Source organism: Triturus cristatus, chromosome 1_1 (assembly GCF_964204655.1).
Source record: "Triturus cristatus chromosome 1_1, aTriCri1.1, whole genome shotgun sequence".
NCBI lineage: Eukaryota > Metazoa > Chordata > Amphibia > Caudata > Salamandridae > Triturus > Triturus cristatus.
In genome coordinates, this window is record NC_140579.1 from 475,530,850 (window position 1) to 475,600,537 (window position 69,688).

Here is a 69,688-nt window from a genome sequence, read left to right on the forward strand (position 1 = left end):
CCAGCAGTGCCCAGACACAGGAGGGGTGGGTGCCTATCTCTCCCAGCAGTGCCCAGACATAGGAGGGGTGGGTGCAGAGTCCCTCCAGCAGTGCCCAGACATAGGAGGGGTGGGTGCAGAGTCCCCCCAGCAGTGCCCAGACATAGGAGGGGTGGGTGCAGAGTCCTCCCAGCAGTGCCCAGACATAGGAGGGGTGGGTGCAGAGTCCTCCCAGCAGTGCCCAGACATAGGAGGGGTGGGTGCAGAGTCCCCTTCCCCAGCAGTGCCCAGACACAGGAGGGGTGGGTGCAGAGTCCCCCCAGCAGTGCCCAGACATAGGTGGGGTGGGTGCCTATCACTCCCAGCAGTGCCCAGACATAGGAGGGGTGGGTGCAGAGTCCCCCCAGCAGTGCCCAGACATAGGAGGGGTGGGTGCCTATCACTCCCAGCAGTGCCCAGACATAGGAGGGGTGGGTGCAGAGTCCTCCCAGCAGTGCCCAGACATAGGAGGGGTGGGTGCAGAGTCCTCCCAGCAGTGCCCAGACATAGGAGGGGTGGGTGCAGAGTCCCCCCAGCAGTTCCCAGACATAGGAGGGGTGGGTGCCTATCACTCCCAGCAGTTCCCAGACATAGGAGGGGTGGGTGCAGAGTCCCCCCAGCAGTGCCCAGACACAGGAGGCGTGGGTGCAGAGTCCCCCCAGTAGTGCCCAGACATAGGAGGGGTGGGTGCAGAGTCCTCCCAGCAGTGCCCAGACATAGGAGGGGTGGGTGCAGAGTCCTCCCAGCAGTGCCCAGACATAGGAGGTGTGGGTGCAGAGTCCTCCCAGCAGTGCCCAGACATAGGAGGGGTGGGTGCAGAGTCCCCCCAGCAGTGCCCAGACATAGGAGGGGTGGGTGCCTATCACTCCCAGCAGTGCCCAGACATAGGAGGGGTGGGTGCAGAGTCCCCCCAGCAGTGCCCAGACATAGGAGGGGTGGGTGCCTATCACTCCCAGCAGTGCCCAGACACAGGAGGGGTGGGTGAGAGTCCTCCCAGCAGTGCCCAGACATAGGAGGGGTGGGTGCAGAGTCCTCCCAGCAGTGCCCAGTCATAGGAGGGGTGGGTGCCTATCACTCCCAGCAATGCCCAGACATAGGAGGGGTGGGTGCCTATCACTCCCAGCAGTGCCCAGACACAGGAGGGGTGGGTGCAGAGTCCTCCCAGCAGTGCCCAGTCATAGGAGGGGTGGGTGCCTATCACTCCCAGCAGTGCCCAGACATAGGAGGGGTGGGTGCAGAGTCCTCCCAGCAGTGCCCAGACATAGGAGGGGTGGGTGCCTATCACTCCCAGCAGTGCCCAGACACAGGAGGAGTGGGTGCCTCTCACTCCCAGCAGTGCCCAGACACAGGAGGGGTGGGTGCAGAGTCCCCCCAGCAGTGCCCAGACATAGGAGGATTGGGTGCCTATCACTCCCAGCAGTGCCCAGACACAGGAGGGGTTGGTGCCTATCACTCCCAGCAGTGCCCAGACATAGGAGGGGTGGGTGAGAGTCCTGCCAGCAGTGCCCAGACATAGGAGGGGTGGGTGCAGAGTCCCCCCAGCAGTGCCCAGACACAGGAGGGGTGGGTGCAGAGTCCTCCCAGCAGTGCCCAGACATAGGAGGGGTGGGTGCCTCTCACTCCCAGCAGTGCCCAGACATAGGAGGGGTGGGTGCCTATCACTTCCAGCAGTGCCCAGACATAGGAGGGGTGGGTGCAGAGTCCCCCCCGCAGTGCCCAGACATAGGAGGGGTGGGTGCAGAGTCCCCCCCAGCAGTGCCCGGACATAGGAGGGGTGGGTGCAGAGTCCTCCCAGCAGTGCCCAGACATAGGAGGGGTGGGTGCAGAGTCCTCCCAGCAGTGCCCAGACATAGGAGGGGTGGGTGCAGAGTCCCCCCAGCAGTGCCCAGACACAGGAGGGGTGGGTGCAGAGTCCCCCCAGCAGTGCCCAGACATAGGAGGGGTGGGTGCCTATCACTCCCAGCAGTGCCCAGACATAGGAGGGTGGGTGCAGAGTCCCCCCAGCAGTGCCCAGACACAGGAGGGGTGGGTGCAGAGTCCCCCCAGCAGTGCCCAGACATAGGAGGGGTGGGTGCCTATCACTCCCAACAGTGCCCAGACACAGGAGGGGTGGGTGAGAGTCCTCCCAGAAGTGCCCAGACATAGGAGGGGTGGGTGCAGAGTCCTCCCAGCAGTAACCAGTCATAGGAGGGGTGGGTGCCTATCACTCCCAGCAGTGCCCAGACATAGGAAGGGTGGGTGCCTATCACTCCCAGCAGTGCCCAGACACAGGAGGGGTGGGTGAGAGTCCTGCCAGCAGTGCCCAGACGTAGAAGCGGTGGGTGCCTATCACTCCCAGCAGTGCCCAGACATAGGAGGGGTGGGTGCCTATCACTCCCAGCAGTGCCCAGACACAGGAGGGGTGGGTGAGAGTCCTCCCAGCAGTGCCCACACATAGGAGGGGTGGGTGCAGAGTCCTCCCAGCAGTGCCCAGACATAGGAGGGGTGGGTGCCTATCACTCCCAGCAGTGCCCAGACATAGGAGGGGTGGGTGCAGAGTCCTCCCAGCAGTGCCCAGACACAGGAGGGGTGGGTGCCTATCACTCCCAGCAGTGCCCAGACATAGGAGGGGTGGGTGCAGAGTCCCTCCAGCAGTGCCCAGACATAGGAGGGGTGGGTGCAGAGTCCCCCCCCCCAGCAGTGCCCAGACATAGGAGGGGTGGGTGCAGAGTCCTCCCAGCAGTGCCCAGACATAGAAGGGTTGGGTGCAGAGTCCTCCCAGCAGTGCCCAGACATAGGAGGGGTGGGTGCAGAGTCCCCCCCCAGCAGTGCCCAGACACAGGAGGGGTGGGTGCAGAGTCCCCCCAGCAGTGCCCAGACATAGGAGGGGTGGGTGCCTATCACTCCCAGCAGTGCCCAGACATAGGAGGGGTGGGTGCAGAGTCCCCCCAGCAGTGCCCAGACATAGGAGTGGTGGGTGCCTATCACTCCCAGCAGTGCCCAGACATAGGAGGGGTGGGTGCAGAGTCCTCCCAGCAGTGCCCAGACATAGGAGGGGTGGGTGCAGAGTCCTCCCAGCAGTGCCCAGACATAGGAGGGGTGGGTGCAGAGTCCCCCCAGCAGTGCCCAGACATAGGAGGGGTGGGTGCCTATCACTCCCAGCAGTGCCCAGACATAGGAGGGGTGGGTGCAGAGTCCCCCCAGCAGTGCCCAGACACAGGAGGCGTGGGTGCAGAGTCACCCCAGCAGTGCCCAGACATAGGAGGGGTGGGTGCAGAGTCCTCCCAGCAGTGCCCAGACATAGGAGGGGTGGGTGCAGAGTCCTCCCACCAGTGCCCAGACATAGTAGGGGTGGGTGCAGAGTCCTCCCAGCAGTGCCCAGACATAGGAGGGGTGGGTGCAGAGTCCCCCCAGCAGTGCCCAGACATAGGAGGGGTGGGTGCCTATCACTCTCAGCAGTGCCCAGACATAGGAGGGGTGGGTGCAGAGTCCCCCCAGCAGTGCCCAGACATAGGAGGGGTGGGTGCCTATCACTCCCAGCAGTGCCCAGACACAGGAGGGGTGGGTGAGAGTCCTCCCAGCAGTGCCCAGACATAGGAGGGGTGGGTGCCTATCACTCCCAGCAATGCCCAGACATAGGAGGGGTGGGTGCCTATCACTCCCAGCAGTGCCCAGACACAGGAGGGGTGGGTGCAGAGTCCTCCCAGCAGTGCCCAGTCATAGGAGGGGTGGGTGCCTATCACTCCCAGCAGTGCCCAGACATAGGAGGGGTGGGTGCAGAGTCCTCCCAGCAGTGCCCAGACATAGGAGGGGTGGGTGCCTATCACTCCCAGCAGTGCCCAGACACAGGAGGAGTGGGTGCCTATCACTCCCAGCAGTGCCCAGACACAGGAGGGGTGGGTGCAGAGTCCCCCCAGCAGTGCCCAGACATAGGAGGATTGGGTGCCTATCACTCCCAGCAGTGCCCAGACACAGGAGGGGTTGGTGCCTATCACTCCCAGCAGTGCCCAGACATAGGAGGGGTGGGTGAGAGTCCTGCCAGCAGTGCCCAGACATAGGAGGGGTGGGTGCAGAGTCCCCCCAGCAGTGCCCAGACACAGGAGGGGTGGGTGCAGAGTCCCCCCAGCAGTGTCCACACATAGGAGGGGTGGGTGCCTATCACTCCCAGCAGTGCCCAGACACAGGAGGGGTGGGTGCCTATCACTCCCAGCAGTGCCCAGACATAGGAGGGGTGGGTGCAGAGTCCCCCCAGCAGTGCCCAGACATAGGAGGGGTGAGTGCCTATCACTCCCAGCAGTGCCCAGACATAGGAGGGGTGGGTGCAGAGTCCCCCCAGCAGTGCCCAGACACAGGAGGGGTGGGTGCAGAGTCCCCCCAGCAGTGCCCAGACATAGGAGGGGTGGGCGCCTATCACTCCCGGCAGTGCCCAGACACAGGAGGGGTGGGTGAGAGTCCTCCCAGCAGTGCCCAGACATAGGAGGGGTGGGTGCCTATCTGTTGGACCTGGCCCATCTGGCAGGTCCGCCCCTGAAGTTTTTATGCTATATGTAACCTGGGGATGGTGATTCCCCCTCTGAGTGAGTGTGAGGAGAGAGCGACCTCCCCCTCCATAGGAATACATGGGGAATGGATGAGTCCTCAGTAGTTCCCGGTGCGTAGGGTGTGCAGGGTCAAGTCTGGTATGGATGAACTCGGGAGGTTGAATGCTGCGCAACGGTATATGAGGTATGAGTGTGTCTAGTGCAGAAGTCCCTCTTTTGGAAGTTGGCATATTTGTGGAATATGTGCCTGGCGTATGATTGGCCGGGGCTGGCTGGTGAGCCTGGCTCCCAGGATCTGGGAGGGTCTGCCCGGTGGTGAATGGAGTGTTTAGCATACTGATGTGAGGGGAGGAGTGAGCCTGGGTCTGCTTGTGGATTGACCGTCTGGTTTGAGTGTCATGAATGAGGCTGGGTTTTCCCCAGACACTGCTGGCTCCACCCCCTGGGGTGCGGCTGATGTTCCTAGCCTGGCCAGTGTAAAGAATCCCCCATAACCAGTTCCAGCTGGTTCTCCCCCTGCCTGCCCCTTCAGACCAAGAATGTGTGTATAAAAAGGGTGCTGGGACACCCTGGACTTGTTCTTGTTCTCCAACTTGAATCTACCCGGAGCTGCTGCTGCTGGGGCTCAGGGGTGGCGTGCCTCCCTGGGCCCTGCCCTACTCCTGGACTAAGGATGGCCCCTTCCCCTCTTTGGCGCTGTTGGGCCCCCCTGAGGTCCTGGACTACCGACGGACTTTGGTAGCCTGCATCTAGCGCTGGGGGAGCGCTGTCCCTTCTGCCCAGCGCCTGGAAGCGCTGCTCCCTGCCCCTGCCGCTTTGGGGTCCTTCACTCCTGCACCAGCGCTGGTAGCGCTACATTCAACGAGCCGGTGCCCACCCGGCGTCTACCCCGTGCTCCCAGTGTTCGATACCCCCAGCGAGTGCCTACCTCGCTTTATTCCCTGCCCGTGTGCCTTACGAGGGAGCCCACTCCTCGTCGATTTCTCCCCGAGTTCACCGCCGCCGCCCGGGACCCTAGTGACGTCATCCCCGGGCCGCGCTGGTATTGGCTGCCGGCCCGGGATTCCCCACTGGCGTCATCCCCCAGGCCGCGCCGTGATTGGCTGCCGGCCCGGGAGAAGGAGGAGAGGCCGGCCGAAGGAAAACGACGTAGCAGGAGCGGCGGGAGCTCACTCCGCGCCCCTGCGATACCCCCGTGAAGCTGCTGACCTTCCCCGGGGCTCCCGAGAGAGAGAGAGCCCCGGAGCACAAGGAGAAGGCCGGCGCAGCGAAGGAGACCGGCGCACCAAAACCGGTGAGTGCTGCTGCGAGCCCCAGGGAGGAGGGGCGTCGGGACACGTTGTCGGTGTCCGCCCCCCCTCGAGTGAATCTCCGGTTGTGCCCGAGGCCCAGGAGGCCTCCCACGAAGCCCAGTCCCCCGAGAGGGACTCCGCGTGCCCCCCCAATGGTCTGAGCCCTGCGAGGCTCCACCTGTGGCATTGCCCCCAGAGCCCAAGAGGCTCCACCGTATCATTGCCCCCAGAGCCCGAGTGGCTCCACCCGTTGGCACCCTTTTCCCCAGGGCCGGTAAGGCTCCCACAGGGTCCCTCAGTGGCCCAGCACTTAGTGGGCCACTGCTACGTTTAGCTTTGCCCCGGGCTCCCTGCCATGAACATCGAGACACTTGGGCACCTTGCCCCAGAAAGGCCCGCTGGCCTGTGGATTGCCATGGACCAGGTCTAATGTGATCCCTACACGTATTCTGTGTTGCACCTCTACGGGTGCTCCTGTTGTTGTGTACCTTGTCCTATTTCCCCCCCCCCCTGAATGCCAGATGTCCCCTGTGCGATTCCTGGCCGTGGTCCCTTGGCCCTGTGCTGTACCTCCTTCCCCGAAGCCCCTACCCGTGCCCCTGGCACCTTGTACGATGTGTGTTCCTATGTGTCCTGCTTAATACAGAATCTATTTTTCATATATATACTTGGTGTGGAGTTCCTTTGTGGGAGGCCCGGGAGGTTGTTGTTGGTGGGTGCGTGCGCAAATGCTTCACATGTCCTCCGAGATAGGCCTGGCTGCCCGCGCCGCGTTACCTAGAGGGCGCGCAGGGGTCGACCTTTCATAGGAGTGGTGGTCTCTGACTGGCTGTGGCGCAAGCCCTGGCCGGCCGGGGGTCCCATTTCCTACACTATCACTCCCAGCAGTGCCCAGACACAGGAAGGGTGGGTGCCTATCACTCCCAGCAGTGCCCAGACACAGGAGGGGTGGGTGAGAGTCCTCCCAGCAGTGCCCAGACATAGGAGGGGTGGGTGCAGAGTCCCCCCAGCAGTGCCCAGACACAGGAGGGGTGGGTGCAGAGTCCCCCCAGCAGTGCCCAGACATAGGAGGGGTGGGTGCCTATCACTCCCAGCAGTGCCCAGACACAGGAGGGGTGGGTGCAGAGTCCTCCCAGCAGTGCCCAGACATAGGAGGGGTGGGTGCCTCTCACTCCCAGCAGTGCCCAGACACAGAAGGGGTGGGTGCCTATCACTCCCAGCAGTGCCCAGACATAGGAGGGGTGGGTGCAGAGTCCCCCCCGCAGTGCCCAGACATAGGAGGGGTGGGTGAGAGTCCTCCCAGCAGTGCCTAGACACAGGAGGGGTGGGTGCAGAGTCCCCCCAGCAGTGCCCAGACATAGGAGGGGTGGGTGCCTATCACTCCCAGCAGTGCCCAGACACACGAGGGGTGGGTGCAGAGTCCTCCCAGCAGTGCCCAGACATAGGAGGGGTGGGCGCCTCTCACTCCCAGCAGTGCCCAGACACAGAAGGGGTGGGTGCCTATCACTCCCAGCAGTGCCCAGACATAGGAGGGGTGGGTGCAGAGTCCCCCCGCAGTGCCCAGACATAGGAGGGGTGGGTGCAGAGTCCCCCCCAGCAGTGCCCAGACATAGGAGGAGTGGGTGCAGAGTCCTCCCAGCAGTGCCCAGACATAGGAGGGGTGGGTGCAGAGTCCTCCCAGCAGTGCCCAGACATAGGAGGGGTGGGTGCAGAGTCCTCCCAGCAGTGCCCAGACATAGGAGGGGTGGGTGCAGAGTCCTTCCAGCAGTGCCCAGACATAGGAGGGGTGGGTGCCTATCACTCCCAGCAGTACCCAGACACAGGAGGGGTGGGTGCAGAGTCCTCCCAGCAGTGCCCAGACATAGGAGGGGTGGGTGCCTCTCACTCCCAGCAGTGCCCAGACACAGAAGGGGTGGGTGCCTATCACTCCCAGCAGTGCCCAGACATAGGAGGGGTGGGTGCAGAGTCCCCCCCGCAGTGCCCAGACATAGGAGGGGTGGGTGACTATCACTCCCAGCAGTGCCCAGACACAGGAGGGGTGGGTGAGAGTCCTCCCAGCAGTGCCCAGACATAGGAGGGGTGGGTGCAGAGTCCTCCCAGCAGTGCCCAGACATAGGAGGGGTGGGTGCAGAGTCCTCCCAGCAGTGCCCAGACATAGGAGGGGTGGGTGCAGAGTCCTTCCAGCAGTGCCCAGACATAGGAGGGGTGGGTGCAGAGTCCCCCCAGCAGTGCCCAGACATAGGAGGGGTGGGTGCCTATCACTCCCAGCAGTGCCCAGACATAGGAGGGGTGGGTGCAGAGTCCCCCCAGCAGTGCCCAGACACAGGAGGGGTGGGTGCAGAGTCCCCCCAGCAGTGCCCAGACATAGGAGGGGTGGGTGCCTATCACTCCCAGCAGTGCCCAGACATAGGAGGGTGGGTGCAGAGTCCCCCCAGCAGTGCCCAGACACAGGAGGGGTGGGTGCAGAGTCCCCCCAGCAGTGCCCAGACATAGGAGGGGTGGGTGCAGAGTCCCCCCAGCAGTGCCCAGACATAGGAGGGGTGGGTGCCTATCACTCCCAGCAGTGCCCAGACACACGAGGGGTGGGTGCAGAGTCCTCCCAGCAGTGCCCAGACATAGGAGGGGTGGGTGCCTCTCACTCCCAGCAGTGCCCAGACACAGAAGGGGTGGGTGCCTATCACTCCCAGCAGTGCCCAGACATAGGAGGGGTGGGTGCAGAGTCCCCCCGCAGTGCCCAGACATAGGAGGGGTGGGTGCAGAGTCCTCCCAGAAGTGCCCAGACATAGGAGGGGTGGGTGCAGAGTCCTCCCAGCAGTGCCCAGTCATAGGAGGGGTGGGTGCCTATCACTCCCAGCAGTGCCCAGACATAGGAGGGGTGGGTGCCTATCACTCCCAGCAGTGCCCAGACACAGGAGGGGTGGGTGCAGAGTCCTCCCAGCAGTGCCCAGTCATAGGAGGGGTGGGTGCCGATCACTCCCAGCAGTGCCCAGACATAGGAGGGGTGGGTGCCTATCACTTCCAGCAGTGCCCAGACATAGAAGGGGTGGGTGCAGAGTCCTCCTAGCAGTGCCCAGACATAGGAGGGGTGGGTGCCTATCACTCCCAGCAGTGCCCAGACACAGGAGGAGTGGGTGCCTATCACTCCCAGCAGTGCCCAGACACAGGAGAGGTGGGTGCCTATCAGTCCCAGCAGTGCCCAGACATAGGAGGGGTGGGTGCAGAGTCCCCCCAGCAGTGCCCAGACATAGGAGGGGTGAGTGCCTATCACTCCCAGCAGTGCCCAGACATAGGAGGGGTGGGTGCAGAGTCCCCCCCGCAGTGCCCAGACACAGGAGGGGTGGGTGCAGAGTCCCCCCAGCAGTGCCCAGACACAGGAGGGGTGGGTGCAGAGTCCCCCCAGCAGTGCCCAGACATAGGAGGGGTGGGTGCCTATCACTCCCGGCAGTGCCCAGACACAGGAGGGGTGGGTGAGAGTCCACCCAGCAGTGCCCAGACATAGGAGGGGTGGGTGCCTATCACTCCCAGCAGTGCCCAGACACAGGAGGGGTGGGTGAGAGTCCTCCCAGCAGTGCCCAGACATAGGAGGGATGGGTGCCTATCACTCCCAGCAGTGCCCAGACACAGGAAGGTTGGGTGCCTATCACTCCCAGCAGTGCCCAGACACAGGAGGGGTGGGTGAGAGTCCTCCCAGCAGTGCCCAGACATAGGAGGGGTGGGTGCAGAGTCCCCCCAGCAGTGCCCAGACACAGGAGGGGTGGGTGCAGAGTCCCCCCAGCAGTGCCCAGACATAGGAGGGGTGGGTGCCTATCACTCCCAGCAGTGCCCAGACACAGGAGGGGTGGGTGCAGAGTCCTCCCAGCAGTGCCCAGACATAGGAGGGGTGGGTGCAGAGTCCCCCCCGCAGTGCCCAGACATAGGAGGGGTGGGTGCCTATTACTCCCAGCAGTGCCCAGACACAGAAGGGGTGGGTGCCTATCACTCCCAGCAGTGCCCAGACATAGGAGGGGTGGGTGCAGAGTCCCCCCCGCAGTGCCCAGACATAGGAGGGGTGGGTGCCTATCACTCCCAGCAGTGCCCAGACACAGGAGGGGTGGGCGAGAGTCCTCCCAGCAGTGCCCGGACACAGGAGGGGTGGGTGCAGAGTCCCCCCAGCAGTGCCCAGACATAGGAGGGGTGGGTGCCTATCACTCCCAGCAGTGCCCAGACACAGGAGGGGTGGGTGCAGAGTCCTCCCAGCAGTGCCCAGACATAGGAGGGGTGGGTGCCTCTCACTCCCAGCAGTCCCCAGACATAGGAGGGGTGGGTGCCTATCACTTCCAGCAGTGCCCAGACATAGGAGGGGTGGGTGCCTATCACTTCCAGCAGTGCCCAGACATAGGAGGGGTGGGTGCAGAGTCCCCCCCGCAGTGCCCAGACATAGGAGGGGTGGGTGCAGAGTCCCCCCCAGCAGTGCCCAGACATAGGAGGGGTGGGTGCAGAGTCCTCCCAGCAGTGCCCAGACATAGGAGGGGTGGGTGCAGAGTCCTCCCAGCAGTGCCCAGACATAGGAGGGGTGGGTGCAGAGTCCCCCCAGCAGTGCCCAGACAGAGGAGGGGTGGGTGCCTATCACTCCCAGCAGTGCCCAGACATAGGAGGGTGGGTGCAGAGTCCCCCCAGCAGTGCCCAGACACAGAAGGGGTGGGTGCAGAGTCCCCCCAGCAGTGCCCAGACATAGGAGGGGTGGGTGCCTATCACTCCCAGCAGTGCCCAGACACAGGAGGGGTGGGTGAGAGTCCTCCCAGAAGTGCCCAGACATAGGAGGGATGGGTGCAGAGTCCTCCCAGCAGTGCCCAGTCATAGGAGGGGTGGGTGCCTATCACTCCCAGCAGTGCCCAGACATAGGAAGGGTGGGTGCCTATCACTCCCAGCAGTGCCCAGACACAGGAGGGGTGGGTGAGAGTCCTCCCAGCAGTGCCCAGACATAGGAGGGGTGGGTGCCTATCACTCCCAGCAGTGTCCAGACATAGGAGGGGTGGGTGCCTATCACTCCCAGCAGTGCCCAGACACAGGAGGGGTGGTTGAGAGTCCTCCCAGCAGTGCCCACACATAGGAGGGGTGGGTGCAGAGTCCTCCCAGCAGTGCCCAGACATAGGAGGGGTGGGTGCCTATCACTCCCAGCAGTGCCCAGACATAGGAGGGGTGGGTGCAGAGTCCTCCCAGCAGTGCCCAGACATAGGAGGGGTGGGTACCTATCACTCCCAGCAGTGCCCAGACACAGGAGGGGTGGGTACCTATCACTCCCATCAGTGCCCAGACACAGGAGGGGTGGGTGCCTATCACTCCCAGCAGTGCCCAGACATAGGAGGGGTGGATGCAGAGTCCCTCCAGCAGTGCCCAGACATAGGAGGTGTGGGTGCAGAGTCCCCCCCCCAGCAGTGCCCAGACATAGGAGGGGTGGGTGCAGAGTCCTCCCAGCAGTGCCCAGACATAGGAGGGGTGGGTGCAGAGTCCTCCCAGCAGTGCCCAGACATAGGAGGGGTGGGTGCAGAGTCCCCCCCCAGCAGTGCCCAGACACAGGAGGGGTGGGTGCAGAGTCCTCCCAGCAGTGCCCAGTCATAGAAGGGGTGGGTGCCTATCACTCCCAGCAGTGCCCAGACATAGGAGGGGTGGGTGCAGAGTCCTCCCAGCAGTGCCCAGACATAGGAGGGGTGGGTGCCTATCACTCCCAGCAGTGCCCAGATACAGGAGGAGTGGGTGCCTATCACTCCCAGCAGTGCCCAGACACAGGAGGGGTGGGTGCAGAGTCCCCCCAGCAGTGCCCAGACATAGGAGGATTGGGTGCCTATCACTCCCAGCAGTGCCCAGACACAGGAGGGGTTGGTGCCTATCACTCCCAGCAGTGCCCAGACATAGGAGGGGTGGGTGAGAGTCCTGCCAGCAGTGCCCAGACATAGGAGGGGTGGGTGCAGAGTCCCCCCAGCAGTGCCCAGACACAGGAGGGGTGGGTGCAGAGTCCCCCCAGCAGTGCCCACACATAGGAGGGGTGGGTGCCTATCACTCCCAGCAGTGCCCAGACACAGGAGGGGTGGGTGCCTATCACTCCCAGCAGTGCCCAGACATAGGAGGGGTGGGTGCAGAGTCCCCCCAGCAGTGCCCAGACATAGGAGGGGTGAGTGCCTATCACTCCCAGCAGTGCCCAGACATAGGAGGGGTGGGTGCAGAGTCCCCCCAGCAGTGCCCAGACACAGAAGGGGTGGGTGCAGAGTCCCCCCAGCAGTGCCCAGACATAGGAGGGGTGGGTGCCTATCACTCCCGGCAGTGCCCAGACACAGGAGGGGTGGGTGAGAGTCCTCCCAGCAGTGCCCAGACATAGGAGGGGTGGGTGCCTATCACTCCCAGCAGTGCCCAGACACAGGAAGGGTGGGTGCCTATCACTCCCAGCAGTGCCCAGACACAGGAGGGGTGGGTGAGAGTCCTCCCAGCAGTGCCCAGACATAGGAGGGGTGGGTGCAGAGTCCCCCCAGCAGTGCCCAGACACAGGAGGGGTGGGTGCAGAGTCCCCCCAGCAGTGCCCAGACATAGACGGGGTGGGTGCCTATCACTCCCAGCAGTGCCCAGACACAGGAGGGGTGGGTGCAGAGTCCTCCCAGCAGTGCCCATACATAGGAGGGGTGGGTGCCTCTCACTCCCAGCAGTGCCCAGACACAGAAGGGGTGGGTGCCTATCACTCCCAGCAGTGCCCAGACATAGGAGGGGTGGGTGCAGAGTCCCCCCCGCAGTGCCCAGACATAGGAGGGGTGGGTGCCTATCACTCCCAGCAGTGCCCAGACACAGGAGGGGTGGGTGAGAGTCCTCCCAGCAGTGCCCAGACACAGGAGGGGTGGGTGCAGAGTCCCCCCAGCAGTGCCCAGACATAGGAGGGGTGGGTGCCTATCACTCCCAGCAGTGCCCAGACACAGGAGGGGTGGGTGCAGAGTCCTCCCAGCAGTGCCCAGATATAGGAGGGGTGGGTGCCTCTCACTCCCAGCAGTGCCCAGACACAGAAGGGGTGGGTGCCTATCACTCCCAGCAGTGCCCAGACATAGGAGGGGTGGGTGCAGAGTCCCCCCTGCAGTGCCCAGACATAGGAGGGGTGGGTGCAGAGTCCCCCCCCATCAGTGCCCAGACATAGGAGGGGTGGGTGCAGAGTCCTCCCAGCAGTGCCCAGACATAGGAGGGGTGGGTGCAGAGTCCTCCCAGCAGTGCCCAGACATAGGAGGGTGGGTGCAGAGTCCTCCCAGCAGTGCCCAGACATAGGAGGGGTGGGTGCAGAGTCCTTCCAGCAGTGCCCAGACATAGGAGGGGTGGGTGCAGAGTCCCCCCAGCAGTGCCCAGACATAGGAGGGGTGGGTGCCTATCACTCCCAGCAGTGCCCAGACATAGGAGGGGTGGGTGCAGAGTCCCCCCAGCAGTGCCCAGACACAGGAGGGGTGGGTGCAGAGTCCCCCCAGCAGTGCCCAGACATAGGAGGGGTGGGTGCCTATCACTCCCAGCAGTGCCCAGACATAGGAGGGTGGGTGCAGAGTCCCCCCAGCAGTGCCCAGACACAGGAGGGGTGGGTGCAGAGTCCCCCCAGCAGTGCCCAGACATAGGAGGGGTGGGTGCCTATCACTCCCAGCAGTGCCCAGACACAGGAGAGGTGGGTGAGAGTCCTCCCAGAAGTGCCCAGACATAGGAGGGGTGGGTGCAGAGTCCTCCCAGCAGTGCCCAGTCATAGGAGGGGTGGGTGCCTATCACTCCCAGCAGTGCCCAGACATAGGAGGGGTGGGTGCCTATCACTCCCAGCAGTGCCCAGACACAGGAGGGGTGGGTTCAGAGTCCTCCCAGCAGTGCCCAGTCATAGGAGGGGTGGGTGCCGATCACTCCCAGCAGTGCCCAGACATAGGAGGGGTGGGTGCCTATCACTCCCAGCAGTGCCCAGACATAGGAGGGGTGGGTGCAGAGTCCCCCCAGCAGTGCCCAGACATAGGAGGGGTGAGTGCCTATCACTCCCAGCAGTGCCCAGACATAGGAGGGGTGGGTGCAGAGTCCCCCCAGCAGTGCCCAGATACAGGAGGGGTGGGTGCAGAGTCCCCCCAGCAGTGCCCAGACATAGGAGGGGTGGGTGCCTATCACTCCCGGCAGTGCCCAGACACAGGAGGGGTGGGTGAGAGTCCTCCCAGCAGTGCCCAGACATAGGAGGGGTGGGTGCAGAGCACTCCCAGCAGTGCCCAGACACAGGAGGGGTGGGTGAGAGTCCTCCCAGCAGTGCCCAGACATAGGAGGGGTGGGTGCAGAGTCCTCCCAGCAGTGCCCAGTCATAGAAGGGGTGGGTGCCTATCACTCCCAGCAGTGCCCAGACATAGGAGGGGTGGGTGCAGAGTCCTCCCAGCAGTGCCCAGACATAGGAGGGGTGGGTGCCTATCACTCCCAGCAGTGCCCAGATACAGGAGGAGTGGGTGCCTATCACTCCCAGCAGTGCCCAGACACAGGAGGGGTGGGTGCAGAGTCCCCCCAGCAGTGCCCAGACATAGGAGGATTGGGTGCCTATCACTCCCAGCAGTGCCCAGACACAGGAGGGGTTGGTGCCTATCACTCCCAGCAGTGCCCAGACATAGGAGGGGTGGGTGAGAGTCCTGCCAGCAGTGCCCAGACATAGGAGGGGTGGGTGCAGAGTCCCCCCAGCAGTGCCCAGACACAGGAGGGGTGGGTGCAGAGTCCCCCCAGCAGTGCCCACACATAGGAGGGGTGGGTGCCTATCACTCCCAGCAGTGCCCAGACACAGGAGGGGTGGGTGCCTATCACTCCCAGCAGTGCCCAGACATAGGAGGGGTGGGTGCAGAGTCCCCCCAGCAGTGCCCAGACATAGGAGGGGTGAGTGCCTATCACTCCCAGCAGTGCCCAGACATAGGAGGGGTGGGTGCAGAGTCCCCCCAGCAGTGCCCAGACACAGAAGGGGTGGGTGCAGAGTCCCCCCAGCAGTGCCCAGACATAGGAGGGGTGGGTGCCTATCACTCCCGGCAGTGCCCAGACACAGGAGGGGTGGGTGAGAGTCCTCCCAGCAGTGCCCAGACATAGGAGGGGTGGGTGCCTATCACTCCCAGCAGTGCCCAGACACAGGAAGGGTGGGTGCCTATCACTCCCAGCAGTGCCCAGACACAGGAGGGGTGGGTGAGAGTCCTCCCAGCAGTGCCCAGACATAGGAGGGGTGGGTGCAGAGTCCCCCCAGCAGTGCCCAGACACAGGAGGGGTGGGTGCAGAGTCCCCCCAGCAGTGCCCAGACATAGACGGGGTGGGTGCCTATCACTCCCAGCAGTGCCCAGACACAGGAGGGGTGGGTGCAGAGTCCTCCCAGCAGTGCCCATACATAGGAGGGGTGGGTGCCTCTCACTCCCAGCAGTGCCCAGACACAGAAGGGGTGGGTGCCTATCACTCCCAGCAGTGCCCAGACATAGGAGGGGTGGGTGCAGAGTCCCCCCCGCAGTGCCCAGACATAGGAGGGGTGGGTGCCTATCACTCCCAGCAGTGCCCAGACACAGGAGGGGTGGGTGAGAGTCCTCCCAGCAGTGCCCAGACACAGGAGGGGTGGGTGCAGAGTCCCCCCAGCAGTGCCCAGACATAGGAGGGGTGGGTGCCTATCACTCCCAGCAGTGCCCAGACACAGGAGGGGTGGGTGCAGAGTCCTCCCAGCAGTGCCCAGATATAGGAGGGGTGGGTGCCTCTCACTCCCAGCAGTGCCCAGACACAGAAGGGGTGGGTGCCTATCACTCCCAGCAGTGCCCAGACATAGGAGGGGTGGGTGCAGAGTCCCCCCTGCAGTGCCCAGACATAGGAGGGGTGGGTGCAGAGTCCCCCCCCATCAGTGCCCAGACATAGGAGGGGTGGGTGCAGAGTCCTCCCAGCAGTGCCCAGACATAGGAGGGGTGGGTGCAGAGTCCTCCCAGCAGTGCCCAGACATAGGAGGGTGGGTGCAGAGTCCTCCCAGCAGTGCCCAGACATAGGAGGGGTGGGTGCAGAGTCCTTCCAGCAGTGCCCAGACATAGGAGGGGTGGGTGCAGAGTCCCCCCAGCAGTGCCCAGACATAGGAGGGGTGGGTGCCTATCACTCCCAGCAGTGCCCAGACATAGGAGGGGTGGGTGCAGAGTCCCCCCAGCAGTGCCCAGACACAGGAGGGGTGGGTGCAGAGTCCCCCCAGCAGTGCCCAGACATAGGAGGGGTGGGTGCCTATCACTCCCAGCAGTGCCCAGACATAGGAGGGTGGGTGCAGAGTCCCCCCAGCAGTGCCCAGACACAGGAGGGGTGGGTGCAGAGTCCCCCCAGCAGTGCCCAGACATAGGAGGGGTGGGTGCCTATCACTCCCAGCAGTGCCCAGACACAGGAGAGGTGGGTGAGAGTCCTCCCAGAAGTGCCCAGACATAGGAGGGGTGGGTGCAGAGTCCTCCCAGCAGTGCCCAGTCATAGGAGGGGTGGGTGCCTATCACTCCCAGCAGTGCCCAGACATAGGAGGGGTGGGTGCCTATCACTCCCAGCAGTGCCCAGACACAGGAGGGGTGGGTTCAGAGTCCTCCCAGCAGTGCCCAGTCATAGGAGGGGTGGGTGCCGATCACTCCCAGCAGTGCCCAGACATAGGAGGGGTGGGTGCCTATCACTCCCAGCAGTGCCCAGACATAGGAGGGGTGGGTGCAGAGTCCCCCCAGCAGTGCCCAGACATAGGAGGGGTGAGTGCCTATCACTCCCAGCAGTGCCCAGACATAGGAGGGGTGGGTGCAGAGTCCCCCCAGCAGTGCCCAGATACAGGAGGGGTGGGTGCAGAGTCCCCCCAGCAGTGCCCAGACATAGGAGGGGTGGGTGCCTATCACTCCCGGCAGTGCCCAGACACAGGAGGGGTGGGTGAGAGTCCTCCCAGCAGTGCCCAGACATAGGAGGGGTGGGTGCAGAGCACTCCCAGCAGTGCCCAGACACAGGAGGGGTGGGTGAGAGTCCTCCCAGCAGTGCCCAGACATAGGAGGGGTGGGTGCAGAGTCCCCCCAGCAGTGCCCAGACACAGGAGGGGTGGGTGCAGAGTCCCCCCAGCAGTGCCCAGACATAGGAGGGGTGGGTGCCTATCACTCCCAGCAGTGCCCAGACACAGGAGGGGTGGGTGCAGAGTCCTCCCAGCAGTGCCCAGACATAGGAGGGGTGGGTGCCTCTCACTCCCAGCAGTGCCCAGACACAGAAGGGGTGGGTGCCTATCACTCCCAGCAGTGCCCAGACATAGGAGGGGTGGGTGCAGAGTCCCCCCTGCAGTGCCCAGACATAGGAGGGGTGGGTGCCTATCACTCCCAGCAGTGCCCAGACATAGGAGGGTGGGTGCAGAGTCCCCCCAGCAGTGCCCAGACACAGGAGGGGTGGGTGCAGAGTCCCCCCAGCAGTGCCCAGACATAGGAGGGGTGGGTGCCTATCACTCCCAGCAGTGCCCAGACACAGGAGGGGTGGGTGAGAGTCCTCCCAGAAGTGCCCAGACATAGGAGGGGTGGGTGCAGAGTCCTCCCAGCAGTGCCCAGTCATAGGAGGGGTGGGTGCCTATCACTCCCAGCAGTGCCCAGACATAGGAAGGGTGGGTGCCTATCACTCCCAGCAGTGCCCAGACACAGGAGGGGTGGGTGAGAGTCCTCCCAGCAGTGCCCAGACATAGGAGGGGTGGGTGCCTATCACTCCCAGCAGTGCCCAGACATAGGAGGGGTGAGTGCCTATCACTCCCAGCAGTGCCCAGACACAGGAGGGGTGGGTGAGAGTCCTCCCAGCAGTGCCCACACATAGGAGGGGTGGGTGCAGAGTCCTCCCAGCAGTGCCCAGACATAGGAGGGGTGGGTGCCTATCACTCCCAGCAGTGCCCAGACATAGGAGGGGTGGGTGCAGAGTCCTCCCAGCAGTGCCCAGACACAGGAGGGGTGGGTGCCTATCACTCCCAGCAGTGCCTAGACATAGGAGGGGTGGGTGCAGAGTCCCTCCAGCAGTGCCCAGACATAGGAGGGGTGGGTGCAGAGTCCCCCCCCAACAGTGCCCAGACATAGGAGGGGTGGGTGCAGAGTCCTCCCAGCAGTGCCCAGACATAGGAGGGGTGGGTGCAGAGTCCCCCCCCCCAGCAGTGCCCAGACATAGGAGGGGTGGGTGCAGAGTCCTCCCAGCAGTGCCCAGACATAGGAGGGGTGGGTGCAGAGTCCCCCCAGCAGTGCCCAGACATAGGAGGGGTGGGTGCCTATCACTCCCAGCAGTGCCCAGACATAGGAGGGGTGGGTGCAGAGTCCTCCCAGCAGTGCCCAGACATAGGAGGGGTGGGTGCAGAGTCCTCCCAGCAGTGCCCAGACATAGGAGGGGTGGGTGCAGAGTCCCCCCAGCAGTGCCCAGACATAGGAGGGGTGGGTGCCTATCACTCCCAGCAGTGCCCAGACATAGGAGGGGTGGGTGCAGAGTCCCCCCAGCAGTGCCCAGACACAGGAGGCGTGGGTGCAGAGTCCCCCCAGCAGTGCCCAGACATAGGAGGGGTGGGTGCCTATCACTCCCAGCAGTGCCCAGACACAGGAGGGGTGGGTGAGAGTCCTCCCAGCAGTGCCCAGACATAGGAGGGGTGGGTGCAGAGTCCTCCCAGCAGTGCCCAGTCATAGGAGGGGTGGGTGCCTATCACTCCCAGCAATGCCCAGACATAGGAGGGGTGGGTGCCTATCACTCCCAGCAGTGCCCAGACACAGGAGGGGTGGGTGCAGAGTCCTCCCAGCAGTGCCCAGTCATAAGGCTTACCACCGGGATATCCGTGTGGAAAAAAAAGCTTATCTAGCCAGGAGAATTGATGCGGCTTCCAACTCTGGGAAGGAGATTTTCTCCATTGTGAGAGAATTCACCTCACCCTGGTCTAACACCTCGGACCAAAAACCATCAGGCAGCTGGGCCACGGACCTTGCGGACTTCTTCACGTGCAAGATCAAACGTATCCAGGAGTCATTCCAGGGACCAGTATCTGCGGGCCAGACTGAACCTGACACCACCATACTGCCACAGGCCGGGCCAGGGGCGACGTTGAGTGTATTTCCTTCTATCTCTGCTCCGGACTCCCTGGCTCTTATGGGCAATTTAAAATCAGGTTCTCCTCTCGACCCATGCCCTGCTAAGTTTTTGGCGAAAGTTGCGGAGGTGATCAACCCGTTGGCCAATCCGCTCTTAAATCTTTCGCTGAGGCTTGGGGTGGTTCCGCAGGCCTGGAAGCAGGCGATGGTGATTCCATTGCTTAAAAAATCTGGTCTAGATCCGAAGGCCCCGGCTAATTATAGGCCCATCTCTCTGTTGCCGGCCCTCACGAAGATTCTGGAAAAGCACGTCCAAGGCGTGCTCTCCAACTTTCTTGAATCTAATGAGATCCTGCACGCCTCCCAATCGGGCTTTCGTCCCCATCTCAGTACCGAGACTGCGCTCCTGGAGGTCTCGGAAACCATTAAAGAGGTTCTGGACTCTGGGGGCAAAGTCATGCTGGTGATGCTAGATCTGTCGGCGGCGTTCGACACCGTTCCCCATGATGGTCTTCTCGTTAGACTTTTCGAGATTGGTCTACGGGGGACGGTGTTCGACTGGTTTTCCTCTTTCCTAGCCGGCCGCCGGCAGTCGATCTGGGCCCCGCCGGACTCCGCCGTGATGCCGCCTCTGGGAGTCGGGGTCCCTCAGGGCTCTATTTTGAGCCCGACCCTCTTTAACATCATTATGACCCCATTAGCGGCGTTGGTGGAGTCGCATGGTGCCCAGATCGTATCCTATGCGGACGACACCCAGCTCCTCTTCTCTTGTAAGAGAGGAGGCGACTTTGATGGGGAGAGCATTCGGGATTGCCTTGGGGCTGTTTTTCACTGGTTCCATCTAAACAGCCTTAAGTGCAATTCCGACAAGTCCGAAGTACTGTTCTTTGGGTGCGATACAGAGCCAGATTGGCAGACCTGGTGGCCACGGGATATGTTCCCTCCGTCCTGCTCCTCTCAGGTTGCTAAGAATCTGGGGGTGAAGATGGATAACAGGCTTACCTTGAAATCCCAGATCCTGGGGGTGTCGGGCATTTGCTTTGCCATCCTCAGGATGCTGCGGAGGTTTCTTCCTCTGTTATCCGTGGATCACAGGGCGCTGACTGTCCAGGCTCTGATTGGGTCCAGGTTGGATTACTCTAATGTTCTCTACCTGGGCTTCCCAGAGTATTTATTGCAGCGGCTTCAAGTGGTACAGAATGCCGCTGCAAGGGCAATCTTTGGCCTTAGCAGGCGCTCAAGGGCCTCGGGCCTGTTAGCAACTTTACACTGGCTTCCCATCCGTAAGAGGATTGCCTTTAAGGCGCTGACCTTGGCTTACAAAGCTCTCCATAAGGAGGGAGCCAAGTACCTCCAAAAAAGACTGGTTTTTTACCATCCAACCAGGTCTCTGAGGTCGGAAGCCCTGCATCTTGCTGTTGTCCCCCGGGTACAGAAAGCGCGCCTTGGAGGCCGCTCTTTTGGACTGCTGGCTTCTCAGCTGTGGAACTCTTTACCACTGGCTCTGCGGGGAGTCACCAGCCTATTAGCTTTTAGGAAAGGCCTTAAAACTTGGCTGTTCACTCAGTAGCCGGCCCTCCGTGAATCTTTGGCCCATTCTTCGGTTAGTTTTATCAGGTGTTATGTTTGCTATGTTGCAGTATTGTCTCTTTCTCCATTAAAGCGCCGGGACACTCTTTTTGAGTAGCCGTGCGCTATAGAAATAAATGAATAACATAACATAACATAACATAGGAGGGGTGGGTGCCTATCACTCCCAGCAGTGCCCAGACATAGGAGGGGTGGGTGCAGAGTCCTCCCAGCAGTGCCCAGACATAGGAGGGGTGGGTGCCTATCACTCCCAGCAGTGCCCAGACACAGGAGGAGTGGGTGCCTATCACTCCCAGCAGTGCCCAGACACAGGAGGGGTGGGTGCAGAGTCCCCCCAGCAGTGCCCAGACATAGGAGGATTGGGTGCCTATCACTCCCAGCAGTGCCCAGACACAGGAGGGGTTGGTGCCTATCACTCCCAGCAGTGCCCAGACATAGGAGGGGTGGGTGAGAGTCCTGCCAGCAGTGCCCAGACATAGGAGGGGTGGGTGCAGAGTCCCCCCAGCAGTGCCCAGACACAGGAGGGGTGGGTGCAGAGTCCCCCCAGCAGTGTCCACACATAGGAGGGGTGGGTGCCTATCACTCCCAGCAGTGCCCAGACACAGGAGGGGTGGGTGCCTATCACTCCCAGCAGTGCCCAGACATAGGAGGGGTGGGTGCAGAGTCCCCCCAGCAGTGCCCAGACATAGGAGGGGTGAGTGCCTATCACTCCCAGCAGTGCCCAGACATAGGAGGGGTGGGTGCAGAGTCCCCCCAGCAGTGCCCAGACACAGGAGGGGTGGGTGCAGAGTCCCCCCAGCAGTGCCCAGACATAGGAGGGGTGGGTGCCTATCACTCTCGGCAGTGCCCAGACACAGGAGGGGTGGGTGAGAGTCCTCCCAGCAGTGCCCAGACATAGGAGTGGTGGGTGCCTATCACTCCCAGCAGTGCCCAGACACAGGAAGGGTGGGTGCCTATCACTCCCAGCAGTGCCCAGACACAGGAGGGGTGGGTGAGAGTCCTCCCAGCAGTGCCCAGACATAGGAGGGGTGGGTGAGAGTCCTGCCAGCAGTGCCCAGACATAGGAGGGGTGGGTGCAGAGTCCCCCCAGCAGTGCCCAGACACAGGAGGGGTGGGTGCAGAGTCCCCCCAGCAGTGCCCAGACACAGGAGGGGTGGGTGCAGAGTCCCCCAGCAGTGCCCAGACATCGGAGGGGTTGGTGCCTATCACTCCCAGCAGTGCCCAGACACAGGAGGGGTGGGTGCAGAGTCCTCCCAGCAGTGCCCAGACATAGGAGGGGTGGGTGCCTCTCACTCCCAGCAGTGCCCAGACACAGAAGGGGTGGGTGCCTATCACTCCCAGCAGTGCCCAGACATAGGAGGGGTGGGTACAGAGTCCCCCCCGCAGTGCCCCGACATAGGAGGGGTGGGTGCCTATCACTCCCAGCAGTGCCCAGACATAGGAGGGGTGGGTGCCTGTTGGACAGGCCACACGAAGGGCTTGCTCCCTCCCCGCACGACAGGGCCCGAGCTCCGGCCCACCAGGCATAACCCACGAAAAGCACCGGTACCCCGTCTCACGACGGATCTTCTGCCCTCGGACCTCTACTCCTCACGGGGCCCAGCCCCACCGGCTCCCCCGGCCGGTTCAAGCCGCCATCTTGGGCCCTGCACCACGAGGCCGCGTGGCCTCGCCCCGACCCTAACCCCGGGCCTGGCCGGCCCCGACATCCCGGCACCACCGTCCACCCGGGAGGTGAGCGGACCACTTGGCAGGTCAATGGGAGAACGAAGTGTCGAGCTCTTCCCCCGCCAGGTGCCGATCGCCTCCAGCTCCCCCAGGCGCTGGCTCCACCCCCTGCTGGGTGTCTGGACACCTTCATCCCGGGCCCTCCGACCTCCAAGTGCGAGGGTCCGGACATCAAAGGGCGCCTGCCCTATAACTGGGACAACTCCGGAGCAGGAAGGCAGTTGTATCCTGGAGTCGAGAGACACCGAGAGAACTCAGCCTTGACGGACTACTGGCGCTGCCGTAGCCCGCTCTTGTGAACCATCATCCTGCCTGCTGGCGCTGCCGCGGCCTTCTACAACATCCATCCTCGTCGGGACCTGCTGGCGCTGCCGCGGCCCGTTGTAACGACCATCCTCACCGGGACCTGCTGGCGCTGCCGCGGACCGTCCATCGACCATCTTTCCGGGACCTGCTGGTGCTGCCGCGGCCCGTACCAACCAAGCTCGAGGATTGTGAGCTAATCATCATCTCATCCAAACTACCTGACTGGTAGACAGACTGTCCCGCTACCCCTTACCCTGCTTTGAGAGACTTGAATCGAGGGGAACCCTGAGTCCAGACCTCCTTGTACCAGTCAACCGTACCCTAAGAAGTGCTTATAAAGAACCCTGAACCTTATCCGTGTGTGGTATTTGTCTGTGGGGGGGAAGTTACTTGTCTGTACGATCGCTGGAGACGGCTCTCCCCGGAGACCTCTCCTCCTGACCCCGGCCGACCCTCCCGGTCCGTCTACCCCTTTCTAACATTGGTGGCCAGCGGCGCGATCCGAATCAACGCGTAATCGTACAGAGAGTAGCTCACCCCACGACAAAAACACAATGTCAGCCAAAGAGAGCAACTCCACCGAGAAATTCCAAATGGATAAAATAGAAGAATACAACCACCGCGAACTGAGACAATTCTGCATAGAACTTGGCATTGCTACCACCGGCCTAAGTACCAAAGAAGATCTAAAACACGCCCTGGAGTCGTGGACAGAAACTGGGGTCGCCGGACCCTCCGACCAAAGCAGCATCACACCAGAGGAGAACGCCACGGCTCCCGAGGAGCGGGGAACGGGCCTCCCGCAGGAGGAGATCCGAGAAAGAGAAAGAACCAGATTGCACGAGTTGGAAATGGCACGACTCAAGATGGATGGGGAACTCAAGTTAGCTGAACAGAAACTCAACCTCGAGCACATGCGGCTCCGAGATGAACGAGAAGAGAAGCAGAGACAGAGAGAGCTTGAGGAGAAAAAAATAACGCTCGAGCACGAGCGCAAACTGGCGGAAATAGAACTTCGGAAACAGAATAAAGAACTGGGGGTGCCTGAGCGACCACACATCCCGGGGCCAATCGAGAAAAAAGTCCACATCCCCAAGGATGTTGTCCGCGAGTATGTCCGAGAAGACGACATACAACAGTGGTTTAAAGCCTACGAGATCGCCATGACCTCCCACCGGATCGACCGGAGTGATTGGGGAGCCGGACTTTGGGGGAGGTTTATCAACGAGGGTCGCGATGCCCTACTACAGCTCCCAGATCACCAAATGTCGTCCTACGACCACATGAAGGCTGCCCTCCTCACCCGCTACGGCCTCACACCCGAGATGTACCGCCAGAGGTTCAGAGATTGCACCCGGATCCCAGGTACAACTTGGGTAGAATACGTGAACTATTTCAGCCGTGCCTTCGAGGGTTGGATAAAGGGGAGCCAGGTCACCACCTACGAACAACTCTTTAACCTGATGGTATGGGAGCACCTGTCAAACAACTGTTTCGTCGAGCTCAGGCAGCACCTCCTCGACAGTAAGCTGACTGACCCCCGGCAGCTCGCCGCCGAAGCTGACCGATGGGAAAGCACCCGAGTGGGCCGGAGGGGGCCACACGAACAGAACAGAAACAACCAAGGCCAGCACCGTCCTCGGGGAGGAGGAGGGGGCAAGGGGCGAGGGAGAGACGCCTTGCCCGCAACACCCGTGGCCAGCACCCCGGCCCCGGCCGGTCGGGGCAACCCCCCGTGGCGTCCTGGGGTCCGAGCCAACGTCACGTGCCACCGATGCCAGCGAGTCGGCCACTACGCCAATGACCCGAGCTGCCCGCAGAACCAAACACCCAAGCCCCGCCAGGTAGCTGCCGCCGCCCTGGGGGAAGAGCGATCATTGGAAGAACCAGAGGAGTATGAGCCAGCACAGCAAGAGTGGGAACCGGCCGCCATGGTCCTGGCGTGCTTAGGGGGAAGAGACATGGTCCCGCGAGCTCCCCTACCCGCTAACACCAGGAAATACGGTCAGTGGGTGACCATTAATGGACAACGAGCCGAGGCCTTGCGTGACACAGGCGCCAGTGTGACGGCCGTCCGCTGTCACCTGGTGAAGCCCGAGCAGATCCTGCCGAACATTCTCTGCCCCGTCCGCTCGGCAGACAACTCTGAAAGTATGTGTCAAATGGCCTGCGTCCCATTCGAATGGGGAGGGGTCTCCGGCCTGTTGAAGGTGACGGTCCGGGACGATGCCCCCGTGGACTGCCTCCTGGGGAATGACCTCGAGAGTTCCCCGTGGGCCACCGTTGAGAGAAGAGAGCACCTGGGGATGCTGGGCCTCCCGGACTGGGCCTGCATAACCACCCGGTCCATGGCCGCCCGTGCCGTCCCTCGATCAGAAGAACCAGAATGGCCAGCACCCCCGCCCCCAGTCGCCCCAGTAGAAGACAACGACGAGGCCAGCCTCCCAGACTCGACGACCGAAGGGGACGCGCAACCCCAGGACCTTCCTGACCTGGCTCAGTGGCGTCAGGAAGGGGGGCCCACCCAAGAACAGTTCCGCCAGGAACAAAAGACCTGTCCCTCCCTCGAGGGACTCCGCCAACAAGCCAGCGCCCAGAACACAGGGGACTCCACCGGAACTCACTGGGTCTACTGGGATAACGACCTGCTCTACAGCGAGCAAAGAATCGCCGAGCTGGGGGCCGGTCGAGTACTGGTGGTACCTCTCTGCTTCAGAGACTTTCTGCTCAACCTGGCCCACGATGTCCCCCTGGCTGGACACCTGGGCCAGGATAAAACGTACAGCCGCCTAGTGACCCACTTTTTCTGGCCGAAAATGCGGAACGACGTCCTGAACCACTGCCGATCTTGCCCCACATGCCAAGCCAGCGGGAAGAGTGGTCGGAAGCTGAAAGCCCCTCTGCAACCCTTCCCTGTGGTCACCACCCCGTTCGACAGGGTGGGGATAGACATCGTGGGGCCTCTGGACCCCCGCACGGCACAAGGACACAGGTTCATCTTCGTACTGGTGGACCATGCCACCCGCTACCCCGAGGCGGTGCCCCTACGGACCGTGACAGCTCCGGTGGTTGGCCGGGCCCTAATGGTGATCTTCTCCCGGGTAGGCTTCCCCCGAGAAGTCGTCAGCGACCGAGGCACGAACTTTATATCCAAATACATGAAGTCCCTCTGGCAACAATGCGGGGTCACCTACAGATTCACGACCCCCTATCACCCCCAAGGGAACGGACTAGTGGAGCGTTTCAACCGCACCCTCAAGGGGATGATTGGGGGATTGGAAGAGCCCCTCCGTCGCCAGTGGGATGTACTACTCCCGTGCCTCCTCTTCGCTTACCGAGAAGTTCCCCAGAAGTCCCTCGGTTTTAGCCCTTTCGAACTCCTGTACGGGCACCCTGTGCGAGGGCCCCTCAGCCTAGTAAAAGAAGGTTGGGAGATGGCCCCCCTAAAGACCCCTCCAGACGTCTTCAGATACATCCTGGCCCTACGCAACCAGACCCGGCGCTTCAGAGAGATGGCCAAGGCGAACCTCGAGGCCAGCCAGGAGGACATGAAGAAGTGGTATGATCACAATGCCTCCTCCGTTGAGTTCGAGCCTGGACAACAAGTATGGGTGATGTCCCCCACCGAACCATGTGCCTTGCAAGATAAGTGGACGGGGCCCTTCAAAGTGGTCGAGCGCAAAAGCCCCGTCACTTACCTCATCGACCTGGGGACCTCCCGGAACCCCCTTCGGGTCCTCCACACCAACCGACTCAAACCACACTTTTTGCGCTCAGAACTCAGCCTCCTGATGGCTACGGACAGTGGGGCAGAGGAGGACTCCGAACCCCTCCCGGATCTTCTGAAGACTCAGGAGAATGACGGCTCCGTGGACGGGGTCCGGCTCTCTGACGCCCTCACTTCGGAGCAACGCCAGGGCTGCCGGAACCTCCTGCTGCAGTTTGCTACCCTGTTCTCCCTCACCCCCGGGGTCACCCCTTGGTGTTTGCACGACGTGGACACCGGGGACAGTCCCCCTGTCCGACACCGGGCCTACCGCGTACCGGATCGGGTACGGGCCTGCATACAGGAGGAGGTGGCCAAGATGCTTACAATCGGGGTCATCGAGCCCTCGGACAGTCCCTGGGCCAGTCCGGTTGTATTGGTCCCCAAAGCCGCTGCCCCCGGCACCGCACCTGAACTGAGATTCTGCGTCGACTACCGGGGCTTGAACGCTGTCACCCGGACCGACGCTCACCCGATCCCCCGAGCAGACGAGCTGATCGACCGGCTGGGGGCCGCCCGCTACCTCAGTATCTTCGACCTAACAGCGGGCTACTGGCAGATCGGCCTCACACCCAGGGCTCAGGAACGGTCAGCCTTCTCTACCCCCGATGGCCACTACCAATTCAAGGTCATGCCCTTCGGCATGAAGAATGCCCCCGCCACGTTTCAACGCCTCGTGAACCAGGTCTTGGCGGGGCTCGAAGAGTTCAGCGCTGCCTACCTGGACGATATCGCTGTATACAGCCGCCACTGGCCCGACCACCTCCGTCACCTCCAAGAGGTCCTACAGGCCCTCCAGCGGGCCGGCCTCACAATTAAGGCCGGCAAGTGCCAAATTGGCCAAGGGTCTGTGACCTACCTTGGGCACCAAGTGGGAAGCGGGCTGGTGGCCCCGCTACAACTTAAGATTGCTGCCATCCAGTCCTGGCAGCCCCCCGTCACCCAGACCGAGGTCCGAGCCTTCTTGGGGCTCACCGGCTACTAGCGGCGGTTCGTGAAGGACTACGGCAGCATCGTGGGGCCCCTCACGGGTCTCACGTCCAAGAACCAACCGAAGCGGATTAATTGGACCCCCGATTGTCAAGCGGCCTTCGAGAAGCTGAAGGCCGCCCTGTGCACCGCCCCTGTGCTCCAGGCCCCCGATTACAGTCGGGAATTCGTGGTACAGACCGACGCCTCCGACCACGGCATCGGAGCCGTCCTTTCTCAATTAAACCCCGAAGGTCATGACCAGCCGGTGGCCTTCATCAGTCGACGTCTCCTGGCCCGAGACCAGCGCTGGAGCACCATCGAGAGGGAGGCCTTCGCAGTGGTGTGGGCCCTCAAAAAGCTCCGGCCCTATCTCTTCGGTACCCATTTCCGGGTACAAACCGACCATCGACCCCTGCAGTGGCTGATGCAGATGCGGGGGGAGAACCCAAAACTCTTGCGCTGGTCCATTTCCCTGCAGGGAATGGACTTCACTGTGGAGCACCGACCAGGCCAAGACCACGCCAACGCGGACGGCCTGTCCCGCTTTTTCCGCCTCGACGAAGAGAGTCCCCAAGGAGATGGGTGACTCTCCCCGCCTTCAGCTGGGGGGGACGCATGTTGGACAGGCCACACGAAGGGCTTGCTCCCTCCCCGCACGACAGGGCCCGAGCTCCGGCCCACCAGGCATAACCCACGAAAAGCACCGGTACCCCGTCTCACGACGGATCTTCTGCCCTCGGACCTCTACTCCTCACGGGGCCCAGCCCCACCGGCTCCCCCGGCCGGTTCAAGCCGCCATCTTGGGCCCTGCACCACGAGGCCGCGTGGCCTCGCCCCGACCCTAACCCCGGGCCTGGCCGGCCCCGACATCCCGGCACCACCGTCCACCCGGGAGGTGAGCGGACCACTTGGCAGGTCAATGGGAGAACGAAGTGTCAAGAGCTCTTCCCCCGCCAGGTGCCGATCGCCTCCAGCTCCCCTAGGCGCTGGCTCCACCCCCTGCTGGGTGTCTGGACACCTTCATCCCGGGCCCTCCGACCTCCAAGTGCGAGGGTCCGGACATCAAAGGGCGCCTGCCCTATAACTGGGACAACTCCGGAGCAGGAAGGCAGTTGTATCCTGGAGTCGAGAGACACCGAGAGAACTCAGCCTTGACGGACTACTGGCGCTGCCGTAGCCCGCTCTTGTGAACCATCATCCTGCCTGCTGGCGCTGCCGCGGCCTTCTACAACATCCATCCTCGTCGGGACCTGCTGGCGCTGCCGCGGCCCGCTGTAACGACCACCCTCGTCGGGACCTGCTGGCGCTGCCGCGGCCCGTTGTAACGACCATCCTCACCGGGACCTGCTGGCGCTGCCGCGGACCGTCCATCGACCATCTTTCCGGGACCTGCTGGCGCTGCCGCGGCCCGTACCAACCAAGCTCGAGGATTGTGAGCTAATCATCATCTCATCCAAACTACCTGACTGGTAGACAGACTGTCCCGCTACCCCTTACCCTGCTTTGAGAGACTTGAATCGAGGGGACCCCTGAGTCCAGACCTCCTTGTACCAGTCAACCGTACCCTAAGAAGTGCTTATAGAGAACCCTGAACCTTATCCGTGTGTGGTATTTGTCTGTGGGGGGGAAGTTACTTGTCTGTACGATCGCTGGAGACGGCTCTCCCCGGAGACCTCTCCTCCTGACCCCGGCCGACCCTCCCGGTCCGTCTACCCCTTTCTAACAGTGCCTATCACTCCCAGCAGTGCCCAGACACAGGAGGGGTGGGTGAGAGTCCTCCCAGCAGTGCCCACACATAGGAGGGGTGGGTGCCTATCACTCCCAGCAGTGCCCAGACATAGGAGGGGTGGGTGCCTATCACTCCCAGCAGTGCCCAGACATAGGAGGGGTGGGTGCCTATCACTTCCAGCAGTGCCCAGACATAGAAGGGGTGGGTGCAGAGTCCCCCCCGCAGTGCCCAGACATAGGAGGGGTGGGTGCCTATCACTCCCAGCAGTGCCCAGACACAGGAGGGGTGGGTGAGAGTCCTCCCAGCAGTGCCCAGACACAGGAGGGGTGGGTGCAGAGTCCCCCCAGCAGTGCCCAGACATAGGAGGGGTGGGTGCCTATCACTCCCAGCAGTTCCCAGACACAGGAGGGGGGGGTGCAGAGTCCTCCCAGCAGTGCCCAGACATAGGAGGGGTGGGTGCCTCTCACTCCCAGCAGTGCCCAGACACAGAAGGGGTGGGTGCCTATCACTCCCAGCAGTGCCCAGACATAGGAGGGGTGGGTGCAGAGTCCCCCCCGCAGTGCCCAGACATAGGAGGAGTGGGTGCAGAGTCCTCCCAGCAGTGCCCAGACATAGGAGGGGTGGGTGCAGAGTCCTCCCAGCAGTGCCCAGACATAGGAGGGGTGGGTGCAGAGTCCTCCCAGCAGTGCCCAGACATAGGAGGGGTGGGTGCAGAGTCCTTCCAGCAGTGCCCAGACATAGGAGGGGTGGGTGCAGAGTCCCCCCAGCAGTGCCCAGACATAAGAGGGGTGGGTGCCTATCACTCCCAGCAGTGCCCAGACATAGGAGGGGTGGGTGAGAGTCCTCCCAGAAGTGCCCAGACATAGGAGGGGTGGGTGCAGAGTCCTCCCAGCAATGCCCAGTCATAGGAGGGGTGGGTGCCTATCACTCCCAGCAGTGCCCAGACATAGGAGGGGTGGGTGCCTATCACTCCCAGCAGTGCCCAGACACAGGAGGGGTGGGTGCAGAGTCCTCCCAGCAGTGCCCAGTCATAGGAGGGGTGGGTGCCGATCACTCCCAGCAGTGCCCAGACATAGGAGGGGTGGGTGCCTATCACTTCCAGCAGTGCCCAGACATAGAAGGGGTGGGTGCCTATCACCCCCAGCAGTGCCCAGACACAGGAGGGGTGGGTGCAGAGTCCTCCCAGCAGTGCCCAGACATAGGAGGGGTGGGTGCCTCTCACTCCCAGCAGTGCCCAGACATAGGAGGGGTGGGTGCCTATCACTTCCAGCAGTGCCCAGACATAGGAGGGGTGGGTGCAGAGTCCCCCCCGCAGTGCCCAGACATAGGAGGGGTGGGTGCAGAGTCCCCCCCAGCAGTGCCCAGACATAGGAGGGGTGGGTGCAGAGTCCTCCCAGCAGTGCCCAGACATAGGAGGGGTGGGTGCAGAGTCCTCCCAGCAGTGCCCAGACATAGGAGGGGTGGGTGCAGAGTCCCCCCAGCAGTGCCCAGACACAGGAGGGGTGGGTGCAGAGTCCCCCCAGCAGTGCCCAGACATAGGAGGGGTGGGTGCCTATCACTCCCAGCAGTGCCCAGACATAGGAGGGTGGGTGCAGCGTCCCCCCAGCAGTGCCCAGACACAGGAGGGGTGGGTGCAGAGTCCCCCCAGCAGTGCCCAGACATAGGAGGGGTGGGTGCCTATCACTCCCAGCAGTGCCCAGACACAGGAGGGGTGGGTGAGAGTCCTCCCAGAAGTGCCCAGACATAGGAGGGGTGGGTGCAGAGTCCTCCCAGCAGTGCCCAGTCATAGGAGGGGTGGGTGCCGATCACTCCCAGCAGTGCCCAGACATAGGAGGGGTGGGTGCCTATCACTTCCAGCAGTGCCCAGACATAGAAGGGGTGGGTGCAGAGTCCCCCCCGCAGTGCCCAGACATAGGAGGGGTGGGTGCCTATCACTCCCAGCAGTGCCCAGACATAGGAGGGGTGGGTGCCTATCACTCCCAGCAGTGCCCAGACACAGGAGGGGTGGGTGAGAGTCCTCCCAGCAGTGCCCAGACACAGGAGGGGTGGGTGCAGAGTCCCCCCAGCAGTGCCCAGACATAGGAGGGGTGGGTGCCTATCACTCCCAGCAGTACCCAGACACACGAGGGGTGGGTGCAGAGTCCTCCCAGCAGTGCCCAGACATAGGAGGGGTGGGTGCCTCTCACTCCCAGCAGTGCCCAGACACAGAAGGGGTGGGTGCCTATCACTCCCAGCAGTGCCCAGACATAGGAGGGGTGGGTGCAGAGTCCCCCCCGCAGTGCCCAGACATAGGAGGGGTGGGTGCCTATCACTCCCAGCAGTGCCCAGACACAGGAGGGGTGGGTGAGAGTCCTCCCAGCAGTGCCCAGACACAGGAGGGGTGGGTGCAGAGTCCCCCCAGCAGTGCCCAGACATAGGAGGGGTGGGTGCCTATCACTCCCAGCAGTGCCCAGACACAGGAGGGGTGGGTGCAGAGTCCTCCCAGCAGTGCCCAGACATAGGAGGGGTGGGTGCCTCTCACTCCCAGCAGTGCCCAGACATAGGAGGGGTGGGTGCCTATCACTTCCAGCAGTGCCCAGACATAGGAGGGGTGGGTGCAGAGTCCCCCCCGCAGTGCCCAGACATAGGAGGGGTGGGTGCAGAGTCGCCCCCAGCAGTGCCCAGACATAGGAGGGGTGGGTGCAGAGTCCTCCCAGCAGTGCCCAGACATAGGAGGGGTGGGTTCAGAGTCCTCCCAGCAGTGCCCAGACATAGGAGGGGTGGGTGCAGAGTCCCCCCAGCAGTGCCCAGACACAGGAGGGGTGGGTGCAGAGTCCCCCCAGCAGTGCCCAGACATAGGAGGGGTGGGTGCCTATCTGTTGGACAGGCCACACGAAGGGCTTGCTCCCTCCCCGCACGACAGGGCCCGAGCTCCGGCCCGCCAGGCATAACCCACGGAAAGCACCTGTACCCCGTCTCCCGACGGATCTTCTGCCCTCGGACCTCTACTCATCACGGGGCCCAGCCCCACCGGCTCCCCCGGCCGGTTCAAGCCGCCATCTTGGGCCCTGCACCACGAGGCCGCGTGGCCTCGCCCCGACCCTAACCCCGGGCCTGACCGGCCCCGACATCCCGGCACCACCATCCACCCGGGAGGTGAGCGGACCACTTGGCAGGTCAATGGGAGGACGAAGTGTCAAGAGCTCTTCCCCCGCCAGGTGCCGATCGCCTCCAGCTCCCCCAGGCGCTGGCTCCACCCCCTGCTGGGTGTCTGGACACCTTCATCCCGGGCCCTCCGACCTCCAAGTGCGAGGGTCCGGACATCAAAGAGCGCCTGCCCTATAACTGGGGCAGCTCCGGAGCAGGAAGGCAGTTGTATCCTGGAGTCGAGAGACACCGAGAGAACTCAGCCTTGACGGACTACTGGCGCTGCCGTAGCCCGCTCTTGTGAACCATCGTCCTGCCTGCTGGCGCTGCCGCGGCCTTCTACAACATCCATCCTCGTCGGGACCTGCTGGCGCTGCCGCGGCCCGTTGTAACGACCATCCTCACCGGGACCTGCTGGCGCTGCCGCGGCCTTCTACAACATCCATCCTCGTCGGGACCTGCTGGCGCTGCCGCGGCCCGTTGTAACGACCATCCTCACCGGGACCTGCTGGCGCTGCCGCGGACCGTACATCGACCATCTCCACCGGGACCTGCTGGCGCTGCCGCGGCCCGTGCCAACTAAGCTCGAGGATTGTGAGCTAATCATCATCTCATCCAAACTACCTGACTGGTAGACAGACTGTCCCGCTACCCCTTACCCTGCTTTGAGAGACTTGAATCGAGGGGACCCCTGAGTCCAGACCTCCTTGTACCATTCAACCGTACCCTAGGAAGTGCTTATAAAGAACCCTGAACCTTATCCGTGTGTGGTATCCGTCTGTGGGGGGGAAAGTTACTTGTCTGTACGATCGCTGGAGACGGCTCTCCCCGGAGACCTCTCCTCCTGACCCCGGCCGACCCTCCCGGTCCGTCTATCCTTTCTAACATTGGTGGCCAGCGGCGCGATCCGAATCAACGCGTAATCGTACAGAGAGTAGCTCACCCCACGACAAAAACACGATGTCAGCCAAAGATAGCAACTCCACCGAGAAATTCCAAATGGATAAATTAGAAGAATACAACCACCGCGAACTGAGACAATTCTGCATAGAACTTGGCATTGCTACCACCGGCCTGAGTACCAAAGAGGATCTAAAGCACGCCCTAGAGTCGTGGACAGAAACTGGGGTCGCCGGACCCTCCGACCAAAGCAGCATCACACCAGAGGGGAACGCCACGGCTCCCGAGGAGCGGGGAACGGGCCTCTCGCAGGAGGAGATCCGAGAAAGAGAAAGAACCAGATTGCACGAGTTGGAAATGGCACGACTCAAGATGGATGGGGAACTCAAGTTAGCTGAACAGAAACTCAACCTCGAGCACATGCGGCTCCGAGATGAACGAGAAGAGAAGCAGAGACAGAGAGAGCTGGAGGAGAAAAAAATAACGCTCGAGCACGAGCGCAAACTGGCGGAAATAGAACTTCGGAAACAGAATAAGGAACTGGGGGTGCCTGAGCGACCACACACCCCGGGGCCAATCGAGAAAAAAGTCCACATCCCCAAGGATGTTGTCCGCGAGTATGTCCGAGAAGACGACATACAACAGTGGTTTAAAGCCTACGAGATCGCCATGACCTCCCACCGGATCGACCGGAGTGATTGGGGAGCCGGACTTTGGGGGAGGTTTATCAACGAGGGTCGCGATGCCCTACTGCAGCTCCCAGATCACCAAATGTCGTCCTACGACCACATGAAGGCTGCCCTCCTCACCCGCTACGGCCTCACACCCGAGATGTACCGCCAGAGGTTCAGAGATTGCACCCGGATCCCAGGTACAACTTGGGTAGAATACGTGAACTATTTCAGCCGTGCCTTCGAGGGTTGGATAAAGGGGAGCCAGGTCACCACCTACGAACAACTCTTTAACCTGATGGTATGGGAGCACCTGTCGAACAACTGCTTCGTCGAGCTCAGGCAGCACCTCCTCGACAGTAAGCTGACTGACCCCCGGCAGCTCGCCGCCGAAGCTGACCGATGGGAAAGCACCCGAGTGGGCCGGAGGGGGCCACACGAACAGAACAGAAACAACCAAGGCCAGCACCGTCCTCGGGGAGGAGGAGGGGGCCAGGGGCGAGGGAGAGACGCCTTGCCCGCAACACCCGTGGCCAGCACCCCGGCTCCGGCCGGTCGGGGCAACCCCCCGTGGCGTCCTGGGGTCCGAGCCAACGTCACGTGCCACCGATGCCAGCGAGTCGGCCACTACGCCAATGACCCGAGCTGCCCGCAGAACCAAACACCCAAGCCCCGCCAGGTAGCTGCCGCCGCCCTGGGGGAAGAGCGATCATTGGAGGAACCAGAGGAGTATGAGCCGGCCCAGCAAGAGTGGGAACCGGCCGCCATGGTCCTGGCGTGCTTAGGGGGAAGAGACATGGTCCCGCGGGCTCCCCTACCCGCTAACACCAGGAAATACGGTCAGTGGGTGACCATTAATGGACAGCGAGCCGAGGCCTTGCGTGACACAGGCGCCAGTGTGACGGCCGTCCGCTGTCACCTGGTGAAGCCCGAGCAGATCCTGCCGAACATTCTCTGCCCCGTCCGCTCGGCAGACAACTCTGAAAGTATGTGTCAAATGGCCTGCGTCCCATTCGAATGGGGAGGGGTCTCCGGCCTGTTGAAGGTGACGGTCCGGGACGATGCCCCCGTGGACTGCCTCCTGGGGAATGACCTCGAGAGTTCCCCGTGGGCCACCGTTGAGAGAAGAGAGCACCTGGGGATGCTGGGCCTCCCGGACTGGGCCTGCATGACCACCCGGTCCATGGCCGCCCGTGCCGTCCCTCGATCAGAAGAACCAGAATGGCCAGCACCTCCGCCCCCGGTCGCCCCAGTAGAAGACAACGACGAGGCCAGCCTCCCAGACCCGACGACCGAAGGGGACGCGCAACCCCAGGACCTTCCTGACCTGGCTCAGTGGCGTCAAGAAGGGGGGCCCACCCAAGAACAGTTCCGCCAGGAACAAAAGACCTGTCCCTCCCTCGAGGGACTCCGCCAACAAGCCAGCGCCCAGAACGCAGGGGACTCCACCGGAACTCACTGGGTCTACTGGGATAACGACCTGCTATACAGCGAGCAAAGAATCGCCGAGCTGGGGGCCGGTCGAGTACTGGTGGTACCTCTCCGCTTCAGAGACTTTCTGCTCAACCTGGCCCACGATGTCCCCCTGGCTGGACACCTGGGCCAGGATAAAACGTACAGCCGCCTAGTGACCCACTTTTTCTGGCCGAAAATGAGGAACGACGTCCTGAACCACTGCCGATCTTGCCCCACATGCCAAGCCAGCAGGAAGAGTGGTCGGAAGCTGAAAGCCCCTCTGCAACCCTTCCCTGTGGTCACCACCCCGTTCGAGAGGGTGGGGATAGACATCGTGGGGCCTCTGGACCCCCGCACGGCACAAGGACACAGGTTCATCTTAGTACTGGTGGACCATGCCACCCGCTACCCCGAGGCGGTGCCCCTACGGACCGTGACAGCTCCGGTGGTTGGCCGGGCCCTAATGGGGATCTTCTCCCGGGTAGGCTTCCCCCGAGAAGTCGTCAGCGACCGAGGCACGAACTTTATATCCAAATACATGAAGTCCCTCTGGCAACAATGCGGGGTCACCTACAGATTCACGACCCCCTATCACCCCCAAGGGAACGGACTAGTGGAGCGTTTTAACCGCACCCTCAAGGGGATGATTGGGGGATTGGAAGAGCCCCTCCGTCGCCAGTGGGATGTACTACTCCCGTGCCTCCTCTTCGCCTACCGAGAAGTTCCCCAGAAGTCCCTCGGTTTTAGCCCTTTCGAACTCCTGTACGGGCACCCTGTGCGAGGGCCCCTCAGCCTAGTAAAAGAAGGTTGGGAGATGGCCCCCCTGAAGACCCCTCCAGACGTCTTCAACTACATCCTGGCCCTACGCAATCAGACCCGGCGCTTCAGAGGGATGGCCAAGGCGAACCTCGAGGCCATCCAGGAGGACATGAAGAGGTGGTATGATCACAATGCCTCCTCCGTTGAGTTCGAGCCTGGGCAACAAGTATGGGTGATGTCCCCCACCGAACCATGTGCCTTGCAGGGTAAGTGGACGGGGCCCTTCAAAGTGGTCGAGCGCAAAAGCCCCGTCACTTACCTCATCGACCTGGGGACCTCCCGGAACCCCCTCCGGGTCCTCCACACCAACCGACTCAAACCACACTTTGTGCGCTCAGAACTCAGCCTCCTGATGGCTACGGACAGTGGGGCAGAGGAAGACTCCGAACCCCTTCCGGATCTTCTGAAGACTCAGGAGAATGACGGCTCCGTGGACGGGGTCCGGCTATCTGACGCCCTCACTTCGGAGCAACGCCAGGGCTGCCGAAACCTCCTGCTGCGGTTCGCTACACTGTTCTCCCTCACCCCCGGGGTCACCCCTTGGTGTTTGCATGACGTGGACACCGGGGACAGCCCCCCCTGTCCGACACCGGGCCTACCGCGTACCAGATCGGGTACGGGCCTGCATACAGGAGGAAGTGGCCAAGATGCTCACAATCGGGGTCATCGAGCCCTTGGACAGTCCCTGGGCCAGTCCGGTGGTATTGGTTCCCAAAGCCGCTGCCCCCGGCACCGCACCTGAACTGAGATTCTGCGTCGACTACCGGGGCTTGAACGCTGTCACCCGGACCGACGCTCATCCGATTCCCCGAGCAGACGAGCTGATCGACCGGCTGGGGGCCGCCCGCTACCTTAGTATCTTCGACCTAACAGCGGGCTACTGGCAGATCGGCCTCACACCCAGGGCTCAGGAACGGTCAGCCTTCTCTACCCCCGATGGCCACTACCAATTCAAGGTCATGCCCTTCGGCATGAAAAATGCCCCCGCCACGTTTCAACGCCTCGTGAACCAGGTCTTGGCGGGGCTCGAAGAGTTCAGCGCTGCCTATCTGGACGATATCGCTGTATACAGCCGCCACTGGCCCGACCACCTCAGTCACCTCCACGAGGTCCTACAGGCCCTCCAGCGGGCCGGCCTCACAATTAAGGCCGGCAAGTGCCAAATTGGCCAAGGGTCTGTGACCTACCTTGGGCACCAAGTGGGAAGCGGGCTGGTGGCCCCGCTACAACTTAAGATTGCTGCCATCCAGTCCTGGCAGCCCCCGTCACCCAGACCGAGGTCCGAGCCTTCTTGGGGCTCACCGGCTACTACCGGCGGTTCGTGAAAGACTATGGCAGCATCGTGGGGCCCCTCACGGGTCTCACGTCCAAGAACCAGCCGAAGCGGATTAACTGGACCCCCGATTGTCAAGCGGCCTTCGAGAAACTGAAGGCCGCCCTGTGCACCGCCCCTGTGCTCCAGGCCCCCGATTACAGTCGGGAATTCGTAGTACAGACCGACGCCTCCGACCACGGCATCGGAGCCGTCCTTTCTCAGTTAAACCCCGAGGGTCATGACCAGCCGGTGGCCTTCATCAGTCGACGTCTCCTGGCCCGAGAACAGCGCTGGAGCACCATTGAGAGGGAGGCCTTCGCAGTGGTGTGGGCCCTCAAAAAGCTCCGGCCTTATCTCTTCGGTACCCACTTCCGGGTACAAACCGACCATCGACCCCTGCAGTGGCTGATGCAGATGCGGGGAGAGAACCCAAAACTCTTGCGCTGGTCCATTTCCCTGCAGGGAATGGACTTCACTGTGGAGCACCGGCCAGGCCAAGACCACGCCAACGCGGATGGCCTGTCCCGCTTTTTCCGCCTCGACGAAGAGAGTCCCCAAGGAGATGGGTGACTCTCCCCGCCTTCAGCTGGGGGGGACGCATGTTGGACAGGCCACACGAAGGGCTTGCTCCCTCCCCGCACGACAGGGCCCGAGCTCCGGCCCGCCAGGCATAACCCACGGAAAGCACCTGTACCCCGTCTCCCGACGGATCTTCTGCCCTCGGACCTCTACTCATCACGGGGCCCAGCCCCACCGGCTCCCCCGGCCGGTTCAAGCCGCCATCTTGGGCCCTGCACCACGAGGCCGCGTGGCCTCGCCCCGACCCTAACCCCGGGCCTGACCGGCCCCGACATCCCGGCACCACCATCCACCCGGGAGGTGAGCGGACCACTTGGCAGGTCAATGGGAGGACGAAGTGTCAAGAGCTCTTCCCCCGCCAGGTGCCGATCGCCTCCAGCTCCCCCAGGCGCTGGCTCCACCCCCTGCTGGGTGTCTGGACACCTTCATCCCGGGCCCTCCGACCTCCAAGTGCGAGGGTCCGGACATCAAAGAGCGCCTGCCCTATAACTGGGGCAGCTCCGGAGCAGGAAGGCAGTTGTATCCTGGAGTCGAGAGACACCGAGAGAACTCAGCCTTGACGGACTACTGGCGCTGCCGTAGCCCGCTCTTGTGAACCATCGTCCTGCCTGCTGGCGCTGCCGCGGCCTTCTACAACATCCATCCTCGTCGGGACCTGCTGGCGCTGCCGCGGCCCGTTGTAACGACCATCCTCACCGGGACCTGCTGGCGCTGCCGCGGCCTTCTACAACATCCATCCTCGTCGGGACCTGCTGGCGCTGCCGCGGCCCGTTGTAACGACCATCCTCACCGGGACCTGCTGGCGCTGCCGCGGACCGTACATCGACCATCTCCACCGGGACCTGCTGGCGCTGCCGCGGCCCGTGCCAACTAAGCTCGAGGATTGTGAGCTAATCATCATCTCATCCAAACTACCTGACTGGTAGACAGACTGTCCCGCTACCCCTTACCCTGCTTTGAGAGACTTGAATCGAGGGGACCCCTGAGTCCAGACCTCCTTGTACCATTCAACCGTACCCTAGGAAGTGCTTATAAAGAACCCTGAACCTTATCCGTGTGTGGTATCCGTCTGTGGGGGGGAAAGTTACTTGTCTGTACGATCGCTGGAGACGGCTCTCCCCGGAGACCTCTCCTCCTGACCCCGGCCGACCCTCCCGGTCCGTCTATCCTTTCTAACACTATCACTCCCAGCAGTGCCCAGACATAGGAGGGTGGGTGCAGCGTCCCCCCAGCAGTGCCCAGACACAGGAGGGGTGGGTGCAGAGTCCCCCCAGCAGTGCCCAGACATAGGAGGGGTGGGTGCCTATCACTCCCAGCAGTGCCCAGACACAGGAGGGGTGGGTGAGAGTCCTCCCAGAAGTGCCCAGACATAGGAGGGGTGGGTGCAGAGTCCTCCCAGCAGTGCCCAGTCATAGGAGGGGTGGGTGCCTATCACTCCCAGCAGTGCCCAGACATAGGAAGGGTGGGTGCCTATCACTCCCAGCAGTGCCCAGACACAGGAGGGGTGGGTGAGAGTCCTCCCAGCAGTGCCCAGACATAGGAGGGGTGGGTGCCTATCACTCCCAGCAGTGCCCAGACATAGGAGGGGTGGGTGCCTATCACTCCCAGCAGTGCCCAGACACAGGAGGGGTGGGTGAGAGTCCTCCCAGCAGTGCCCACACATAGGAGGGGTGGGTGCAGAGTCCTCCCAGCAGTGCCCAGACATAGGAGTGGTGGGTGCCTATCACTCCCAGCAGTGCCCAGACATAGGAGGGGTGGGTGCAGAGTCCTCCCAGCAGTGCCCAGACACAGGAGGGGTGGGTGCCTATCACTCCCAGCAGTGCCCAGACATAGGAGGGGTGGGTGCAGAGTCCCTCCAGCAGTGCCCAGACATAGGAGGGGTGGGTGCAGAGTCCCCCCCCAGCAGTGCCCAGACATAGGAGGGGTGGGTGCAGAGTCCTCCCAGCAGTGCCCAGACATAGGAGGGGTGGGTGCAGAGTCCTCCCAGCAGTGCCCAGACATAGGAGGGGTGGGTGCAGAGTCCCCCCCCCCAGCAGTGCCCAGACACAGGAAGGGTGGGTGCAGAGTCCCCCCAGCAGTGCCCAGATATAGGAGGGGTGGGTGCCTATCACTCCCAGCAGTGCCCAGACATAGGAGTGGTGGGTGCAGAGTCCCCCCAGCAGTGCCCAGACATAGGAGGGGTGGGTGCCTATCACTCCCAGCAGTGCCCAGACATAGGAGGGGTGGGTGCAGAGTCCTCCCAGCAGTGCCCAGACATAGGAGGGGTGGGTGCAGAGTCCTCCCAGCAGTGCCCAGACATAGGAGGGGTGGGTGCAGAGTCCCCCCAGCAGTGCCCAGACATAGGAGGGGTGGGTGCCTATCACTCCCAGCAGTGCCCAGACATAGGAGGGGTGGGTGCAGAGTCCCCCCAGCAGTGCCCAGACACAGGAGGCGTGGGTGCAGAGTCCCCCCAGCAGTGCCCAGACATAGGAGGGGTGGGTGCAGAGTTCTCCCAGCAGTGCCCAGACATAGGAGGGGTGGGTGCAGAGTCCTCCCAGCAGTGCCCAGACATAGGAGGGGTGGGTGCAGAGTCCTCCCAGCAGTGCCCAGACATAGGAGGGGTGGGTGCAGAGTCCCCCCAGCAGTGCCCAGACATAGGAGGGGTGGGTGCCTATCACTCCCAGCAGTGCCCAGACATAGGAGGGGTGGGTGCAGAGTCCCCCCAGCAGTGCCCAGACATAGGAGGGGTGGGTGCCTATCACTCCCAGCAGTGCCCAGACACAGGAGGGGTGGGTGAGAGTCCTCCCAGCAGTGCCCAGACATAGGAGGGGTGGGTGCAGAGTCCTCCCAGCAGTGCCCAGTCATAGGAGGGGTGGGTGCCTATCACTCCCAGCAATGCCCAGACATAGGAGGGGTGGGTGAGAGTCCTCCCAGCAGTGCCCAGACACAGGAGGGGTGGGTGAGAGTCCTCCCAGCAGTGCCCAGGCACAGGAGGGGTGGGTGCAGAGTCCCCCCAGCAGTGCCCAGACATAGGAGGGGTGGGTGCCTATCACTCCCAGCAGTGCCCAGACACAGAAGGGGTGGGTGCCTATCACTCCCAGCAGTTCCCAGACACAGGAGGGGGGGGGTGCAGAGTCCTCCCAGCAGTGCCCAGACATAGGAGGGGTGGGTGCCTCTCACTCCCAGCAGTGCCCAGACACAGAAGGGGTGGGTGCCTATCACTCCCAGCAGTGCCCAGACATAGGAGGGGTGGGTGCAGAGTCCCCCCCCGCAGTGCCCAGACATAGGAGGGGTGGGTGCAGAGTCCCCCCCCCAGCAGTGCCCAGACATAGGAGGAGTGGGTGCAGAGTCCTCCCAGCAGTGCCCAGACATAGGAGGGGTGGGTGCAGAGTCCTCCCAGCAGTGCCCAGACATAGGAGGGGTGGGTGCAGAGTCCTCCCAGCAGTGCCCAGACATAGGAGGGGTGGGTGCAGAGTCCTTCCAGCAGTGCCCAGACATAGGAGGGGTGGGTGCAGAGTCCCCCCAGCAGTGCCCAGACATAGGAGGGGTGGGTGCCTATCACTCCCAGCAGTGCCCAGACATAGGAGGGGTGGGTGCAGAGTCCCCCCAGCAGTGCCCAGACACAGGAGGGGTGGGTGCAGAGTCCCCCCAGCAGTGACCAGACATAGGAGGGGTGGGTGCCTATCACTCCCAGCAGTGCCCAGACATAGGAGGGTGGGTGCAGAGTACCCCCAGCAGTGCCCAGACACAGGAGGGGTGGGTGCAGAGTCCCCCCAGCAGTGCCCAGACATAGGAGGGGTGGGTGCCTATCACTCACAGCAGTGCCCAGACACAGGAGGGGTGGGTGAGAGTCCTCCCAGAAGTGCCCAGACATAGGAGGGGTGGGTGCAGAGTCCTCCCAGCAATGCCCAGTCATAGGAGGGGTGGGTGCCTATCACTCCCAGCAGTGCCCAGACATAGGAGGGGTGGGTGCCTATCACTCCCAGCAGTGCCCAGACACAGGAGGGGTGGGTGCTGAGTCCTCCCAGCAGTGCCCAGTCATAGGAGGGGTGGGTGCCGATCACTCCCAGCAGTGCCCAGACATAGGAGGGGTGGGTGCCTATCACTTCCAGCAGTGCCCAGACATAGAAGGGGTGGGTGCAGAGTCCCCCCCGCAGTGCCCAGACATAGGAGGGGTGGGTGCCTATCACTCCCAGCAGTGCCCAGACACAGGAGGGGTGGGTGAGAGTCCTCCCAGCAGTGCCCAGACACAGGAGGGGTGGGTGCAGAGTCCCCCCAGCAGTGCCCAGACATAGGAGGGGTGGGTGCCTATCACTCCCAGCAGTGCCCAGACACACGAGGGGTGGGTGCAGAGTCCTCCCAGCAGTGCCCAGACATAGGAGGGGTGGGTGCCTCTCACTCCCAGCAGTGCCCAGACACAGAAGGGGTGGGTGCCTATCACTCCCAGCAGTGCCCAGACATAGGAGGGGTGGGTGCAGAGTCCCCCCGCAGTGCCCAGACATAGGAGGGGTGGGTGCCTATCACTCCCAGCAGTGCCCAGACACAGGAGGGGTGGGTGAGAGTCCTCCCAGCAGTGCCCAGACACAGGAGGGGTGGGTGCAGAGTCCCCCCAGCAGTGCCCAGACATAGGAGGGGTGGGTGCCTATCACTCCCAGCAGTGCCCAGACACAGGAGGGGTGGGTGCAGAGTCCTCCCAGCAGTGCCCAGACATAGGAGGGGTGGGTGCCTCTCACTCCCAGCAGTGCCCAGACATAGGAGGGGTGGGTGCCTATCACTTCCAGCAGTGCCCAGACATAGGAGGGGTGGGTGCAGAGTCCCCCCCGCAGTGCCCAGACATAGGAGGGGTGGGTGCAGAGTCCCCCCCAGCAGTGCCCAGACATAGGAGGGGTGGGTGCAGAGTCCCCCCAGCAGTGCCCAGACATAGGAGGGGTGGGTGCAGAGTCCTCCCAGCAGTGCCCAGACATAGGAGGGGTGGGTGCAGAGTCCCCCCAGCAGTGCCCAGACACAGGAGGGGTGGGTGCAGAGTCCCCCCAGCAGTGCCCAGACATAGGAGGGGTGGGTGCCTATCACTCCCAGCAGTGCCCAGACATAGGAGGGTGGGTGCAGCGTCCCCCCAGCAGTGCCCAGACACAGGAGGGGTGGGTGCAGAGTCCCCCCAGCAGTGCCCAGACATAGGAGGGGTGGGTGCCTATCACTCCCAGCAGTGCCCAGACACAGGAGGGGTGGGTAAGAGTCCTCCCAGAAGTGCCCAGACATAGGAGGGGTGGGTACAGAGTCCTCCCAGCAGTGCCCAGTCATAGGAGGGGTGGGTGCCTATCACTCCCAGCAGTGCCCAGACATAGGAAGGGTGGGTGCCTATCACTCCCAGCAGTGCCCAGACACAGGAGGGGTGGGTGAAAGTCCTCCCAGCAGTGCCCAGACATAGGAGGGGTGGGTGCCTATCACTCCCAGCAGTGCCCAGACATAGGAGGGGTGGGTGCCTATCACTCCCAGCAGTGCCCAGACACAGGAGGGGTGGGTGAGAGTCCTCCCAGCAGTGCCCACACATAGGAGGGGTGGGTGCAGAGTCCTCCCAGCAGTGCCCAGACATAGGAGGGGTGGGTGCCTATCACTCCCAGCAGTGCCCAGACATAGGAGGGGTGGGTGCAGAGTCCTCCCAGCAGTGCCCAGACACAGGAGGGGTGGGTGCCTATCACTCCCAGCAGTGCCCAGACATAGGAGGGGTGGGTGCAGAGTCCCTCCAGCAGTGCCCAGACATAGGAGGGGTGGGTGCAGAGTCCCCCCCCAGCAGTGCCCAGACATAGGAGGGGTGGGTGCAGAGTCCTCCCAACAGTGCCCAGACATAGGAGGGGTGGGTGCAGAGTCCTCCCAGCAGTGCCCAGACATAGGAGGGGTGGGTGCAGAGTCCCCCCCCCAGCAGTGCCCAGACACAGGAGGGGTGGGTGCAGAGTCCCCCCAGCAGTGCCCAGACATAGGAGGGGTGGGTGCCTATCACTCCCAGCAGTGCCCAGACATAGGAGGGGTGGGTGCAGAGTCCCCCCAGCAGTGCCCAGACATAGGAGGGGTGGGTGAGAGTCCTCCCAGCAGTGCCCAGACACAGGAGGGGTGGGTGCAGAGTCCCCCCAGCAGTGCCCAGACATAGGAGGGGTGGGTGCCTATCACTCCCAGCAGTGCCCAGACACAGGAGGGGTGGGTGCAGAGTCCTCCCAGCAGTGCCCAGACATAGGAGGGGTGGGTGCAGAGTCCTCCCAGCAGTGCCCAGACATAGGAGGGGTGGGTGCAGAGTCCCCCCAGCAGTGCCCAGACATAGGAGGGGTGGGTGCCTATCACTCCCAGCAGTGCCCAGACATAGGAGGGGTGGGTGCAGAGTCCCCCAGCAGTGCCCAGACACAGGAGGCGTGGGTGCAGAGTCCCCCCAGCAGTGCCCAGACATAGGAGGGGTGGGTGCAGAGTCCTCCCAGCAGTGCCCAGACATAGGAGGGGTGGGTGCAGAGTCCTCCCAGCAGTGCCCAGACATAGGAGGGGTGGGTGCAGAGTCCTCCCAGCAGTGCCCAGACATAGGAGGGGTGGGTGCAGAGTCCCCCCAGCAGTGCCCAGACATAGGAGGGGTGGGTGCCTATCACTCCCAGCAGTGCCCAGACATAGGAGGGGTGGGTGCAGAGTCCCCCCAGCAGTGCCCAGACATAGGAGGGGTGGGTGCCTATCACTCCCAGCAGTGCCCAGACACAGGAGGGGTGGGTGAGAGTCCTCCCAGCAGTGCCCAGACATAGGAGGGGTGGGTGCAGAGTCCTCCCAGCAGTGCCCAGTCATAGGAGGGGTGGGTGCCTATCACTCCCAGCAATGCCCAGACATAGGAGGGGTGGGTGCCTATCACTCCCAGCAGTGCCCAGACACAGGAGGGGTGGGTGCAGAGTCCTCCCAGCAGTGCCCAGTCATAGGAGGGGTGGGTGCCTATCACTCCCAGCAGTGCCCAGACATAGGAGGGGTGGGTGCAGAGTCCTCCCAGCAGTGCCCAGACATAGGAGGGGTGGGTGCCTATCACTCCCAGCAGTGCCCAGACACAGGAGGAGTGGGTGCCTCTCACTCCCAGCAGTGCCCAGACACAGGAGGGGTGGGTGCAGAGTCCCCCCAGCAGTGCCCAGACATAGGAGGATTGGGTGCCTATCACTCCCAGCAGTGCCCAGACACAGGAGGGGTTGGTGCCTATCACTCCCAGCAGTGCCCAGACATAGGAGGGGTGGGTGAGAGTCCTGCCAGCAGTGCCCAGACATAGGAGGGGTGGGTGCAGAGTCCCCCCAGCAGTGCCCAGACACAGGAGGGGTGGGTGCAGAGTCCTCCCAGCAGTGCCCAGACATAGGAGGGGTGGGTGCCTCTCACTCCCAGCAGTGCCCAGACATAGGAGGGGTGGGTGCCTATCACTTCCAGCAGTGCCCAGACATAGGAGGGGTGGGTGCAGAGTCCCCCCCGCAGTGCCCAGACATAGGAGGGGTGGGTGCAGAGTCCCCCCAGCAGTGCCCAGACATAGGAGGGGTGGGTGCAGAGTCCTCCCAGCTGTGCCCAGATATAGGAGGGGTGGGTGCAGAGTCCTCCCAGCAGTGCCCAGACATAGGAGGGGTGGGTGCAGAGTCCCCCCAGCAGTGCCCAGACACAGGAGGGGTGGGTGCAGAGTCCCCCCAGCAGTGCCCAGACACAGGAGGGGTGGGTGCCTATCACTCCCAGCAGTGCCCAGACACAGGAGGGGTGGGTGAGAGTCCTCCCAGCAGTGCCCAGACATAGGAGGGGTGGGTGCCTATCACTCCCAGCAGTGCCCAGACATAGGAGGGGTGGGTGCCTATCACTCCCAGCAGTGCCCAGACACAGGAGGGGTGGGTGAGAGTCCTCCAGCAGTGCCCAGACATAGGAGGGGTGGATGCAGAGTCCTCCCAGCAGTGCCCAGACACAGGAGGGGTGGGTGCTGAGTCCTCCCAGCAGTGCCCAGTCATAGGAGGGGTGGGTGCCGATCACTCCCAGCAGTGCCCAGACATAGGAGGGGTGGGTGCCTATCACTTCCAGCAGTGCCCAGACATAGAAGGGGTGGGTGCAGAGTCCCCCCGCAGTGCCAAGACATAGGAGGGGTGGGTGCCTATCACTCCCAGCAGTGCCCAGACACAGGAGGGGTGGGTGAGAGTCCTCCCAGCAGTGCCCAGACACAGGAGGGGTGGGTGCAGAGTCCCCCCAGCAGTGCCCAGACATAGGAGGGGTGGGTGCCTATCACTCCCAGCAGTGCCCAGACACACGAGGGGTGGGTGCAGAGTCCTCCCAGCAGTGCCCAGACATAGGAGGGGTGGGTGCCTCTCACTCCCAGCAGTGCCCAGACACAGAAGGGGTGGGTGCCTATCACTCCCAGCAGTGCCCAGACATAGGAGGGGTGGGTGCAGAGTCCCCCCCGCAGTGCCCAGACATAGGAGGGGTGGGTGCCTATCACTCCCAGCAGTGCCCAGACACAGGAGGGGTGGGTGAGAGTCCTCCCAGCAGTGCCCAGACACAGGAGGGGTGGGTGCAGAGTCCCCCCAGCAGTGCCCAGACATAGGAGGGGTGGGTGCCTATCACTCCCAGCAGTGCCCAGACACAGGAGGGGTGGGTGCAGAGTCCTCCCAGCAGTGCCCAGACATAGGAGGGGTGGGTGCCTCTCACTCCCAGCAGTGCCCAGACATAGGAGGGGTGGGTGCCTATCACTTCCAGCAGTGCCCAGACATAGGAGGGGTGGGTGCAGAGTCCCCCCCGCAGTGCCCAGACATAGGAGGGGTGGGTGCAGAGTCCCCCCCAGCAGTGCCCAGACATAGGAGGGGTGGGTGCAGAGTCCCCCCAGCAGTGCCCAGACATAGGAGGGGTGGGTGCAGAGTCCTCCCAGCAGTGCCCAGACATAGGAGGGGTGGGTGCAGAGTCCCCCCAGCAGTGCCCAGACACAGGAGGGGTGGGTGCAGAGTCCCCCCAGCAGTGCCCAGACATAGGAGGGGTGGGTGCCTATCACTCCCAGCAGTGCCCAGACATAGGAGGGTGGGTGCAGCGTCCCCCCAGCAGTGCCCAGACACAGGAGGGGTGGGTGCAGAGTCCCCCCAGCAGTGCCCAGACATAGGAGGGGTGGGTGCCTATCACTCCCAGCAGTGCCCAGACACAGGAGGGGTGGGTGAGAGTCCTCCCAGAAGTGCCCAGACATAGGAGGGGTGGGTGCAGAGTCCTCCCAGCAGTGCCCAGTCATAGGAGGGGTGGGTGCCTATCACTCCCAGCAGTGCCCAGACATAGGAAGGGTGGGTGCCTATCACTCCCAGCAGTGCCCAGACACAGGAGGGGTGGGTGAGAGTCCTCCCAGCAGTGCCCAGACATAGGAGGGGTGGGTGCCTATCACTCCCAGCAGTGCCCAGACATAGGAGGGGTGGGTGCCTATCACTCCCAGCAGTGCCCAGACACAGGAGGGGTGGGTGAGAGTCCTCCCAGCAGTGCCCACACATAGGAGGGGTGGGTGCAGAGTCCTCCCAGCAGTGCCCAGACATAGGAGGGGTGGGTGCCTATCACTCCCAGCAGTGCCCAGACATAGGAGGGGTGGGTGCAGAGTCCTCCCAGCAGTGCCCAGACACAGGAGGGGTGGGTGCCTATCACTCCCAGCAGTGCCAAGACATAGGAGGGGTGGGTGCAGAGTCCCTCCAGCAGTGCCCAGACATAGGAGGGGTGGGTGCAGAGTCCCCCCCCAGCAGTGCCCAGACATAGGAGGGGTGGGTGCAGAGTCCTCCCAGCAGTGCCCAGACAGAGGAGGGGTGGGTGCAGAGTCCTCCCAGCAGTGCCCAGACATAGGAGGGGTGGGTGCAGAGTCCCCCCCCCCAGCAGTGCCCAGACACAGGAGGGGTGGGTGCAGAGTCCCCCCAGCAGTGCCCAGACATAGGAGGGGTGGGTGCCTATCACTCCCAGCAGTGCCCAGACATAGGAGGGGTGGGTGCAGAGTCCCCCCAGCAGTGCCCAGACATAGGAGGGGTGGGTGAGAGTCCTCCCAGCAGTGCCCAGACACAGGAGGGGTGGGTGCAGAGTCCCCCCAGCAGTGCCCAGACATAGGAGGGGTGGGTGCCTATCACTCCCAGCAGTGCCCAGACACAGGAGGGGTGGGTGCAGAGTCCTCCCAGCAGTGCCCAGACATAGGAGGGGTGGGTGCAGAGTCCTCCCAGCAGTGCCCAGACATAGGAGGGGTGGGTGCAGAGTCCCCCCAGCAGTGCCCAGACATAGGAGGGGTGGGTGCCTATCACTCCCAGCAGTGCCCAGACATAGGAGGGGTGGGTGCAGAGTCCCCCCAGCAGTGCCCAGACACAGGAGGCGTGGGTGCAGAGTCCCCCCAGCAGTGCCCAGACATAGGAGGGGTGGGTGCAGAGTCCTCCCAGCAGTGCCCAGACATAGGAGGGGTGGGTGCAGAGTCCTCCCAGCAGTGCCCAGACATAGGAGGGGTGGGTGCAGAGTCCTCCCAGCAGTGCCCAGACATAGGAGGGGTGGGTGCAGAGTCCCCCCAGCAGTGCCCAGACATAGGAGGGGTGGGTGCCTATCACTCCCAGCAGTGCCCAGACATAGGAGGGGTGGGTGCAGAGTCCCCCAGCAGTGCCCAGACATAGGAGGGGTGGGTGCCTATCACTCCCAGCAGTGCCCAGACACAGGAGGGGTGGGTGAGAGTCCTCCCAGCAGTGCCCAGACATAGGAAGGGTGGGTGCAGAGTCCTCCCAGCAGTGCCCAGTCATAGGAGGGGTGGGTGCCTATCACTCCCAGCAATGCCCAGACATAGGAGGGGTGGGTGCCTATCACTCCCAGCAGTGCCCAGACACAGGAGGGGTGGGTGCAGAGTCCTCCCAGCAGTGCCCAGTCATAGGAGGGGTGGGTGCCTATCACTCCCAGCAGTGCCCAGACATAGGAGGGGTGGGTGCAGAGTCCTCCCAGCAGTGCCCAGACATAGGAGGGGTGGGTGCCTATCACTCCCAGCAGTGCCCAGACACAGGAGGAGTGGGTGCCTCTCACTCCCAGCAGTGCCCAGACACAGGAGGGGTGGGTGCAGAGTCCCCCCAGCAGTGCCCAGACATAGGAGGATTGGGTGCCTATCACTCCCAGCAGTGCCCAGACACAGGAGGGGTTGGTGCCTATCACTCCCAGCAGTGCCCAGACATAGGAGGGGTGGGTGAGAGTCCTGCCAGCAGTGCCCAGACATAGGAGGGGTGGGTGCAGAGTCCCCCCAGCAGTGCCCAGACACAGGAGGGGTGGGTGCAGAGTCCTCCCAGCAGTGCCCAGACATAGGAGGGGTGGGTGCCTCTCACTCCCAGCAGTGCCCAGACATAGGAGGGGTGGGTGCCTATCACTTCCAGCAGTGCCCAGACATAGGAGGGGTGGGTGCAGAGTCCCCCCCGCAGTGCCCAGACATAGGAGGGGTGGGTGCAGAGTCCCCCCAGCAGTGCCCAGACATAGGAGGGGTGGGTGCAGAGTCCTCCCAGCAGTGCCCAGATATAGGAGGGGTGGGTGCAGAGTCCTCCCAGCAGTGCCCAGACATAGGAGGGGTGGGTGCAGAGTCCCCCCAGCAGTGCCCAGACACAGGAGGGGTGGGTGCAGAGTCCCCCCCAGCAGTGCCCAGACATAGGAGGGGTGGGTGCCTATCACTCCCAGCAGTGCCCAGACATAGGAGGGTGGGTGCAGAGTCCCCCCAGCAGTGCCCAGACACAGGAGGGGTGGGTGCAGAGTCCCCCCAGCAGTGCCCAGACATAGGAGGGGTGGGTGCCTATCACTCCCAGCAGTGCCCAGACACAGGAGGGGTGGGTGAGAGTCCTCCCAGAAGTGCCCAGACATAGGAGGGGTGGGTGCAGAGTCCTCCCAGCAGTGCCCAGTCATAGGAGGGGTGGGTGCCTATCACTCCCAGCAGTGCCCAGACATAGGAAGGGTGGGTGCCTATCACTCCCAGCAGTGCCCAGACACAGGAGGGGTGGGTGAGAGTCCTCCCAGCAGTGCCCAGACATAGGAGGGGTGGGTGCCTATCACTCCCAGCAGTGCCCAGACATAGGAGGGGTGGGTGCCTATCACTCCCAGCAGTGCCCAGACACAGGAGGGGTGGGTGAGAGCCCTCCCAGCAGTGCCCACACATAGGAGGGGTGGGTGCAGAGTCCTCCCAGCAGTGCCCAGACATAGGAGGGGTGGGTGCCTATCACTCCCAGCAGTGCCCAGACATAGGAGGGGTGGGTGCAGAGTCCTCCCAGCAGTGCCCAGACACAGGAGGGGTGGGTGCCTATCACTCCCAGCAGTGCCCAGACATAGGAGGGGTGGGTGCAGAGTCCCTCCAGCAGTGCCCAGACATAGGAGGGGTGGGTGCAGAGTCCCCCCCCAGCAGTGCCCAGACATAGGAGGGGTGGGTGCAGAGTCCTCCCAGCAGTGCCCAGACATAGGAGGGGTGGGTGCAGAGTCCTCCCAGCAGTGCCCAGACATAGGAGGGGTGGGTGCAGAGTCCCCCCCCCAGCAGTGCCCAGACACAGGAGGGGTGGGTGCAGAGTCCCCCCAGCAGTGCCCAGACATAGGAGGGGTGGGTGCCTATCACTCCCAGCAGTGCCCAGACATAGGAGTGGTGGGTGCAGAGTCCCCCCAGCAGTGCCCAGACATAGGAGGGGTGGGTGCCTATCACTCCCAGCAGTGCCCAGACATAGGAGGGGTGGGTGCAGAGTCCTCCCAGCAGTGCCCAGACATAGGAGGGGTGGGTGCAGAGTCCTCCCAGCAGTGCCCAGACATAGGAGGGGTGGGTGCAGAGTCCCCCCAGCAGTGCCCAGACATAGGAGGGGTGGGTGCCTATCACTCCCAGCAGTGCCCAGACATAGGAGGGGTGGGTGCAGAGTCCCCCCAGCAGTGCCCAGACACAGGAGGCGTGGGTGCAGAGTCCCCCCAGCAGTGCCCAGACATAGGAGGGGTGGGTGCAGAGTCCTCCCAGCAGTGCCCAGACATAGGAGGGGTGGGTGCCTATCACTCCCAGCAGTGCCCAGACATAGGAGGGGTGGGTGCAGAGTCCCCCCAGCAGTGCCCAGACACAGGAGGCGTGGGTGCAGAGTCCCCCCAGCAGTGCCCAGACATAGGAGGGGTGGGTGCAGAGTCCTCCCAGCAGTGCCCAGACATAGGAGGGGTGGGTGCAGAGTCCTCCCAGCAGTGCCCAGACATAGGAGGGGTGGGTGCAGAGTCCCCCCAGCAGTGCCCAGACATAGGAGGGGTGGGTGCCTATCACTCCCAGCAGTGCCCAGACATAGGAGGGGTGGGTGCAGAGTCCCCCCAGCAGTGCCCAGACATAGGAGGGGTGGGTGCCTATCACTCCCAGCAGTGCCCAGACACAGGAGGGGTTGGTGCCTATCACTCCCAGCAATGCCCAGACATAGGAGGGGTGGGTGCCTCTCACTCCCAGCAGTACCCAGACACAGGAGGGGTGGGTGCAGAGTCCCCCCAGCAGTGCCCAGACATAGGAGGATTGGGTGCCTATCACTCCCAGCAGTGCCCAGACACAGGAGGGGTTGGTGCCTATCACTCCCAGCAGTGCCCAGACATAGGAGGGGTGGGTGAGAGTCCTGCCAGCAGTGCCCAGACATAGGAGGGGTGGGTGCAGAGTCCCCCCAGCAGTGCCCAGTCATAGGAGGGGTGGGTGCCTATCTCTCCCAGCAATGCCCAGACATAGGAGGGGTGGGTGCCTCTCACTCCCAGCAGTGCCCAGACACAGGAGGGGTGGGTGCAGAGTCCCCCCAGCAGTGCCCAGACATAGGAGGATTGGGTGCCTATCACTCCCAGCAGTGCCCAGACACAGGAGGGGTTGGTGCCTATCACTCCCAGCAGTGCCCAGACATAGGAGGGGTGGGTGAGAGTCCCCCCAGCAGTGCCCAGACATAGGAGGATTGGGTGCCTATCACTCCCAGCAGTGCCCAGACACAGGAGGGGTTGGTGCCTATCACTCCCAGCAGTGCCCAGACATAGGAGGGGTGGGTGAGAGTCCTGCCAGCAGTGCCCAGACATAGGAGGGGTGGGTGCAGAGTCCTCCCAACAGTGCCCAGTCATAGGAGGGGTGGGTGCCTATCACTCCCAGCAATGCCCAGACATAGGAGGGGTGGGTGCCTCTCACTCCCAGCAGTGCCCAGACACAGGAGGGGTGGGTGCAGAGTCCCCCCAGCAGTGCCCAGACATAGGAGGATTGGGTGCCTATCACTCCCAGCAGTGCCCAGACACAGGAGGGGTTGGTGCCTATCACTCCCAGCAGTGCCCAGACATAGGAGGGGTGGGTGAGAGTCCTGCCAGCAGTGCCCAGACATAGGAGGGGTGGGTGCAGAGTCCCCCCAGCAGTGCCCAGACACAGGAGGGGTGGGTGCAGAGTCCCCCCAGCAGTGACCAGACATAGGAGGGGTGGGTGCCTATCACTCCCAGCAGTGCCCAGACATAGGAGGGTGGGTGCAGAGTCCCCCCAGCAGTGCCCAGACACAGGAGGGGTGGGTGCAGAGTCCTCCCAGCAGTGCCCAGACACAGGAGGGGTGGGTGTCTATCACTCCCAGCAGTGCCCAGACATAGGAGGGGTGGGTGCAGAGTCCTCCCAGCAGTGCCCAGACACAGGAGGGGTGGGTGCCTATCACTCCCAGCAGTGCCCAGACATAGGAGGGGTGGGTGCAGAGTCCCTCCAGCAGTGCCCAGACATAGGAGGGGTGGGTGCAGAGTCCCCCCCAGCAGTGCCCAGACATAGGAGGGGTGGGTGCAGAGTCCTCCCAGCAGTGCCCAGACATAGGAGGGGTGGGTGCAGAGTCCTCCCAGCAGTGCCCAGACATAGGAGGGGTGGGTGCAGAGTCCCCCCCCAGCAGTGCCCAGACACAGGAGGGGTGGGTGCAGAGTCCCCCCAGCAGTGCCCAGACATAGGAGGGGTGGGTGCCTATCACTCCCAGCAGTGCCCAGACATAGGAGTGGTGGGTGCAGAGTCCCCCCAGCAGTGCCCAGACATAGGAGGGGTGGGTGCCTATTACTCCCAGCAGTGCCCAGACATAGGAGGGGTGGGTGCAGAGTCCTCCCAGCAGTGCCCAGACATAGGAGGGGTGGGTGCAGAGTCCCCCCAGCAGTGCCCAGACATAGGAGGGGTGGGTGCCTATCACTCCCAGCAGTGCCCAGACATAGGAGGGGTGGGTGCAGAGTCCCCCCAGCAGTGCCCAGACACAGGAGGCGTGGGTGCAGAGTCCCCCCAGCAGTGCCCAGACATAGGAGGGGTGGGTGCCTATTACTCCCAGCAGTGCCCAGACACAGGAGGGGTGGGTGAGAGTCCTCCCAGAAGTGCCCAGACATAGGAGGGGTGGGTGCAGAGTCCTCCCAGCAATGCCCAGTCATAGGAGGGGTGGGTGCCTATCACTCCCAGCAGTGCCCAGACATAGGAGGGGTGGGTGCCTATCACTCCCAGCAGTGCCCAGACACAGGAGGGGTGGGTGCAGAGTCCTCCCAGCAGTGCCCAGTCATAGGAGGGGTGGGTGCCGATCACTCCCAGCAGTGCCCAGACATAGGAGGGGTGGGTGCCTATCACTTCCAGCAGTGCCCAGACATAGAAGGGGTGGGTGCAGAGTCCCCCCCGCAGTGCCCAGACATAGGAGGGGTGGGTGCCTATCACTCCCAGCAGTGCCCAGACACAGGAGGGGTGGGTGAGAGTCCTCCCAGCAGTGCCCAGACACAGGAGGGGTGGGTGCAGAGTCCCCCCAGCAGTGCCCAGACATAGGAGGGGTGGGTGCCTATCACTCCCAGCAGTGCCCAGACACACGAGGGGTGGGTGCAGAGTCCTCCCAGCAGTGCCCAGACATAGGAGGGGTGGGTGCCTCTCACTCCCAGCAGTGCCCAGACACAGAAGGGGTGGGTGCCTATCACTCCCAGCAGTGCCCAGACATAGGAGGGGTGGGTGCAGAGTCCCCCCCCGCAGTGCCCAGACATAGGAGGGGTGGGTGCCTATCACTCCCAGCAGTGCCCAGACACAGGAGGGGTGGGTGCAGAGTCCCCCCAGCAGTGTCCACACATAGGAGGGGTGGGTGCCTATCACTCCCAGCAGTGCCCAGACACAGGAGGGGTGGGTGCCTATCACTCCCAGCAGTGCCCAGACATAGGAGGGGTGGGTGCAGAGTCCCCCCAGCAGTGCCCAGACATAGGAGGGGTGAGTGCAGAGTCCTCCCAGCAGTGCCCAGACATAGGAGGGGTGGGTGCAGAGTCCCCCCAGCAGTGCCCAGACATAGGAGGGGTGGGTGCCTATCACTCCCAGCAGTGCCCAGACATAGGAGGGGTGGGTGCAGAGTCCCCCCAGCAGTGCCCAGACATAGGAGGGGTGGGTGCCTATCACTCCCAGCAGTGCCCAGACACAGGAGGGGTGGGTGAGAGTCCTCCCAGCAGTGCCCAGACATAGGAGGGGTGGGTGCAGAGTCCTCCCAGCAGTGCCCAGTCATAGGAGGGGTGGGTGCCTATCACTCCCAGCAATGCCCAGACATAGGAGGGGTGGGTGCCTATCACTCCCAGCAGTGCCCAGACACAGGAGGGGTGGGTGCAGAGTCCTCCCAGCAGTGCCCAGTCATAGGAGGGGTGGGTTCCTATCACTCCCAGCAGTGCCTAGACATAGGAGGGGTGGGTGCAGAGTCCCCCCAGCAGTGCCCAGACACAGGAGGCGTGGGTGCAGAGTCCCCCCAGCAGTGCCCAGACATAGGAGGGGTGGGTGCCTATCACTCCCAGCAGTGCCCAGACACAGGAGGGGTGGGTGCAGAGTCCCCCCAGCAGTGCCCAGACATAGGAGGGGTGGGTGCCTATCACTCCCGGCAGTGCCCAGACACAGGAGGGGTGGGTGAGAGTCCTCCCAGCAGTGCCCAGACATAGGAGTGGTGGGTGCCTATCACTCCCAGCAGTGCCCAGACACAGGAAGGGTGGGTGCCTATCACTCCCAGCAGTGCCCAGACACAGGAGGGGTGGGTGAGAGTCCTCCCAGCAGTGCCCAGACATAGGAGGGGTGGGTGAGAGTCCTGCCAGCAGTGCCCAGACATAGGAGGGGTGGGTGCAGAGTCCCCCCAGCAGTGCCCAGACACAGGAGGGGTGGGTGCAGAGTCCCCCCAGCAGTGCCCAGACACAGGAGGGGTGGGTGCAGAGTCCCCCAGCAGTGCCCAGACATAGGAGGGGTGGGTGCCTATCACTCCCAGCAGTGCCCAGACACAGGAGGGGTGGGTGCAGAGTCCTCCCAGCAGTGCCCAGACATAGGAGGGGTGGGTGCCTCTCACTCCCAGCAGTGCCCAGACACAGAAGGGGTGGGTGCCTATCACTCCCAGCAGTGCCCAGACATAGGAGGGGTGGGTACAGAGTCCCCCCCGCAGTGCCCCGACATAGGAGGGGTGGGTGCCTATCACTCCCAGCAGTGCCCAGACATAGGAGGGGTGGGTGTCTATCACTCCCAGCAGTGCCCAGACACAGGAGGGGTGGGTGAGAGTCCTCCCAGCAGTGCCCACACATAGGAGGGGTGGGTGCAGAGTCCTCCCAGCAGTGCCCAGACATAGGAGGGGTGGGTGCCTATCACTCCCAGCAGTGCCCAGACATAGGAGGGGTGGGTGCCTATCACTCCCAGCAGTGCCCAGACATAGGAGGGGTGGGTGCCTATCACTTCCAGCAGTGCCCAGACATAGAAGGGGTGGGTGCAGAGTCCCCCCCGCAGTGCCCAGACATAGGAGGGGTGGGTGCCTATCACTCCCAGCAGTGCCCAGACACAGGAGGGGTGGGTGAGAGTCCTCCCAGCAGTGCCCAGACACAGGAGGGGTGGGTGCAGAGTCCCCCCAGCAGTGCCCAGACATAGGAGGGGTGGGTGCCTATCACTCCCAGCAGTTCCCAGACACAGGAGGGGGGGGTGCAGAGTCCTCCCAGCAGTGCCCAGACATAGGAGGGGTGGGTGCCTCTCACTCCCAGCAGTGCCCAGACACAGAAGGGGTGGGTGCCTATCACTCCCAGCAGTGCCCAGACATAGGAGGGGTGGGTGCAGAGTCCCCCCCCGCAGTGCCCAGACATAGGAGGGGTGGGTGCAGAGTCCCCCCCCAGCAGTGCCCAGACATAGGAGGAGTGGGTGCAGAGTCATCCCAGCAGTGCCCAGACATAGGAGGGGTGGGTGCAGAGTCCTCCCAGCAGTGCCCAGACATAGGAGGGGTGGGTGCAGAGTCCTCCCAGCAGTGCCCAGACATAGGAGGGGTGGGTGCAGAGTCCTTCCAGCAGTGCCCAGACATAGGAGGGGTGGGTGCAGAGTCCCCCCAGCAGTGCCCAGACATAGGAGGGGTGGGTGCCTATCACTCCCAGCAGTGCCCAGACATAGGAGGGGTGGGTGCAGAGTCCCCCCAGCAGTGCCCAGACACAGGAGGGGTGGGTGCAGAGTCCCCCCAGCAGTGACCAGACATAGGAGGGGTGGGTGCCTATCACTCCCAGCAGTGCCCAGACATAGGAGGGTGGGTGCAGAGTCCCCCCAGCAGTGCCCAGACACAGGAGGGGTGGGTGCAGAGTCCCCCCAGCAGTGCCCAGACATAGGAGGGGTGGGTGCCTATCACTCCCAGCAGTGCCCAGACACAGGAGGGGTGGGTGAGAGTCCTCCCAGAAGTGCCCAGACATAGGAGGGGTGGGTGCAGAGTCCTCCCAGCAATGCCCAGTCATAGGAGGGGTGGGTGCCTATCACTCCCAGCAGTGCCCAGACATAGGAGGGGTGGGTGCCTATCACTCCCAGCAGTGCCCAGACACAGGAGGGGTGGGTGCAGAGTCCTCCGAGCAGTGCCCAGTCATAGGAGGGGTGGGTGCCGATCACTCCCAGCAGTGCCCAGACATAGGAGGGGTGGGTGCCTATCACTTCCAGCAGTGCCCAGACATAGAAGGGGTGGGTGCAGAGTCCCCCCTGCAGTGCCCAGACATAGGAGGGGTGGGTGCCTATCACTCCCAGCAGTGCCCAGACACAGGAGGGGTGGGTGAGAGTCCTCCCAGTAGTGCCCAGACACAGGAGGGGTGGGTGCAGAGTCCCCCCAGCAGTGCCCAGACATAGGAGGGGTGGGTGCCTATCACTCCCAGCAGTGCCCAGACACACGAGGGGTGGGTGCAGAGTCCTCCCAGCAGTGCCCAGACATAGGAGGGGTGGGTGCCTCTCACTCCCAGCAGTGCCCAGACACAGAAGGGGTGGGTGCCTATCACTCCCAGCAGTGCCCAGACATAGGAGGGGTGGGTGCAGAGTCCCCCCCGCAGTGCCCAGACATAGGAGGGGTGGGTGCCTATCACTCCCAGCAGTGCCCAGACACAGGAGGGGTGGGTGAGAGTCCTCCCAGCAGTGCCCAGACACAGGAGGGGTGGGTGCAGGGTCCCCCCAGCAGTGCCCAGACATAGGAGGGGTGGGTGCCTATCACTCCCAGCAGTGCCCAGACACAGGAGGGGTGGGTGCAGAGTCCCCCCAGCAGTGCCCAGACATAGGAGGATTGGGTGCCTATCACTCCCAGCAGTGCCCAGACACAGGAGGGGTTGGTGCCTATCACTCCCAGCAGTGCCCAGACATAGGAGGGGTGGGTGAGAGTCCTGCCAGCAGTGCCCAGACATAGGAGGGGTGGGTGCAGAGTCCCCCCAGCAGTGCCCAGACACAGGAGGGGTGGGTGCAGAGTCCCCCCAGCAGTGTCCACACATAGGAGGGGTGGGTGCCTATCACTCCCAGCAGTGCCCAGACACAGGAGGGGTGGGTGCCTATCACTCCCAGCAGTGCCCAGACATAGGAGGGGTGGGTGCAGAGTCCCCCCAGCAGTGCCCAGACATAGGAGGGGTGAGTGCCTATCACTCCCAGCAGTGCCCAGACATAGGAGGGGTGGGTGCAGAGTCCCCCCAGCAGTGCCCAGACATAGGAGGGGTGGGTGCAGAGTCCCCCCAGCAGTGCCCAGACATAGGAGGGGTGGGTGCCTATCACTCTCGGCAGTGCCCAGACACAGGAGGGGTGGGTGAGAGTCCTCCCAGCAGTTCCCAGACATAGGAGTGGTGGGTGCCTATCACTCCCAGCAGTGCCCAGACACAGGAAGGGTGGGTGCCTATCACTCCCAGCAGTGCCCAGACACAGGAGGGGTGGGTGAGAGTCCTCCCAGCAGTGCCCAGACATAGGAGGGGTGGGTGAGAGTCCTGCCAGCAGTGCCCAGACATAGGAGGGGTGGGTGCAGAGTCCCCCCAGCAGTGCCCAGACATAGGAGGATTGGGTGCCTATCACTCCCAGCAGTGCCCAGACACAGGAGGGGTTGGTGCCTATCACTCCCAGCAGTGCCCAGACATAGGAGGGGTGGGTGAGAGTCCTGCCAGCAGTGCCCAGACATAGGAGGGGTGGGTGCAGAGTCCCCCCAGCAGTGCCCAGACACAGGAGGGGTGGGTGCAGAGTCCCCCCAGCAGTGACCAGACATAGGAGGGGTGGGTGCCTATCACTCCCAGCAGTGCCCAGACATAGGAGGGTGGGTGCAGAGTCCCCCCAGCAGTGCCCAGACACAGAAGGGGTGGGTGCAGAGTCCTCCCAGCAGTGCCCAGACACAGGAGGGGTGGGTGTCTATCACTCCCAGCAGTGCCCAGACATAGGAGGGGTGGGTGCAGAGTCCTCCCAGCAGTGCCCAGACACAGGAGGGGTGGGTGCCTATCACTCCCAGCAGTGCCCAGACATAGGAGGGGTGGGTGTAGAGTCCCTCCAGCAGTGCCCAGACATAGGAGGGGTGGGTGCAGAGTCCCCCCCAGCAGTGCCCAGACATAGGAGGGGTGGGTGCAGAGTCCTCCCAGCAGTGCCCAGACATAGGAGGGGTGGGTGCAGAGTCCTCCCAGCAGTGCCCAGACATAGGAGGGGTGGGTGCAGAGTCCCCCCCCCCAGCAGTGCCCAGACACAGGAGGGGTGGGTGCAGAGTCCCCCCAGCAGTGCCCAGACATAGGAGGGGTGGGTGCCTATCACTCCCAGCAGTGCCCAGACATAGGAGTGGTGGGTGCAGAGTCCCCCCAGCAGTGCCCAGACATAGGAGGGGTGGGTGCCTATCACTCCCAGCAGTGCCCAGACATATGAGGGGTGGGTGCAGAGTCCTCCCAGCAGTGCCCAGACATAGGAGGGGTGGGTGCAGAGTCCTCCCAGCAGTGCCCAGACATAGGAGGGGTGGGTGCAGAGTCCCCCCAGCAGTGCCCAGACATAGGAGGGGTGGGTGCCTATCACTCCCAGCAGTGCCCAGACATAGGAGGGGTGGGTGCAGAGTCCCCCCAGCAGTGCCCAGACACAGGAGGCGTGGGTGCAGAGTCCCCCCAGCAGTGCCCAGACATAGGAGGGGTGGGTGCCTATCACTCCCAGCAGTGCCCAGACACAGGAGGGGTGGGTGAGAGTCCTCCCAGAAGTGCCCAGACATAGGAGGGGTGGGTGCAGAGTCCTCCCAGCAATGCCCAGTCATAGGAGGGGTGGGTGCCTATCACTCCCAGCAGTGCCCAGACATAGGAGGGGTGGGTGCCTATCACTCCCAGCAGTGCCCAGACACAGGAGGGGTGGGTGCAGAGTCCTCCCAGCAGTGCCCAGTCATAGGAGGGGTGGGTGCCGATCACTCCCAGCAGTGCCCAGACATAGGAGGGGTGGGTGCCTATCACTTCCAGCAGTGTCCAGACATAGAAGGGGTGGGTGCAGAGTCCCCCCCGCAGTGCCCAGACATAGGAGGGGTGGGTGCCTATCACTCCCAGCAGTGCCCAGACACAGGAGGGGTGGGTGAGAGTCCTCCCAGCAGTGCCCAGACACAGGAGGGGTGGGTGCAGAGTCCCCCCAGCAGTGCCCAGACATAGGAGGGGTGGGTGCCTATCACTCCCAGCAGTGCCCAGACACACGAGGGGTGGGTGCAGAGTCCTCCCAGCAGTGCCCAGACATAGGAGGGGTGGGTGCCTCTCACTCCCAGCAGTGCCCAGACACAGAAGGGGTGGGTGCCTATCACTCCCAGCAGTGCCCAGACATAGGAGGGGTGGGTGCAGAGTCCCCCCCCGCAGTGCCCAGACATAGGAGGGGTGGGTGCCTATCACTCCCAGCAGTGCCCAGACACAGGAGGGGTGGGTGCAGAGTCCCCCCAGCAGTGTCCACACATATGAGGGGTGGGTGCCTATCACTCCCAGCAGTGCCCAGACACAGGAGGGGTGGGTGCCTATCACTCCCAGCAGTGCCCAGACATAGGAGGGGTGGGTGCAGAGTCCCCCCAGCAGTGCCCAGACATAGGAGGGGTGAGTGCAGAGTCCTCCCAGCAGTGCCCAGACATAGGAGGGGTGGGTGCAGAGTCCCCCCAGCAGTGCCCAGACATAGGAGGGGTGGGTGCCTATCACTCCCAGCAGTGCCCAGACATAGGAGGGGTGGGTGCAGAGTCCCCCCAGCAGTGCCCAGACATAGGAGGGGTGGGTGCCTATCACTCCCAGCAGTGCCCAGACACAGGAGGGGTGGGTGAGAGTCCTCCCAGCAGTGCCCAGACATAGGAGGGGTGGGTGCAGAGTCCTCCCAGCAGTGCCCAGTCATAGGAGGGGTGGGTGCCTATCACTCCCAGCAATGCCCAGACATAGGAGGGGTGGGTGCCTATCACTCCCAGCAGTGCCCAGACACAGGAGGGGTGGGTGCAGAGTCCTCCCAGCAGTGCCCAGTCATAGGAGGGGTGGGTGCCTATCACTCCCAGCAGTGCCCAGACATAGGAGGGGTGGGTGCAGAGTCCCCCCAGCAGTGCCCAGACACAGGAGGCGTGGGTGCAGAGTCCCCCCAGCAGTGCCCAGACATAGGAGGGGTGGGTGCCTATCACTCCCAGCAGTGCCCAGACACAGGAGGGGTGGGTGCAGAGTCCTCCCAGCAGTGCCCAGACATAGGAGGGGTGGGTGAGAGTCCTGCCAGCAGTGCCCAGACATAGGAGGGGTGGGTGCAGAGTCCCCCCAGCAGTGCCCAGACACAGGAGGGGTGGGTGCAGAGTCCCCCCAGCAGTGCCCAGACACAGGAGGGGTGGGTGCAGAGTCCCCCAGCAGTGCCCAGACATAGGAGGGGTGGGTGCCTATCACTCCCAGCAGTGCCCAGACACAGGAGGGGTGGGTGCAGAGTCCTCCCAGCAGTGCCCAGACATAGGAGGGGTGGGTGCCTCTCACTCCCAGCAGTGCCCAGACACAGAAGGGGTGGGTGCCTATCACTCCCAGCAGTGCCCAGACATAGGAGGGGTGGGTACAGAGTCCCCCCCGCAGTGCCCCGACATAGGAGGGGTGGGTGCCTATCACTCCCAGCAGTGCCCAGACATAGGAGGGGTGGGTGCCTATCACTCCCAGCAGTGCCCAGACACAGGAGGGGTGGGTGAGAGTCCTCCCAGCAGTGCCCACACATAGGAGGGGTGGGTGCAGAGTCCTCCCAGCAGTGCCCAGACATAGGAGGGGTGGGTGCCTATCACTCCCAGCAGTGCCCAGACATAGGAGGGGTGGGTGCCTATCACTTCCAGCAGTGCCCAGACATAGAAGGGGTGGGTGCAGAGTCCCCCCCGCAGTGCCCAGACATAGGAGGGGTGGGTGCCTATCACTCCCAGCAGTGCCCAGACACAGGAGGGGTGGGTGAGAGTCCTCCCAGCAGTGCCCAGACACAGGAGGGGTGGGTGCAGAGTCCCCCCAGCAGTGCCCAGACATAGGAGGGGTGGGTGCCTATCACTCCCAGCAGTTCCCAGACACAGGAGGGGGGGGTGCAGAGTCCTCCCAGCAGTGCCCAGACATAGGAGGGGTGGGTGCCTCTCACTCCCAGCAGTGCCCAGACACAGAAGGGGTGGGTGCCTATCACTCCCAGCAGTGCCCAGACATAGGAGGGGTGGGTGCAGAGTCCCCCCCCCAGTGCCCAGACATAGGAGGGGTGGGTGCAGAGTCCCCCCCAGCAGTGCCCAGACATAGGAGGAGTGGGTGCAGAGTCCTCCCAGCAGTGCCCAGACATAGGAGGGGTGGGTGCAGAGTCCTCCCAGCAGTGCCCAGACATAGGAGGGGTGGGTGCAGAGTCCTCCCAGCAGTGCCCAGACATAGGAGGGGTGGGTGCAGAGTCCTTCCAGCAGTGCCCAGACATAGGAGGGGTGGGTGCAGAGTCCCCCCAGCAGTGCCCAGACATAGGAGGGGTGGGTGCCTATCACTCCCAGCAGTGCCCAGACATAGGAGGGGTGGGTGCAGAGTCCCCCCAGCAGTGCCCAGACACAGGAGGGGTGGGTGCAGAGTCCCCCCAGCAGTGACCAGACATAGGAGGGGTGGGTGCCTATCACTCCCAGCAGTGCCCAGACATAGGAGGGTGGGTGCAGAGTCCCCCCAGCAGTGCCCAGACACAGGAGGGGTGGGTGCAGAGTCCCCCCAGCAGTACCCAGACATAGGAGGGGTGGGTGCCTATCACTCCCAGCAGTGCCCAGACACAGGAGGGGTGGGTGAGAGTCCTCCCAGAAGTGCCCAGACATAGGAGGGGTGGGTGCAGAGTCCTCCCAGCAATGCCCAGTCATAGGAGGGGTGGGTGCCTATCACTCCCAGCAGTGCCCAGACATAGGAGGGGTGGGTGCCTATCACTCCCAGCAGTGCCCAGACACAGGAGGGGTGGGTGCAGAGTCCTCCCAGCAGTGCCCAGTCATAGGAGGGGTGGGTGCCGATCACTCCCAGCAGTGCCCAGACATAGGAGGGGTGGGTGCCTATCACTTCCAGCAGTGCCCAGACATAGAAGGGGTGGGTGTAGAGTCCCCCCCGCAGTGCCCAGACATAGGAGGGGTGGGTGCCTATCACTCCCAGCAGTGCCCAGACACAGGAGGGGTGGGTGAGAGTCCTCCCAGTAGTGCCCAGACACAGGAGGGGTGGGTGCAGAGTCCCCCCAGCAGTGCCCAGACATAGGAGGGGTGGGTGCCTATCACTCCCAGCAGTGCCCAGACACACGAGGGGTGGGTGCAGAGTCCTCCCAGCAGTGCCCAGACATAGGAGGGGTGGGTGCCTCTCACTCCCAGCAGTGCCCAGACACAGAAGGGGTGGGTGCCTATCACTCCCAGCAGTGCCCAGACATAGGAGGGGTGGGTGCAGAGTCCCCCCCGCAGTGCCCAGACATAGGAGGGGTGGGTGCCTATCACTCCCAGCAGTGCCCAGACACAGGAGGGGTGGGTGAGAGTCCTCCCAGCAGTGCCCAGACACAGGAGGGGTGGGTGCAGAGTCCCCCCAGCAGTGCCCAGACATAGGAGGGGTGGGTGCCTATCACTACCAGCAGTGCCCAGACATAGGAGGGGTGGGTGCAGAGTCCTCCCAGCAGTGCCCAGACACAGGAGGGGTGGGTGCCTATCACTCCCAGCAGTGCCCAGACATAGGAGGGGTGGGTGCAGAGTCCCTCCAGCAGTGCCCAGACATAGGAGGGGTGGGTGCAGAGTCCCCCCCCAGCAGTGCCCAGACATAGGAGGGGTGGGTGCAGAGTCCTCCCAGCAGTGCCCAGACATAGGAGGGGTGAGTGCAGAGTCCTCCCAGCAGTGCCCAGACATAGGAGGGGTGGGTGCAGAGTCCCCCCCCAGCAGTGGCCAGACACAGGAGGGGTGGGTGCAGAGTCCCCCCAGCAGTGCCCAGACATAGGAGGGGTGGGTGCCTATCACTCCCAGCAGTGCCCAGACATAGGAGTGGTGGGTGCAGAGTCCCCCCAGCAGTGCCCAGACATAGGAGGGGTGGGTGCCTATCACTCCCAGCAGTGCCCAGACATAGGAGGGGTGGGTGCAGAGTCCTCCCAGCAGTGCCCAGACATCGGAGGGGTGGGTGCAGAGTCCTCCCAGCAGTGCCCAGACATAGGAGGGGTGGGTGCAGAGTCCCCCCAGCAGTGCCCAGACATAGGAGGGGTGGGTGCCTATCACTCCCAGCAGTGCCCAGACATAGGAGGGGTGGGTGCAGAGTCCCCCCAGCAGTGCCCAGACACAGGAGGCGTGGGTGCAGAGTCCCCCCAGCAGTGGCCAGACATAGGAGGGGTGGGTGCCTATCACTCCCAGCAGTGCCCAGACACAGGAGGGGTGGGTGAGAGTCCTCCCAGAAGTGCCCAGACATAGGAGGGGTGGGTGCAGAGTCCTCCCAGCAATGCCCAGTCATAGGAGGGGTGGGTGCCTATCACTCCCAGCAGTGCCCAGACATAGGAGGGGTGGGTGCCTATCACTCCCAGCAGTGCCCAGACACAGGAGGGGTGGGTGCAGAGTCCTCCCAGCAGTGCCCAGTCATAGGAGGGGTGGGTGCCGATCACTCCCAGCAGTGCCCAGACATAGGAGGGGTGGGTGCCTATCACTTCCAGCAGTGCCCAGACATAGAAGGGGTGGGTGCAGAGTCCCCCCCGCAGTGCCCAGACATAGGAGGGGTGGGTGCCTATCACTCCCAGCAGTGCCCAGACACAGGAGGGGTGGGTGAGAGTCCTCCCAGCAGTGCCCAGACACAGGAGGGGTGGGTGCAGAGTCCCCCCAGCAGTGCCCAGACATAGGAGGGGTGGGTGCCTATCACTCCCAGCAGTGCCCAGACACACGAGGGGTGGGTGCAGAGTCCTCCCAGCAGTGCCCAGACATAGGAGGGGTGGGTGCCTCTCACTCCCAGCAGTGCCCAGACACAGAAGGGGTGGGTGCCTATCACTCCCAGCAGTGCCCAGACATAGGAGGGGTGGGTGCAGAGTCCCCCCCCGCAGTGCCCAGACATAGCAGGGGTGGGTGCCTATCACTCCCAGCAGTGCCCAGACACAGGAGGGGTGGGTGCAGAGTCCCCCCAGCAGTGTCCACACATAGGAGGGGTGGGTGCCTATCACTCCCAGCAGTGCCCAGACACAGGAGGGGTGGGTGCCTATCACTCCCAGCAGTGCCCAGACATAGGAGGGGTGGGTGCAGAGTCCCCCCAGCAGTGCCCAGACATAGTAGGGGTGAGTGCAGAGTCCTCCCAGCAGTGCCCAGACATAGGAGGGGTGGGTGCAGAGTCCCCCCAGCAGTGCCCAGACATAGATGGGGTGGGTGCCTATCACTCCCAGCAGTGCCCAGACATAGGAGGGGTGGGTGCAGAGTCCCCCCAGCAGTGCCCAGACATAGGAGGGGTGGGTGCCTATCACTCCCAGCAGTGCCCAGACACAGGAGGGGTGGGTGAGAGTCCTCCCAGCAGTGCCCAGACATAGGAGGGGTGGGTGCAGAGTCCTCCCAGCAGTGCCCAGTCATAGGAGGGGTGGGTGCCTATCACTCCCAGCAATGCCCAGACATAGGAGGGGTGGGTGCCTATCACTCCCAGCAGTGCCCAGACACAGGAGGGGTGGGTGCAGAGTCCTCCCAGCAGTGCCCAGTCATAGGAGGGGTGGGTGCCTATCACTCCCAGCAGTGCCCAGACATAGGAGGGGTGGGTGCAGAGTCCCCCCAGCAGTGCCCAGACACAGGAGGCGTGGGTGCAGAGTCCCCCCAGCAGTGCCCAGACATAGGAGGGGTGGGTGCCTATCACTCCCAGCAGTGCCCAGACACAGGAGGGGTGGGTGCAGAGTCCCCCCAGCAGTGCCCAGACATAGGAGGGGTGGGTGCCTATCACTCCCGGCAGTGCCCAGACACAGGAGGGGTGGGTGAGAGTCCTCCCAGCAGTGCCCAGACATAGGAGTGGTGGGTGCCTATCACTCCCAGCAGTGCCCAGACACAGGAAGGGTGGGTGCCTATCATTCCCAGCAGTGCCCAGACACAGGAGGGGTGGGTGAGAGTCCTCCCAGCAGTGCCCAGACATTGGAGGGGTGGGTGAGAGTCCTGCCAGCAGTGCCCAGACATAGGAGGGGTGGGTGCAGAGTCCCCCCAGCAGTGCCCAGACACAGGAGGGGTGGGTGCAGAGTCCCCCCAGCAGTGCCCAGACACAGGAGGGGTGGGTGCAGAGTCCCCCAGCAGTGCCCAGACATAGGAGGGGTGGGTGCCTATCACTCCCAGCAGTGCCCAGACACAGGAGGGGTGGGTGCAGAGTCCTCCCAGCAGTGCCCAGACATAGGAGGGGTGGGTGCCTCTCACTCCCAGCAGTGCCCAGACACAGAAGGGGTGGGTGCCTATCACTCCCAGCAGTGCCCAGACATAGGAGGAGTGGGTACAGAGTCCCCCCCGCAGTGCCCCGACATAGGAGGGGTGGGTGCCTATCACTCCCAGCAGTGCCCAGACATAGGAGGGGTGGGTGCCTATCACTCCCAGCAGTGCCCAGACACAGGAGGGGTGGGTGAGAGTCCTCCCAGCAGTGCCCACACATAGGAGGGGTGGGTGCAGAGTCCTCCCAGCAGTGCCCAGACATAGGAGGGGTGGGTGCCTATCACTCCCAGCAGTGCCCAGACATAGGAGGGGTGGGTGCCTATCACTCCCAGCAGTGCCCAGACATAGGAGGGGTGGGTGCCTATCACTTCCAGCAGTGCCCAGACATAGAAGGGGTGGGTGCAGAGTCCCCCCCGCAGTGCCCAGACATAGGAGGGATGGGTGCCTATCACTCCCAGCAGTGCCCAGACACAGGAGGGGTGGGTGAGAGTCCTCCCAGCAGTGCCCAGACACAGGAGGGGTGGGTGCAGAGTCCTCCCAGCAGTGCCCAGACATAGGAGGGGTGGGTGCCTCTCACTCCCAGCAGTGCCCAGACACAGAAGGGGTGGGTGCCTATCACTCCCAGCAGTGCCCAGACATAGGAGGGGTGGGTGCAGAGTCCCCCCCCCGCAGTGCCCAGACATAGGAGGGGTGGGTGCAGAGTCCCCCCCCAGCAGTGCCCAGACATAGGAGGAGTGGGTGCAGAGTCCTCCCAGCAGTGCCCAGACATAGGAGGGGTGGGAGCAGAGTCCTCCCAGCAGTGCCCAGACATAGGAGGGGTGGGTGCAGAGTCCTCCCAGCAGTGCCCAGACATAGGAGGGGTGGGTGCAGAGTCCTTCCAGCAGTGCCCAGACATAGGAGGGGTGGGTGCAGAGTCCCCCCAGCAGTGCCCAGACATAGGAGGGGTGGGTGCCTATCACTCCCAGCAGTGCCCAGACATAGGAGGGGTGGGTGCAGAGTCCCCCCAGCAGTGCCCAGACACAGGAGGGGTGGGTGCAGAGTCCCCCCAGCAGTGACCAGACATAGGAGGGGTGGGTGCCTATCACTCCCAGCAGTGCCCAGACATAGGAGGGTGGGTGCAGAGTCCCCCCAGCAGTGCCCAGACACAGGAGGGGTGGGTGCAGAGTCCCCCCAGCAGTGCCCAGACATAGGAGGGGTGGGTGCCTATCACTCCCAGCAGTGCCCAGACACAGGAGGGGTGGGTGAGAGTCCTCCCAGAAGTGCCCAGACATAGGAGGGGAGGGTGCAGAGTCCTCCCAGCAATGCCCAGTCATAGGAGGGGTGGGTGCCTATCACTCCCAGCAGTGCCCAGACATAGGAGGGGTGGGTGCCTATCACTCCCAGCAGTGCCCAGACACAGGAGGGGTGGGTGCAGAGTCCTCCCAGCAGTGCCCAGTCATAGGAGGGGTGGGTGCCGATCACTCCCAGCAGTGCCCAGACATAGGAGGGGTGGGTGCCTATCACTTCCAGCAGTGCCCAGACATAGAAGGGGTGGGTGCAGAGTCCCCCCCGCAGTGCCCAGACATAGGAGGGGTGGGTGCCTATCACTCCCAGCAGTGCCCAGACATAGGAGGGGTGGGTGCAGAGTCCCTCCAGCAGTGCCCAGACATAGGAGGGGTGGGTGCAGAGTCCCCCCCCCAGCAGTGCCCAGACATAGGAGGGGTGGGTGCAGAGTCCTCCCAGCAGTGCCCAGACATAGGAGGGGTGGGTGCAGAGTCCTCCCAGCAGTGCCCAGACATAGGAGGGGTGGGTGCAGAGTCCTCCCACCAGTGCCCAGACATAGTATGGGTGGGTGCAGAGTCCTCCCAGCAGTGCCCAGACATAGGAGGGGTGGGTGCAGAGTCCCCCAAGCAGTGCCCAGACATAGGAGGGGTGGGTGCCTATCACTCCCAGCAGTGCCCAGACATAGGAGGGGTGGGTGCAGAGTCCCCCCAGCAGTGCCCAGACATAGGAGGGGTGGGTGCCTATCACTCCCAGCAGTGCCCAGAGACAGGAGGGGTGGGTGAGAGTCCTCCCAGTAGTGCCCAGACACAGGAGGGGTGGGTGCAGAGTCCCCCCAGCAGTGCCCAGACATAGGAGGGGTGGGTGCCTATCACTCCCAGCAGTGCCCAGACACACGAGGGGTGGGTGCAGAGTCCTCCCAGCAGTGCCCAGACATAGGAGGGGTGGGTGCCTCTCACTCCCAGCAGTGCCCAGACACAGAAGGGGTGGGTGCCTATCACTCCCAGCAGTGCCCAGACATAGGAGGGGTGGGTGCAGAGTCCCCCCCGCAGTGCCCAGACATAGGAGGGGTGGGTGCCTATCACTCCCAGCAGTGCCCAGACACAGGAGGGGTGGGTGAGAGTCCTCCCAGCAGTGCCCAGACACAGGAGGGGTGGGTGCAGAGTCCCCCCAGCAGTGCCCAGACATAGGAGGGGTGGGTGCCTATCACTCCCAGCAGTGCCCAGACACAGGAGGGGTGGGTGCAGAGTCCTCCCAGCAGTGCCCAGACATAGGAGGGGTGGGTGCCTCTCACTCCCAGCAGTGCCCAGACATAGGAGGGGTGGGTGCCTATCACTTCCAGCAGTGCCCAGACATAGGAGGGGTGGGTGCAGAGTCCCCCCCGCAGTGCCCAGACATAGGAGGGGTGGGTGCAGAGTCCCCCCCAGCAGTGCCCAGACATAGGAGGGGTGGGTGCAGAGTCCTCCCAGCAGTGCCCAGACATAGGAGGGGTGGGTGCAGAGTCCTCCCAGCAGTGCCCAGACATAGGAGGGGTGGGTGCAGAGTCCCCCCCAGCAGTGCCCAGACACAGGAGGGGTGGGTGCAGAGTCCCCCCAGCAGTGCCCAGACATAGGAGGGGTGGGTGCCTATCACTCCCAGCAGTGCCCAGACATAGGAGGGTGGGTGCAGCGTCCCCCCAGCAGTGCCCTGACACAGGAGGGGTGGGTGCAGAGTCCCCCCAGCAGTGCCCAGACATAGGAGGGGTGGGTGCCTATCACTCCCAGCAGTGCCCAGACACAGGAGGGGTGGGTGAGAGTCCTCCCAGAAGTGCCCAGACATAGGAGGGGTGGGTGCAGAGTCCCCCCAGCAGTGCCCAGACACAGGAGGGGTGCGTGCAGAGTCCCCCCAGCAGTGCCCAGACATAGGAGGGGTGGGTTCCTATCACTCCCAGCAGTGCCCAGACACAGGAGGGGTGGGTGAGAGTCCTCCCAGCAGTGCCCAGACATAGGAGGGGTGGGTGCCTATCACTCCCAGCAGTGCCCAGACATAGGAGGGGTGGGTGCCTATCACTCCCAGCAGTGCCCAGACACAGGAGGGGTGGGTGAGAGTCCTCCCAGCAGTGCCCACACATAGGAGGGGTGGGTGCAGAGTCCTCCCAGCAGTGCCCAGACATAGGAGGGGTGGGTGCCTATCACTCAAAGCAGTGCCCAGACATAGGAGGGGTGGGTGCAGAGTCCTCCCAGCAGTGCCCAGACACAGGAGGGGTGGGTGCCTATCACTCCCAGCAGTGCCCAGACATAGGAGGGGTGGGTGCAGAGTCCCTCCAGCAGTGCCCAGACATAGGAGGGGTGGGTGCAGAGTCCCCCCCAGCAGTGCCCAGACATAGGAGGGGTGGGTGCAGAGTCCTCCCAGCAGTGCCCAGACATAGGAGGGGTGGGTGCAGAGTCCTCCCAGCAGTGCCCAGACATAGGAGGGGTGGGTGCAGAGTCCCCCCCCAGCAGTGCCCAGACACAGGAGGGGTGGGTGCAGACTCCCCCCAGCAGTGCCCAGACATAGGAGGGGTGGGTGCCTATCACTCCCAGCAGTGCCCAGACATAGGAGGGGTGGGTGCAGAGTCCCCCCAGC